Below are 72,089 nucleotides of genomic sequence, written 5' to 3' on the forward strand. Positions count from 1 at the left end.
CACATCCATATTCCCCACTTTATATCGCCCTGGCACAATCAAGCTTAGCCATAGGTGCCCCTTCTTCGTAGTCAACCACGGGGGAATGTTGTAGTTGAAGATGACAACGGGCCATACACTGTAAGATGTTGATCTTTGACCAAATGGATTTACGCCGTCCATAGCCAGGCCTAAGCGCAAATTTCGAGCTTCCCTGGCAAAATCCGACCATGTTCCATCTATATGTTTCCAGGCTGCGCAATCTGCAGGAATTCGTAGCACACCATCCGAAGATTTATTCTCCTCATGCCATGATGCTAGGGCGGCCATGGACTTACATTCGAAGAAATGCTTGATGCGAGGAAGCAAAGGAAAATGTCGCAAAACCTTTTGTGGAATTTTTGTCCCGTGGAGATCTACTCGATATCTTTCGGAATCACATTTCGGACACTTCTCCATGTCTGTGTATTCCCCTCTGAAAAGAATGCAGTCATTAGGACAAGCATGGATAGAATTGTAATCCATCCCCAAGTTTCGCAAAATCTTTCTTGCTTCATCTCGGGAATCTGGCATCACATTGTCAGCTGGTAGTATGTGCTCTTTCAGCAATCTACACAACATAAAAATATGATACAGTCGTGTAAAAATCTATCAGATCATTATACATTTAGAGTTCTATTAAAGTAAACTAATTGTAATAGATCACCTGAAAAGCGCTGTGACGCTAGTGTCACTCCATCCAAACTTTGCCTGCATGTTGAGAAGAACCAGGAGTGCTTTCAATCTAGACATACGTGCTCCATTATACAATGACGTATCGGCTTCACTTTTCATATCATCATAGATAAGCCTTTCTGAATCCATGATCGTCTCGATCATTTCATCAATCTCGGGCTCAAACATTGCCTCGTTGGGAATGTGCTCTGCATGATCATCCCCCGAGATGTCAGAGGCTACATCTTGTGGCCTCACATATGCTGCTTGACCAAAGCGCCTGCGAACACGTCTATTGGGTTGCAAGATTGCTGCTTGTTGGCCAGCGTTAGAGTCCGACGAGTTATAATTGGCAACAACTCGATCTATAATAGATGGATCGAACTCGCCAAATTCGCGAACGTGCTGCAAAGAAACACGTCTTGTCCGTCGCACAGCATGCTTGCATTGATTACAAGGACATAAGACCCTCGTTGAGAGATAGGTGTTTCGGTTGGACGGTCCCACATCCTCGTCGCTACTCATAATGAGGATAAAAAACTTATAACCTGGACAACAAATTTAATATTCTATTGGCATTCTTCGTCTTATCTCTCTCTCTCTCTCTCTCTCTCTCTCTCTCTCTCTCTCTCTCTCTTTACCTCACATTCTCTAGTCATGTCCAATCCCCGCACACCTCCGTCTAGAGGTGCACGGAGATCAGAACCACCGGGTTATAATCTCGTCTTTATTGGTCAATACCTATATTTGTGGGTACAAGAAATCTACACACCCACGTCTACATGATACTGCATGTAGTGGACAAAATCCCTTTGCCTCTTCTGTAGCTGTAGCACTTCACTTCATCTTAACATCTTTTCACAGTAGATCTTTTCACTGTTCGTCTAACTCTAAACCCTAAACCGTAAGTAATTCTTGCGTGGACTCGATCTAACGGAAATAAGCGTAAATCTAAATAAACGTAAATCTAACTAAAAATAAAGCTAAATCTAATTTAACGTAAGTCTAATGACTAGAGGTTGTCTAGATGGTCATTGTGTCGGGGATGTAGTGACTCTTGCCGCCCTGAAGATCCACCTTCTTCCCTATCTTCTGAAGACATTTCACCAGTACTTTTGGATCGACGGAGCCCACCATGAGTGAAGGTAGCAATACCCTATATTCCATTGAGGGCTTTCTTCACCCGCTTCATGCAGGCATCGCAGTCTATGGAGACCTAAATCTAATCTAATATAACGTAATCTAAATCTAGCTTAAATAAACGTAAATCTAGTTAAAAATAAACCTAAATCTAATTTAATGTAAGTCTACATATAACCTAATCTTTAACGTCTTTTAAGATAGTTTCCTACGAGGTTATAACTCTCTTCTTCTTGTGTGTGTGCGCGTGTGTGGATGTGTGTGCCAATAAAAAGAGATAAATGGTATAACCTTTCTATCACCCATGCCAAGTATGATAGATTGATTATGCCATTTCCCTCTTGAATAATAGGTCTTCGGTTCAACTCCTCGTCGGCTAGATCTTTAGGTTTTTTAATTTTAATTAGTTTCCTACGACGTTAAATTAGTTTCTCTCTCTTTCTCTCTCAATGTGTGTGCGTTTTTTTGGATCGTATGCATGTTTTCTCTCTCTTTTCCTCTCTCAATGTGTGCGTTTTTTGTTTATGCATGTTCTCTCTCTCTTTTCCTCTCTCAATGCGTGCGTTTTTTGTTTATGCATGCTCTCTCTCTCTCTTTCTCTCTCAATGTGTGTGTGCATTCTTTGTTTATGTATGTGTGTGTGCGTTTTTGTTTTTGTTTGTACTCTCTCTCTCTCTCTCTCTCTCTCTCTCTCTCTCTCTCTCTCTCTCTCTCAAAAACACTATGTGTGTGTGTGAGAGAGAGAGAGAGAGGGAGAGAGAAAGAGGGGAAGGGAACATGAGAATGAGGATAGGGAAGGAGCATACCTGGCTCTCCTTCCTCTCCTCGTGTGTGTGTGTGTGTGTGTGTGTGTGTGTGGAGAAGAAAAAGAGAGAGAGAGAGAGAGAGAGAGAGTGAGGGAGAGCGTTACCTGTTCCTTGCTTGAGGGCACCGAAAAACTCAGATCTGAGATCTGAGTTTTTGGGCGCGCTCGGTTATTTTTTTTACCCCAGCCGGCGTCGCTATGAGCGTCGCAAATTTATTTGTAAATTTGCGACGCTCATAGCGACGCCGGGAAAAAAAATTTTGAGCGTCGCTGTGTGAGCGTCGCTAATATGAAGAGCCTCTTGTAGTGGTGGTTACGTGGGGCCCACATGTGTACAGGTAGGACAGGGTGTACATAGTGCATCGATTTTCACTATTACCAGTACCATTGTGTTTTTTCTATAATAATGAGGAGTTGGTAGCATGTAAAACTTATCGAGGAATCTATCCATGGGCCGATGACATGAGGTAAGCAGGTGCGTCAAATGACATCTAGTGGCGTCAGGAGGTCGAATGGGGTCAATATTTGCACGTGGATAAGTACGGGCGCAACATGGATGAGGACCATACTCAGGGGCCACTTCACATGGTGGCGGGATGCATTATTGGAAAAAAGCTGAGTGCCAGGTGTGCGGATGATGCAAAAAGGTGACAACTATGCACTGTGAGGTCAGTTTTTGGCCTGTTCGGGGTCCGTTTGAGGTCATCTAAAAGGCCAAGGGTGCCCAACTAATAAAGCTAAGTGTGAGAACTGAAAAACCAGAGAGAAGACTAGAAAAAGAGTGGAGAGAAGAGGAGGAACAGCCGCAGCTGTGTTTTTGCTCATTTTGGAGCCTGTTTTGGCCATAAACTACTCAAATCCGAGGTCGGATTTGAGCACTTTGACGTTGTAGACTGGGGTTTTTGGGCCGTTCCGGATGCGATGGCGCTGTCCATTTTTTCAAATTCCTCACTGTTTTTTTGTTTTTTTGGTTGTGTAAGTTTCTCCTATGAGGGAAGCTTCTGCTCCAGTTTGTGATTGTATCTGTCATATTTTACCCAGATTGTGTGAGCTGTTCGCCCCATTGGTGTTGGCCCAAGCTCTATTGTACCTAAACATCAGAAATTCTCCTTGTTTGAGCTGATTTTTTTGGGTGTGTGTGTGTGTGTCTCTGTGTAGAGTGGGCAATTGGATAGTCTCTCTCCTCTCACTCCATAGGTGTGTTCCCTGTCTCGGTCAGGTGTGTTGTGTAAGCCGAGTGGTGCCCCATAGTGTGTGTGTGTGTGTGTATCTTCCCAAGAGTGTGTGTCGGGTCGTTATAGAGGTGTTCTGTGTGTTTCCATCCCGCTCACACCGTCTACTCGTTCTAGAACATGGTCCGTGATAGGAAGAGGATAATTATCTCGTACGATAGCTGCATTCACCTTCTTGAAATTCACACACACTCTGAATTTGCCAAAAAAAATTGGCACTACCACATTAGGTGATACCCAATCAGTGTGTTCTATTTCATAGATGAGTTCTACATCCTTGAGCTTTTTGATCTCTTCCTTGATCTTCTTAGCAAATGTCTCGTTGTAGGTGTTCTCATTGTAGGTGTAAGATCATTGTCTACTCAGTTTACCAACATCTCTCATAGGGATAATATGCTTACATATTTCAGGATCCACTCCCTTGGGATCTTTGTAGGACCAAGAGAAAACATCCCTATACTACTTTAATGTTGGAATGAGAATTTATTCCTCCTCTAGAGACAAATATGTAGCTATGTATGTTGGCTTTGAGTCCTCCCCCAGCACTGCGAGGTCAATTTGTTTGGCGTTTTCAAGTCCCTCATAGGATTTTCCTGGTTCTTTTGGCTATCGCAATGGTTGCTCAACTATGATTCATCGATCTTACAAAGTGTATTTTTTGTAGCGCAAAAGAACATTGATTTCCCCTGATTTGTCGTCAAGTGACTTCATCTTAGTTGTCAATACCTCTTTCAAGGTCTATTTGAAATCTTTGTACTTCACTTTGTGCTTGATTTTAGTCATCGGTGGTTCTCTTCCCTTAGTCCTATTGAGGTTTCCTCGATTTTTGTTTTGTTTTGGTCCGTCAATCCATGTTTTTCATGGCTTGATATCTCTCTATTATTTTGTCCTTGATGCAATCCAACGCATCTATCATCGCCAAGAATTAAGTTTTGTTCTCCATTGCTAGTTTCGATTGTTTCCTTTTCATGTTATTTTCTCGTCTTCTGTGATACCTTTGTTGGCATCTATGATGCTGGTTTGAAAACTCAAAAAACTTTTCTTCTCCTTTCGTGAGTAGTATTTTGGCTTTTACATGTTCTTTTTTAGAATCTGTTTCCTCCTTTGTGAATGTCTCCTCCTATAATTCATCCGTGGCATTATAATAATAATGAGAGAAAACCTATTGCTCCTCGATCAGTTCAATAGCTACCATCTAAATAGGAACTATGTCGTAACCCTCCTTGTCACAAAAGTTGGTGGGTGTGGACTCATTAACGCATACATCCATAGTAGCTAGAATTTGGGTCCGCTCAAATGGTTCAAACAAATGTTTAGGAAAGGGTTTAGGTACGTATTTGGCATTGTTTACCTCTCAGTCTAATATGCAATCTTCTCTCCATAAACTACCTGACTCAGCAGCTCCACACATCCAAATTGGAGTGTCTTTACATATCCATGATAGCGGTTTAGTTTTTGCTAATGTTTCCAAATCTAACTCCTGGATTGGTGTCCTCAAGGTATTCTTGTAAGAATGAACCTTCAAATTTACCCGATTAATTGATCCGACTTGTTTTACGTAAAGATATTTTTTCCAATCCTGGAGTGTATATGTCTCATGAAAGTTCTTCCTAAGATGATTTCATAATTGAGTTTTTTCCCAAAATCTACAATGGCAAAAGTGTGATGGAAGTCAATTCCATGGGAGTTGACTATCACATTTGCTAGTAAGCCCATCAGTTTCTCAATATTCCCATCTATTAGTTGCAATTTCATTTGTGTTTATCTAATTTTTGGTTTTCCCCAGGCTTCCCAGACAGCTTTTGTTGCTATGGCAATGCTCCACTATCCAAAACAGCCATGTTCATCATCATTGTATTGTATTGGAAGGGTCATGTTTCCTTCGTTTCCCTCACAGTATTCCCAAGTTTGTTCATGGACACAAATTTGACAATTTTAACCAGAAATTTATCTTCTTGGAATTTGTTCTTTGTTTTCTTGAATTACCCCTGTTAAGACCATCTTTTCCATGTTGAGTTGCAGATCCTTCCATAGATGTGGTTGTATCTTAAGCAATTCACCCAATGTGATTGTGCATTGGATAGGAGTTGACATAATTTATTGCAAATTCACCATATCCAAAGAGTGCTTTGGTCTATTCAATTATGTTGTTTTACACACCAATGATTTTTCTTCATTTTTATCTAGGTATGAAGGTAGTGTGCGCAGTGTTCAAGCTTTTGGTAAGCTTGATTGGTTGTTGATATGGGCTTAAAGATTCACGATCATATTGTTAGTCAAGGGTTGTTGCAAGAAAATGTTTTTCTTGGCAATGCCTTGGTCGATACGTATGCTAAACATGGTGCACTTCAAAAAGCACAAAACGTGCATGAGGAGCTTTCTTTCTGAAATGTCATCTCTTGGAGTGCATTGATTTTTGCGAGATATGCACAATAAGAGCAGGGACAAAAATCTCTCGACTGTTTTCAGCAGATGCAAAGTGAGGGCCCAATCACCTACATAGCCATTTGAAGGCATGCGAGTCAGCAGATGCAATCACCTATGTAGGCATCCTGAAGGCATGCAGCTCTACGCAGCACAAAACATGCCTGAGAAGATTCTTGTCTTGATGGCATGCAGGGTCTCTCCAAATGCAATCCCCTATGCATACGTAGGAATCTCAAAGGCATGTGGGACAACATATGCAATCACAAGCACGGTCTCTATCTCGATGCAATCAACTATGCCTACACAGGAATCTAGAAGGCATGCAATCAGCAGATGCAATCACGTACACAGCCATAGATGCAATCACATACACAAGCATCTTGAATGCATGCAAGTCAGCAGATGCAATCACCTTCATATATCCATAGATGCAATCACCTACGCAGGCATCTTACAGGCATGTGGCTCTACACAACATGTTGACATGGGCTTAAAGATTCACTCTCATATTGTTAGTCAAGGGCTGTTGCAAGAAATTGTCGTGGTTGGCAATGCTTTGCTCGATACATATGCTACATGTGGTGCACTTCAAAAAGCACAAAACGTGCTTGAGGAGCTTCCTGTCATGAATGTCGTCTCCTTGAGTGCATTGATTTTGGGATACCCACAAAACAAGCATGGCCAAAAAGCTCTCGGCTATTTTTAGTGGATGCAAAGCAGGGACCTCTCTTCAGATGCAATCACATACACAAGGCATGTGGTTGTATGCAAGATGCCAATATGGGCTTGAAAATTCCCTTTAATAGGCATTGTTGCAAAAAATTGATGTGCTTGGCCTTGGTTGATATCTATGCCAAATGTGGTGCGAGATGTTGTCTTTTGGAATGATATGATTGCAGGATATGCCCGACAAGGGCCGTGTTGGGAGCTCTATGCTATTTTTTGCAAGTGCTTGAGGAGCTTACTATTTGGAACTACGTTAATTGATTGCAGGATACATGCAATAGGAGTAGGGCCAAAAAGCTATCGGTTATTTTCAAGAGATGCAAAGTGGGGGCCTCCCTCCAAATGCAATCACATACGTGTGCATCTTGTTCTACACAAGATGATGATATGGGATTAAAAAATCACTTTAATAGCGGTTGTTGCAAAAAATTATCGTGCTTGGCAATGCCTTGGTTGATATGTATCCCAAATGTGGTGCGGGATGTTGTCTCTTTGAATGCTATGATTCCAAGATATGCTCGACAAGGGCCACATTGGGAGCTCTGGGCTGTTTTCTACAAGTGCTTGAGGAGCTTACTATTAGAAACGGTGCTAATTGATTGCAAGATACACACAATAGGAGCAGGGATGCAAAGCTCTTAGCTATTCTTAGTCGATGCAAAGTGAGGGCCTTTTTCCAGATGCAATCACCTATGCATGCATCTTGAAGGCATGTGGCTCTATGCAGGATGGTGATACGGTCTTTAAAATTTTCTCTGATATGGGTATGGAAAAAATAATCTGATCTACTATCGCCAGATGCAAAGTGAGGTCTCTTGGATTGCACCGAGTGCTTTAGACAAATGGAAAGTGAGGGTTTCTCACATTAAGATTGTTGATAAGGGATTGTTGGTGAAGAAATATTGTACTTCGTGGTGCTTTGGTCTACCTGTATGTCAAATGTGGTACTCCCACGATAGCAAAAAAAGCTCTTGATGGGATTTTCCTCCAGAATATCATCTCCTTGAACGCATTGATTGTTGGATATGCCCATATTCATTGTGCTAGTTCAGCTCTAGAAGAAAATGAAAATTGAAGACTTTTCTCCAAATACATACACCTATGCTTGCACCTTGAAGGCCAATGGACTTATGCAAGTTGTTGACATGGGTCAGAGAATTAACAAGAAGATATGTGGCTTGGTGCTGTCGGTAAAGGATGTCATACTTGGTAGTGCTTGGTTGATATGTATGCCAAATGTGGTACTGTCATGAAAGCATGAAAAGATGAAAAGTTCTTGATTTGCATTCTCTTTGGAATGTCATCACCTGTAGCGTGTTGGTTATGGAACCTCTTTCTCCAAATACATTCACCTACGCTTACACCTTAAAGGCATGTGGCCTTATGAAAGAATTTCACGCCAGTCATTGTTTATTGAGAGTGATGAGTGATCGATATGTATACAAAATTTGGTGTCCTCACAATAGCACAAAAACTTCTTGAAGGGTCTCCTCCATGGGATGTCGTCTCTTGCAGCGGGTTAAGTGCATGAGATGCCCAACATCGTTGATGCAAGGAAGTGCATTGGCGATAGACATTCCATTGTGCGGTGTGTAAGCATTATCATTTTTTTATTTTTGACATTGAGAACATAGTTAATGAACGCACCAAAAATTGCACGCTGCCGTTGGAATGGCACGTTCCCTCGTATTATAAAACTTGGGGAGGACTGTGCAAACTCCCCCATGCAAGGAGACTTGCATGTTTTCTCTTTTTTGAAACATAAAAATGGAACAACAAAAAATTAATAACATTGACATCTTGTATGATCATGAACATTGAGCTTGACAAAACTCTTAACACTCCTTGTGTTTTCTGGGGAGGTACCCCTTTGAAGAACTACGATTGGTAACCACTTTTTGTGGAGGTACACCACTGAACCACGATGATTGGTATCCCAAACACTCATAGGTAAAAAAATCTAACACGCTTTCATGAAAATACTCCCTCTCTCTAAAAACTCTCTCTCTCTCTCTCTCTCTCTCTCTCTCTCTCTCTCTCTCTCTCTCTCTCTCTCTGTTTGGTAGTTGAATGATTTTACTCTGAGGTTTTGAGTTTTTCTTCTACACAATGGTACTTAAGGATGCAATTAGTGTAAAATCAGGTTCAAAAGCTCGAAAAAACAGTTCCAATTGTAAAAGCTCATAACTAAATGCTCGCAAAAAAGAAACCCTGTTCAGACTATCCTTAGTTGTATTCCTTGCATCCATATAGCATCTTCAAAAGGATAATTTTTGAACTTAATAAGATATTGTCTGATAAGCTTACCATGTCGTAGTACCTTGTCCTTCATGCTAGGTTGTAGCATCTCTTCTTGGTCTTCTATTTTGGGAGGGTCTTCAATAATTGGTTCACTTGGTGGCTCTCCTTTGTAGGGCTTAAGTAGGCTCATATGAAAAGCATTGTGCATGAGCCAATGGTTGGGAAACTTGATTTGATAAGCCATCTCATTGATTGGCTTCAGGATTTGAAAAGGACCACATTATCTTTTTGTTAATTTAGCATAATACTTTTAATGGCCCATAGGTTTTTGCCTGTTGTTTGCCTCAATCGAGCCTTGGGAAACTTAAGTAAGACCCAATCATTTTCTTTGAACGTTAAGGACCTTCTATTCTTGTCAGCATCATATTTTTTCCTTTGTTGAGAGATAGATTTAGCCTCCTTAATCTTTTGAAAAGATTCTTGTAGGTCACTGCTATACTCATCGTCAACAAAGATCTTCCCATGTACTTTAAGTAACAAGGGACGTTTAGGCCTTCCCTCAATGATTTCAAAAGGTGCTTTTCCTATAGAAGTATGTACATTATTATTGTATGCATACTCTACAAGAGGTAAGTACTTTTCCCATTGTGAATTTTGATCTACTTTGGTAACATAAGTCTTTAGTAGATCGAGTATCGTAAGATTGACTACCTCACTTTGGCCATCCTTTTGTGGGTGATAGGCTGAAGAGAAATTCAATCTTGTACCTAGATTTTCAAAGAGACTTTTCCAAAAATTACTGGTCATCCTAGGATCCCTATCTGACATGATGGATGTTGGCAATCCATGGTGTTTGAAAATCTATGATATGAAGAGAGTTGCCATTTGGTGTATCTTAATAGTCTTTTTGACAGGAATAAAGTGTGTTTGCTTGCTAAACTTGTTGACTATTGTCCATATTCCCATATTCCCATGGATAGACTTGGGTAATCCAAAGATAAAATTCATGGATATACTCTCCCATGGTGAATTTGGAAAAGGAAATGGCTGGAGTAATCTAGGTTGCTTCCCTCTATCACACTTGGTCTTTTGGCATACCACACATTTTGAAACATACTCTTGTATGTCCACTTTCATGGTAGGCCAATAGAAATAAATTTCTACTCCTTGGAGAGTACGTTGAATGCCTCTATGCCCTGCCAAAGGAGGAGCATGGGATTCATACATGACTTTCTCACGAAGGGAGTAGGTAATACTTAGCCTATCACCATGGAGAAGATAACCATCTTGCAAGGTGAATGGTTCCTTTTTCTTCCCCAAATCAAGGGCTGACATTATTTCTTCAAAGTCAGGGTCAATAGCATACTCATCTATCATAGAAGATAGATCATTGTGAGTTGTTATAGATATCGCATTAACTTTTGGTCATTGTGAAAGTGCATCGCCACTTGATTGTGCTTATCAACAACGCGAGCAATATGAAAATAAGATTGTGAAAGAAAATTTGCCCACCTCATTTGTTCTGAAAGCTTGGTTTGCATCATGAAGTACTTGAGACTTTGGTGGTCTGTTTGTAAAATAAATGGAGTCCCCAATAGATAGTGCTTCCATGTGTCTAGGGCATGTAGAACAGCTAACATCTCTCTCTCATAAATGCCTAAGACCCGTTCATCCGTATTGAGCCTTCGACTCTCATATGCTATGGCATGCCCTTGTCAAAGCAAGACTGCTCCTCCAAGGCAATCACCACAAGCATCACATTAGACCTAAATGGATTTGAGAGATCCCGAAGCATGAGGACTGGTTGGGAGGAAAGCTTCTCTTTGATCTTGTCAAAACAATTTTTATCCTTAGCTGTCCATGAATACTTAGCATTCTTCTTGTTAAGTCATGTAGTGGCTTTTCTATGAAGCATCTATAATACGCACACATACCAATAAATCTTCTTAGCTCATGTAGATTTTTTGGATTAGGACATGCTTTTATTATCTCTAACTTTGATGGATCCATACGGATAATATCTTGAGAGATAATATGACCTACATATTGAATCTCTTGAAGGAAAAAAATCACTTTTCTTTTGGTTGAGAAAAAGCTTGTTCTCCCTCAATGCTTGAAAAATCACTTGGAGATGTTGCTTCTGTTCCTACAAGGACTTAGAGTAGATGATGATATCATCAAAGAACACTCCAATGAATTTGTGGTAGGGTCTAAAGATTTTCTCCATTAGACGATTGAACGTGGCTGGTGCATTGGTCAAGCCAAAAGGCATGACTAGATATTTATAAAGACCAAACATTTTACAAAATGCGGGTCTTTAGGATATCTTCATCCACTATCCTTATTTGATGATAGCCACTTTTAAGGTCAATCCTACCAAAGTAGGTAGAGCCTTGTATCTTATCAAACATATATTCCACTCGAGGAACAAGAAATCTATTTTTGATAGTGATATGGTTTAGTGCTTGATAGTCCACACACATACGGTATGTACCATCTTTCTTTTGCACTAAAAGGACTAAAGAACAAAAGGGAGAGGAGCTAGGCCTCACCATCCCTTTGTCTACCAATTCTTGTACTTGCCTCATGATCTTGAGCTTGGGAAACTCAATAAGGAGACTTGCTAGGCAGTGAGCGTCCTGGTAGAAGCTCAATTCGATGGTCATCATCCCCTTATTTTGGAGGTAAGTCCCTTGGAATCCTTCTAGATAATTAGACAAGTCTGACTCTTGTTGATTCCTACCATTTACAATTGATGAAACATTAGGTCCTTTTAGGGACTCTTTGACAAAAATCATGTACACAAAAACTGAGCTCTTCTTTGATTTATCAAAAGTAGGAGGATTTACAAGTGGTATAGTACGACCAGACCCACTAGCATCTATATACATGCTCTTTTCCTTGTAGGTGAAGTAGATTCTCGTTTCAGGGAACTTCATGTTGGTAGCCATGTGGTTGAACCATGGTTCCCCTAGGATAGCATCCTCATGTTGGAGAGGAGAGATGAAAAAGTATCCTTTGTTGTCGACATAGCTTTAGACATGAAGCCTCAACTTCCCAATCAAGGGGTAACGCAGGCGTGGTGTCCCTTGAAAGCTGTGTCAGCAGTTACAATATCTCCCATCTTGAAAGCTTGAACGCACAACTTGGTGGCCAACTCCATTGATATGAATTTGTGAGTATATCTAGGTTCAAACACGATGAAGACATCATGCTCCCTTACCTTTCCCCAAGCATAGGAGAGAGGTGATCCTTTGCACAATGAGAATCCTCGTTTGGAGCTTCGGTGGTGGAAGCTCTAGGAGTCTTATTGCGAGCATTTCTCTTGGGGCAAGAAAGATAGCCATGTCCTTGCTCCCCACACTTAAAAAATTTATGGCACTTGCAAAAATTTTCAAGTTCTTCAGGAGATAGTTTTTTTTAACCTTTGTAAACTCCCTTCTCCTTGGACCGATTGTTGTTGTTGATATTGGAATTTCCGTGGGAAGAATTTTGGGCATTGGTTTTCCCCTTTGCATCACTCTTGTCTTTGTTTTCAAAGGGTCTGACATTCCATCTAGCCACTTGTTCGAAATTGATGCGAAGAAACCATGGTGTGGTGGATTACTTCGGTGATAGAACCAGGCCGTTGAGAGTTGATGTACTCGGCCATCTCTTCATGTAATTTTGCACAAAATTGTTGCTTTTGCTCAATGAAGTTTATCTTTTGAAAGACAGTAGCCTTGAGATGTAAATCCCAAAACTTTTCTACATATTTGTGGATAGATTCATGAGAGAGAAGCTTCAAACTGCGCCATTCAGTAAGCACTTTGTCCTTTGCATTGATTGCAAGAAATTGTTTCATGATGGAAACTCGTAGAGTTTTCCATGTCTTTGGGGCTTTGCCGTTGCCATGAAGGCTAGGCCACCATTGACGAGCCAATTTCCGGAAGTGCATAGCTACATGGCATAGCTTGGATGACTCTGTGAAGCCCTCGTCTCCAAAGACCACATAAAATTGCTGGATGAAGGCCAATAATTTATTGGTAGCACCGAAGGTGCCATCATAGGTAAGAAAAGAGATACTCTTTCCTCCCTCTTTGAAGTTCTTGAGATTTTGTGACCTTCGCCATGCAGGGTATGATTTGTGATGTCCTCCCCTCTTATATTCTCTAGGAGAATAGCCATAGATTTTGTTGGAAGAGGAGGAAGGTGAAGAAGGAGAAGAGGGTGACCTCTTTCTTGCCCTTTTCTTCCTCTGTTTCCTCTCTTTTCTTTTAGAGTGACAAGGAGAAGGACTGTGGGTTGAATGTTCCTCTTGGGAGGAGTTTGCGACCGTCTAGACCACCATCTTCATGGAGCCACATCTTTAGAGAAACTTAGGGATTCATTACTTTATTGTTCTTTGGATTCCTCCTCTCGTATGGGAGAGAGTCTTCTTTTGGGGGTCTCATCAAGAGGCCTCCTAAGATCTCTCTCCTCTTGGAGAGGAAGAAAAATCCCATAAGTGCGAAGTTGTTGAGTAACTTCGGCTTGCAAAGCAGGGTTGCCCATAGCTTGCTGCAACCTAGTAACAAGATAATTGACAAACATGTGAGCATCATCATTAGCACCTTCATGTGCAAAATCAAAGTTATCAATGTTCATTATACTCTCTTGATTATTGTCATCAATGTTAATCAAACTAATGTCAATACAAGAGGTCGCGTAGAATTCGGTGCAGGTACCGACGAAATAGTGCTAAATTGTAAACTTAGAAACGTTGAAATAAGGTTCAGAAGAGGCGTTGGTATCATAGTGTCGGTATAACTATCGGTGTGGCGGGCGTCAGAATAGGCCTATAAACAGGCATCAAAATAATCAACAGAATAAGCACCAGTATTAATAAATTAAATTCCGACGCCTATTCCGTGACCCATACCGACGAGCATACTGTAACCTGTACCAATGACCAAAACCTGCAAATTTTTTTTGGGAAGAGAGGGCTGGGAACTAATGCTGCATGTAATGCAGCAAAAGAAAACAGCCCTCTCTGCCCAAAGGAAGAGTGCACAAGCAACCGCACTCCACCTACAAGCTGACGCTAAAGAGTGAGTGTATGTCAATTAGAAAAATTGTAAGAATAACATAACTTGTTAACATGATTAAAACATTAGTCGAAAATTGTAAAACCATAAACATAACCTGTGTGCCATATCATAACCATAACCATCACATGATTTCTATACCATCATAGCAAAACCATAACCATCACCTGAACCAAAACCATAACCATAACCATAACCTTGCACAACCATAACCATAACACGATTTCTATACCATCATAGCAAAACCATAACCATCACATGAGCCAAAACCAAAACCATAACCATAACCTTGCACAACCATAACTATAACCTTGCACAACCATAACCATAACTGTAACCTTGCACAACCATAACCATAACCATAACCATAGCACGATTTCCAAAACCATAACCATAACCATAACCTTGCACAACCATAACCATAACCATAAACCATAAACCATAAACATAAGTTGATTGTCAAACCTTAACCATACCATAAACATAACCATAAACCATAAATATAAGTACTACAAAATTGTACATATGCAAGAGGTCACCGAGTGAGAAGCCCTCATGGTAATTCCTCCCAATCGATGTCCTCTCCCTCCTCCTCCTGCTAGGTCAAAAGGGCCACAAGTCCATGCTTGTATCCATACTTCTCCTCTTGGCGTGTCGAAAGGTGCTTCACGGCAACTTCCTACAAAATTATGGTTTAATCATTATTTAAATCTTCAAATAACATATATGCTATCAATAATTTAAAGCATACGTATAATAATTACAAACTCCACTCCCAGATGTGATGCTCCAGCAGACTCCAAATGTGCTCGGGTTGCATCTCTCTGCTGCTGAAATCTATTGGGATTGTCTTGTGTCTCTCGTGCAATCCCAATCCACTCATCTGCGTCCAACAATGCCGGCTTGGGATCGCCGTTATTGAATCTTTCTCTAGCCTCTAACCGACGGTGTGACCTTGTTGACCTTGCCATGCTCAAAATCTAGGCGTTCTTTCTCTTAAGATCGAGAGTTTCCCAAATCTCCATCACTGTATGACCAAACTGAATCGTACAGAGCTGTCAAATCCTTTGTCGCATTTCCTTTCCCACCCTATCTGCCACAATAGCCCCATCCCTGCTTCTGTACACCTTGCTAGGATCATGCTCGTGTGATCCCCAAGGTGTACATGGTGGGCCCATCGGTGAACTATCTACTTAAGAGTGGTGGGCGCTCTCTCGATGGTGTGGACGCATCGGTAGAACCGCTATCACAGCAACCACCTCCAGAATGACGGCGACATCGTCTCGAGGATGAACCACTCGTCGGTGTAGAGGGCACATGATTCCTAGGCGTAGGGGGCACAGTAGACTGAGGTGTCGGGCGGCTCGATATAGAGACCACACTAGTCCCGGGCGTAGGGTAGTAGGTCTTGAGGTACCTGCACTTGCACCCCAAAGGTGTTGTGCCATGGAAATTTGCTCATGTGTGAACTGAGACAAAAACGAGCCCATCTTCTCGGGTGACATGCCGGTCGGCGTGACTGGAAAACTAAAACTAGGAGAGTAGGGCTCATCATCATTGGCCATGGATAATCATATACAAACAAAACCCACAAAATACGTTAGTTTACATAAGAAATGCTTAATCAATACAAACAACAAAACTGCTACACAAATAAAACAAATCAATGAAACTGCTACATAAATGACCAAAATCTAAAGTGTTTTGTAGACTAATAAAAAGATCCATGCAAAAGGTTTCCTAGCAAAAGTCATTAGTTAATCTCTCATCCTCTATGAGATCTGATGCACCAAAGTTGTCTATCTCAATTTGTACTTCTGCATCTTTGTCGTCGAACTCTACTTCTTTGTCGCTCTCATGATCAGCTTCACTATTTGACACCTCATCTCTAGGTTCAGACAATTGCTCAATGCTGACATCCACCTCAAAATCTAAAATTAAAGTTGGAGTTTGAGTTAAATCTAAACTCAAAATCTAAACATATTAATATTTAAAAGCGTTGACATAGCCATTAATCACATGCGTGTGACGGTTTTAAAGGCACTTACCTGAGCACTCACTAAACCCTGGCCAATCGTGCATGGTCCACATGAGAATGCCTTGCACATGTACATTCCGTCGTCCGATTGGTTGGAACATATCAACCACATCGATTCCTTTCCACAAGATTTGGAGCTCTTCTATAAGTGGTGCCAGATATACGTCCATGTTCTTTGCTTTGTACTTTCCTGGGACGATCAATGACAACAAAAGATGGCCCTTCTTGATAGCGAGCCATGGTGGAAGATTATCATTAACCAGACAAATAGGCCACGTGCTCCATGATGAACTCTGTAATCCGAATGGGTTTACTCCGTCCATTTCCAGACCAAAGCGGATACATCAAAGCTCGTTCTTAAATGTAGGCCAACTTTCCTCTATGTGCTTCCATGCACGAGAGTTAGCAGGTACCCACGTAACATCATCTGTCGATCTAGTATTTGAGTGCCATGTCATCAAAGCGACTATGGAGTTACACCTGAACATGCTCTTTATTCTTGGAATGATAGGAAAGTGTCGAAGGACCTTTGCTGGGATAAATTTTCCCTGTGTGTCCTCCTTGTACCTGTTTGATCCACAATTGGGACACTGTTCTAGGTTTGCATAATCATTGCAAAAAAGTATACAATCATTAGGACATGCATGTATTTGTTGATAATCGAAGCCCAAATTAGTAAGAAGCAATTTAGTGGTTGGACGGGTAGGGGGCATGTGCTTCCCTTCTGGCAAGGTTTGCTCATTCAGCAACCTGACGTAACATGAACAAGTCAGCCGTTTGATCACTTTATATGAACTGTAATTTTCACTTTACCATGCTTAGGATAAATATGTTTATCTGAAAAGCTCTGTGGTGATTGAGGCATCAGACCAACCGTAGACAAACTGCAAATTAAGCATTGCCAATGTGGTACAGAGAACTGAGATTTTTGCACCAGTGTAGAGCGGCATACGTGCAAGACTTTGCATCATCCATATGCTAACTAGCACAGTCCATATGCTAACTAGTATACGCATTATGACACCCATCATGCTATTGAGCATACTAGGTGCTAACTAGCATAAATGATGGTAATTAGCATACATCTTGTGCTGACTAGCTAACTTTATATGCTAGGTAGAACACAAGGCATGCTAACTAGCATACTCCTTATGCCAACCAGCATACTCATTAGGAAGAGAATGAAGTTGAGGAGGGCCTGTTTATTTGGTAGTTTAAGGGAGCCAAACCTTTAGTATTAAGAAAGCAATCAAAGGATAAATTTTGAATTCAAACAGGTAAACGGCTAGTTTATTTGAATTCAAATTTTCCCCCCAAATTGAAATTTAAAATCTAGTGGGTAAAAGTATATCATCTAACATATCTATGAAAAGAGCTCGACGTGTAGATTCTAGATCTATAATCTCCGCTCAAATCGGAGATCATATGCATGAGTTATGGAAGGCCGAGAATCATAAATTTATCCTCCCCCTTTTTGGGGGGAAAAGTGCATCCTTTGACCACTCTTACACACCCACCATTCTTGCACACATGGCATGTATCTATTTGTCCAAATGTTAATCACCTCCATAAATCTCATGGCAAATAAAGAGGCCCTCCTAAACCCATCCTCTTGCTAATGTCCATATGCTTACTAGCATACCCAGCCCAATTGCTAGTTCTAACTAACATAACCCTTGTCTTAATAGCATACCCATCATGCTACTGAGCATACTAGGTATTAACTAGCATAAGTGGTGTTAACCTGCATACCTTTTGTGTTGACCAACTAACTCTGTATGCTATTTAGAACTGAAGGCCTGCTAACTAGCATACTCTGTATGCTACCTAGCAAACTCCGTATGCTAACTAGCATAATCACTTTCTATTGGACAACGTACTTATCATGTGATGGAGCATACTAAGTTTGTTAACTAGCATACCAGGTATGTTAATTAGCATACATATTGTGTTAACCAACTAGCTATGTATGCTATTGAAAACCCAAGACATGCTAACTAGCATACTCCATATGCTAACTAGCATAGTCAATATGCTAACCACAACACAGTCCATATGCTAACTAGCAAAAGTCTATAGACCAGTATGCTATTGATCAGCATATACAAGTTACTAAGCACTAGAGATGCAATGTATAAAATGCATAAGTTATGGTACAAGTATTTGATTGATCACTTGAGGCTCGTCTAGGAGGTGCACTGGGTGTTCTATGTACCTTTTCCTCCCTATCCTCTTTCGACAAACATCCTTCTTGTTCGATGAAATGCGAGTCTCCACTTTCCAAAATGTGTAGACCAATTCCTTAATTTCATATGTGATAGGTCTATGACAGTGCTGCTTGTGACATGCAACCAATGAAAACAATCGACCATCAACATCAGGCTTCACCTGTTGTGATCTCGCCTTGTGCAAGGTGTGACGATTGACATTTAGGACCCTGGCAATTTTTTCAATAGGCATGTTTTCCTTTGAATTCAAAATCATCTCCAATGCTGCATTCTTCAGAAACAACTCCTCATTGGAACCTAGCTGCTTGACGGTAGCCAGTGTGTTGCGGACATTGGGGACAATTGCAGTCTGTATAGCAGCCTCCTCCTCAAAAGACTCATCATAGATCGCATGAACATGTGGATGTTGAGCAAAATATTCCAAATTTCCCACTTTGCTTCTGTACTAAAACCTTCAGTCCTACTCTTGAAATCTCTCACAATCTTAGAGGAGATTTTCTTTTTCTCCTCATTGTTGAGGGCATGATGTTGCCGCTCAAATTTCATTTGTTTCTGCTCCCGTTGTTTCCTCTTTCTTACTCTCTCATATTCCCTGATTACAGAAAGAGCTGGATCTTGGGAGTTGTAATTCATTGCTTGTTGTGTCTCTCTTCTGGTTTTTCTTGAGAACTGTAGACGTGCATAATATGTTACTAACTTAAATGTATAGCTGTCAACACTTGATGTTGTAATACACACATACTATGAACAAATTCCCTCACAAAACTATAGATGTGACCAACAAAACCAATGACTTCATTTGGAGTGGGTGGGCTACACATAAGATTTTCTTACCATCAGATTACAGTACGGCTCCATTTCCAGCATTGGAGCTAGTGGCAATAATGTTGGCTGCTGGTTCTCCATTTCTGTAGGTCTGTGGCAAAACGAGAGAAATAGCTCAGCTTTCACATCTAATCTCTCAGCCAGGATTCCCAGCGCAAGGAGAGAGAGAGAGAGAGAGAGAGAGAGAGAGAGAGAGAGAGAGAGAGAGAGAGAGAGAGAGAGAGAGAGAGAGAGAGAGAGAGAGAGAGAGAGAGAGACTCCCCACGTCGTCTTCAGTAACTGAAAACAAAAGCTCATGAGGAGGGAAAATAATTTTTTTTATGGAACATCTGAAACTCAAAGGACTTGCCCATCTGTTTTCAGTATATGCTAACAAGCACAAGTAACTAGCACTGTCCGGGACAACATATTTAGTGACACGTTAACATGATACTACCCGCCAACCTACTGGACAAAATGGTGGCATCCAAAGACCAAAGCAAGGAAAAAGGCTTATGGAATTGGGTTTCTAGCCTTGAACAGGTAAGTCCAAGTCGTCGTTAACAATACATGGCATAAAAGTTAGAGTTGGGCAGCTAAGCCACTAAATGAGTGAGACATTAGTCCCAAACGTTCATGCAATACATGGCATAAGAGTTAGAGTTGGGCAGCTAAGCCACTAAATGAGCAAGGCATTAGTCCCAAACGTTCATGCAATATTGTCTCTGGTCTAAGCGTCTTAGTTATTCTAGGTACTGCTCAAGCTGGAAGAGTTGAGCATAATTATGTTGTGTTGCTCATGCTGGTATAGGTGAGCATAAGAGTTGAAGTCATTGTAGTATAGTGGTAAGTGAAGGAGAAAGTCCACAAGACACTCACGCACTCAACATAGTGAGGAATGAGTGGAGAAGCTTCTACATCAAAAACCCTTCTTGGAAACATGGAAGATATTGAGACGTCCTTTGATGTCACATGTGCTACATTTGTTCCTTGAAGCACCCATCAACTCCATCTCTTACACTACATGCTTTTGTTTGACAAATCTCTCATATGCATATAGAGTGTCCCATAATTGACACTTGCATTAGACACTCTTCCTTTGTTTCTCCCAAGCACTCACCTTGCATGACAGGTACTTCAAGTACAAATGCTCAACTCCAATAAGAGCGTATACCAAAGGCACTTTTTTCCCACCGGGTTTTTTCCTTTGGTCATACGACTTTCGACCCTAATCTAGAATCACATCATCTTCTTGTATATATTTCTTCTACATCAGCAATAAAGAAATATCTACCCAAATCAATCGACAATGACTTGGAGCAGATACTGCAGGTCTCCATATGCTTATCAAGAGCATCTTTTATCTCCATGGTCGACATCAAAGCTCCATCAAACAATGGCAAGTCAAACAATGTCCCACAACATCAAGCAAAGAAAAATCGATCTATCCACAACAATCAAAAGTAGCTCACATAGTGCTTCAACATTGGTGACCTATTGCAGTGGACCTTGAAAGAAAATCCATCATAAAGTCCACACCCCGAAGAGGATCAGTTCTACAAACTCATACATATCAACATCCACCTTTACGACGGTGAAGACTGGCAACAAAGAGGAGAAGGTGCAACAAGAAGATAAGTTTCCTGAACAATCAATCTCAAATCACGTATCAACAACATGGAAGATATGAATCACTCAAGGAAGGGGGGGAGCGTCATCAATGACAAAGCACTTCTCAAGCTGAAGTCAACCTTGAAGAGAAAGCTGAAGACAACCCTATGACAAGACTACACAAGGTCGTGTCAAGGGACGACACAAATTAGGAAGGGGATAATGTTTGAGGACAGATCAAATGAACGTCCACCTTGCCATACACGTAGCCGGACACCACATTTACAATTTATTATTTTCTCGAGCTAGTGTACTATGATACTCTATGTAAATTTTAATTCGAGAGTAGCAGTCAATTCCCTGAGTTGTAATTGTTACGTGTGAGCCGGCCACTCGCCATTTAGAATGCCCTAGGTCTAAAGGTCAATAACTTTGATGTCAAAGAAGGCTTATCTTTAGAGAAGGAAGGAGCTCTAAAAACGTACGCTCAAGCTACGAGCTGCTCCAATTTGTAATCAATGCAACTAATGAATGGGTAATCAGATTTCAATTTTGAGACTTGCATTGTGTTCCTCTCTCTTTTCTCTTAAAACTAAATGTAAGCATTGTTAGTTTTGATGTGGTTCATGACTATGCGTCTGTGAGCCTTAATTGCAGATTTGAGTGCTTAAATCACTGTTTATAGTCGTTTTGACCATAAGAGAGTGTTCTTAGACCATAGGACGACATTTTTGGCATGTTCTCTTGCAATCTTCAGGACCTTTTTCATGATGGATCGTGATTTTGGTACCTTGTCGGATTGCAACCAAATTTGCTAGGATAGTGCCCCTAGGTGTCCTAGACCTCCTCCTAAAGTTTTGTTGCATTTCGAGTCTGTTCAAGTGTTGAAATGGCATGATGACCTAGAGTTGTGAGAAACGACATACGCACATTTCTCTGATCATTGAGTGTTGGTTTGCTTGTTGAGCTAGTTTGTTTTCTTGTTAAGGTTTACTTCGTGAGATTTATGATCTCATAGAGTCTCCGTGCCCCATCTGAGTCACTTTCTCTGAGTATTTTATGTTAGTGCCCGAAAGCTATGTTGCAGACGCGCCTGGTGTCTTTCTACGTGTCTAGCTAGGTGAATTTTTGTTTGATCTGTCCTCAAACAAAGAGGGATGATAGAAAACAAGAGAAGAAAAAGGCGAGAAAGAGGTCACCCTCTTCTCCATCTTCTTCATTCTCTTCCTTTTATGAAGAAAGTGATGGTACAGAGGACCAAGGGAAGAAAAAGGTGATCAAGAGGTCACCCTCTTCTCCATCCTCTTCAAATTCCTCCTCTACTGAAGAAAGTGATGGTGCAACTTTTGAACCACCAAAAATAAAAGGCCATAGGAATCCTATGCCAGATGGAAGAGGTGTTCCAAGCTTAAAAAGTTCAAAGAGGGAGGAAAGAACATCTCTTTTCTTACCTACGATGGCACCTTTGCTGCTACGGACAAAGTCTTATCCTTCATTCAACAATTTGATGCGGCGTTTGTGTTAGGGCAGCGAAGCTAGGGAGGATGCTACCTGAGAGGGTTCATGAGTTGTTAGGACTGCGGAGCTAGGGAGGATGCTGCCTGAGAGGGTTCATGGCTTGGAGTAGCATGGTATGCATAGAACAAGAAGAGGAGAGAGGGAGAGATCGACATGCTCAGAAGACATACAAAAAATACGCTATATTCTCTTTTGTGAAGCCTTACATATATAGGAGTCTAGATTGATTTTGACCATCCTTTATACATGCAATGTCTAGTAGCCTTTGCATGCGTTAAGAGTATGTTTCCATTTGGGCTTGACACCCAACAATCCCCGCTCAAGACCGAATTGGACAAGCAACTCATGATACCTCGAGTTTTTGGTGTACTCGTCAGCCGTGAGTTTTAGGTTTTCTCACAACCAAGGATTTCTGGTGTATCCATAACCTGGTGCTATGATAAAACCCCCCTTGAACAGATAGGGTGTAGGTCAAAAAATTAGCTACCAAAAATAATGGAGTTTTTGGTTCACTACCAAACCTTGGGTTTAAGGAGTACCCAGTAACCTCATGAGAAGTGCAACAAAATGGGTTGAGAACTGACAAAACATTGGGAGGTCTTACCACTTATCTTTGTGGCAGTGTCTATAACCCGTACAAAGTTTTGTTATGATGGCATGACTGACATATGATGAAGTAAAAAGAGGATTTGACTGGAAAATTTATGATGGTTTTCATAATAGACAAAAGAGCACAGCTCTATGACACCAAAAGTGACAAAAAATAGTTTTGAAAATTTGTATTGTAATCTCGAAGGAGATTCTCCTTCGCTCCGGCAATTGTCGATGTGTTTGAACATGTCCTAAAGCTTGCTTGGCACTTGGAACATGCCTATGCACCACATGTATTGCAACTGCATGTCTACACCTATTACAAGTGACTTGCTTATCACGTGAGCTATGGTGTTGGATGAGCCTTATTGCTCTTTTCTGGCATTAATTTTATCAATCATAATTACCACCATCGAGCCAATGATAGTACCACAAGATGCTTTCACTTCCGAAATATGTCCGGATCTGTGAGATGATGCTTATATTTCCAAAAAAAATGCACTTTTTCAATGATCACCAGAACACCGAGCCGATCGGGTGGGAACCCGTACTTTAATAGAAGGTTTTAATTAACACTTTATTTTGTGTTAATAAAAATAATGACCTGTAGTTTTCTGATGGTCGGCTAGCTTTCTGCAACACCGCGAGTAGCTCTCTGCAACACCACGAGCAGTGAGTAGGGAGGCCTTGTCTTCTTGAACCAGTGAGCCCGCTTCCAAGGGTGGTGTTTTGAAAGGCGTCAAGTCTACCAACTAACTCTGCATGCACCACCTTGCAAACCTGACAGCACTTTGAAATTCCAAGTACAGATGGGAAATTAGGAGGCCCTATAGCGTGACACAGTTAGCACTGCAAACTGCCCTGCCTAGAGCACTTTGGGCTACAGCCCTTGCCTGCTTATCTACAGCTTTCGGCTATGTCAAAACCTTGCCTTGCTAGCGTCAAGCTTCTCCTCGCTTCTATAGGCGATGGTTCTTGCAAGCCAGGTCGATCCGAGGCCGCCAAGACTCTGATACCAGTTGTTAGGACTGCGGAGCTAGGGAGGATGCTGCCTGAGAGGGTTCATGAGTTGTTAGGACTGTGGAGCTAGAGAGGATGCTGCCTAAGAGGGTTCATGGCTTGGAGTAGCGTGGTATGCAGAGAACGAGAAGAGGAGAGAGAGAGAGAGAGAGAGAGATCGACACTCTAAGAAGACAGACAAAAAATACGCTATATTCTCTTTTGTGAAGCCTTACATATATAGGAGTCTGGATTGATTTCGACCATCCTTTATACATGCAATGTCCAATAGCCTTTGCATGCGTTAAGATTATGTTCCCATTTGGGCTTGACACCCAACAGTTTGGAGATGAGGGCTTCACGGAGTCCTGTAAGCTATGCCATGTAGCTATGCATTTCCAAAAGTCCACCAGGGAATGGTGGCCTAGCCTACGGGAAAACGGTGAAGCTCCACGAAGATGGAAAGCTTTAAGAGGTTCCATCATGAAGCAGTTTTTGACAAATCTATTCACAAATATGTAGATAAGTTTTGGGATTTACATCTCAAAGCCATAGTCTTCAGAAAGATGGATTTTGGAGAGCAAAAACAACAAATTTTTGCGGCCTTAATTGAAGATATGCCGGAGTATGTCAACTCCCAAAGGCCATGCACTATATATGTGGACATACACCATACCATGGTGGCTTCACAAATCAATTTCCAACAAGGGGCTAAGAGAAATCTTAAGCCCACGGAGAACAAGGACCGTAGCAATGAGCCTAAGGGAAAGGAAAATGTCCAAAAGTCTCCTAAAGGCAACACCAACAACAACAAAGCTAGCGAGAAGGGAGTTTATAAAGGCAAAAATAAACTCTCTCCTGAAGAGCTTGAACATTATCGTAAAGATAACGCTGTTTCAAGTGCGGGAGCAAGGGCATGCTTATCGCCCTTTCCCCCACAAGAATACATGTAATGAGCCTCCTAGAGCTACCTTGGTCAGAATCCAAGAAGAGGAAGCTCACCATAAAGGATCTCCTCTATTCCATGCTTGGGGAAAGGTAAGAGAACATGATGCTTTTATTCTGTTTAACCCTGGTTCTACTCACAATTTCATATCTACAGAGTTGGCCACCAAGCTAGGCATCCAAGCCTATGACATGGGATATGTCCTACCCGCCGATGGTGCTTTCAAGGGGCAAAAAGCTTCAGTCACTCCCTTAATTGGGAAATTGAGGCTCCTTGTCCAAATCTATGTGGACAAAGAGGAGTTCTTTATGTCTCCTCTCAAGCATGAGGATGTAATCCTAGGGGCACCATGGTTTGATCGCATGGTTGCCAATGTTAAATTCCTTGAAAAGAAAATCTACTTTAGGTTTAGGGAAAAAGATATGTACATAGATGCCAAAGACTTGGGTAACACCATACTTATTGTACATATGCAATCTTTCAATAAGTCAATAAAGAGCTCTATTCTTGTGTACATTATTTTTGTTAAAGATTCTCAAAATGAACCTAATGCTTTAGCAAAAGAAAATATAAATAATCACAAGGAATTAGAGTTATTTAATTTTCTCAAGGGGTTTCAAGATGTTTTTATTGACGACATCCCTTGTGAGCTACCTCCTAAACGAGGTAATGATGACCATGCAATTGAACTTCTTCCAGGAAGTTCACCGCCTAATAAACCTCCTTATAGAGTTTCTCAAGCTCAACAAGAGGAGACTATGCGGCAAGTGCATGAGTTAGTTGAGAAGGGTATGGTTAGACCTAGCTCATCTCCATTTTGCTCACCCGTGTTATTAGTCCAAAAGAAAGACGGCACATATTGTATGTGTGTCGACTGTAGAGAACTAAATAGGATCACTATCAAGAATAGGTTTCCTGTTCCACGGGTAGAAGAGCTATTTGATAAACTACAAGGGTCGACTACTTCAATAGGATTGACCTAAAAAGTGGCTAGCATCAATTAAGGATAGTTGATCAAGACATTGTAAAGACCGCATTTCGCACTACGTTTGGTCTTTACAAATACATTGTCATGCCTTTTGGCTTGACCAATGCACCAGCCACATTTAACCACTTGATGGAGAAGCCATTTAGGCCTCATCAAACCTTTACTAGAGTGTTCTTTGATGATATCATCATCTACTCTAATTCACTCAACAAACACAAGCAATACCTCCAAGTCATATTTCAAGTCTTACGAGAGAATAAAATTTATATTAAACAAAAGAAAAGTGTGTTTCTTTTACAAGAGATTCAATATTTAGGTCACATTATCTTTGGCATCCAAATGGATGGCCTAATCCAAGGAATCTTCATGAGCTAAGAAGCTTATAGGTATGTGTGCATACTATAGACGCTTCATCAAAAATTTCTCACAAAATTTTTCTCACAAATTGCGGGACCATTACATGACCTAACAAAGAAAATGTTAGGTATGGACTACTAAGGAGAACCATGTTTTTAAAAATATTAAAGAAAATCTTATCTCTCAACCTGTGCTTACACTGCCGAATCTCTCAAAGCCATTTGAGGTCCAACGTGATGCTTATGGTGATTTCCTTGGAGCTGTTTTGCTGCAATAAGGGCATGCCATAGCGTAGGAAAGTCGAAGGCTTGACCTTGGTGAGCAATCTCTAGGCATATATGAAAAGGAACCCGTCGTAGTTGTACATGCCTTAGACTCATGGAAGCAATATTTATTGGGGATTCCTTTCATTCTGCGGACAAATCATCAAAGCCTCAAGTACTTCATGACACAGACCAAAGCTCTCCGACAAAAAAATGAGGTGGCCAAAAAATTTCCTTTCGCAATCTCATTTTCATATTGCTCACATTGCTGGCAAGCATAATCAAGTAGACAATGCACTCTCAAGACAACCGAGAGTGAATGTGGTTTCCATAGCAACTCACAATGATCTATCTTCTATGATAGACGAGTACGCTATTGATCCCAATTTTAGAGATGTAATTTTAGCTCTTGCACTAGGGAAGAAAGAGGAATAATTTACTTTACAAGATGGCTATCTTCTCTATGGTAATAGAGAAGATGGTATCTTCTCTATGGGAATAGACTATGTGTTTCTAACTCACTACATGAGAAATTAATGTATGAATCTCATGCCCCTCCTTATGCGGGGCATAGAGGGATTCAGTCTACCCTAAAAGGGATTGAAACATATTTCTATTGGCCTACCATGAAAGAAAACATACAAGAGTATGTTTCTAAATGTGTGGCATGCCAAAAGACAAAGTTTGATAGAGGGAAGCAACATGGGATTTCTTTGACCTTTGACAATCCCTAATTCACCATGGGAGAGCATATCCATGGATTTTATCTTTGGATTGCTCAATTCTATCCATGGGAATACAAGAATATGGATGATAGTAGATATGTTCAGCAAACAAGCTCATTTTATACCTGTCAAAAAGACTACCAAAGCCCACCAAATGGCAACCCTCTTCATATCATAAATTTTCAAGTAGATCCTAGAATGGCCAGAAATTTTTGGAAGGGTCTCTTTGAGAATTTAGGGACAAGGCTAAACTTCTCTTCGGCCTATGATCCGCAAACGGATGGCCAAAGTTTGAATAGCTAACCTAACAATTCTTGATCTACTAAAAGCCTATGTAATAGAAGTATATCAAAGGTCCCAATGAGAGAAGTAGTTACCCTTAGTGGAGTATGCCTATAATAACATTGTACATACTTCCATGGGAAAAGCACCTTTTTGAGGTAATTGACGAAAGATCCAAAAGTCCCCTGCTACTTAAGGTACACGGGAAGATCTTTGTTGTAGATGAGTATAGCTGAGACCTACAAGAATCTTCCCAAAAGATTAAGGATGCTATCTCTATCTCATAGAAAAGGCAAAAGGCTGCTACTGATAAGCACAGAAGAGCCCAAGCCATTAAAGAAAATAATTGGGTCTTGCTTAAATTTCCGAATGCTCGATTAAGGCACACGACGGGCAAGAATCCTATGGGACACCAAAAGTACTATGCTAAGTTAGCAAAAAGGTACTATGGTCCCTTTCAGATTCTTAGACCAATCAATGACATGGCCTATGAACTCAAGTTTCCCAGTCATTGGCTCATACACAATGCTTTCCATGTGAGCCTATTAAAGCCTTACAAAGGAGAAGCACCTCAAGAACCAACTATTGAAGACCCACCGGAGGTCAAGGACCAAGAAGAGGTGTTGGAGCCCAAGTCCATTCTCCGACAGGAAAACAAGGTATTGAGAGGTGGTAAGATTATCCGATGGTATCTTATTAAATTTAAGAACTATCCTTTTGAAATGCTAGATGGATGCAAGGGATACAATTAAAGGATAATCTAAACCTTGTCAATGCTTGCAATCCTTCCCTAGAGTAATCAAATATACAAATGTTTAAAATGAACAAGTTGTTGTCTTATAAGACTCTATTTTTCTTTATTGTGCACAAATGTTAAATAGTATGCATGCTTAGCATCAAGTTTGCAGAGACAACGTCTTCCAAACACTAAGTAGAGCTTGTCACTCTACTATGGAAGATTAATAGGACTAATGCACATACATTCTTGCGGCATCGAAGGCTCTCAAGCACCAAATGGACTAGTCATCCATTTTGTAACGATGTCGTAGGGTAAGATAGGGATCCTCTACCCGCTAGAAAAGGACTATTGAATAGGCTTTATCTTCTCTACCCCATAGTCAAGGACGACTTTGATTTCAAGAGAGACGTAATGTCATAATAATTAATATCTAACTCTCCTCAATGATTTTCTCATGTTAAATTGATCATTTAATATGGGGAAGTACCATGAGAGAAAAATCTAGAATATTGATTAAGCCGGCAGACCGGCCACAATAGGGATCCAAAGGAGGGAAAATAGGGATTCAAAGGGGGGCCATCTGCAAAAGTGAAATGTGCAACAATGGGCTTCAAAGACCTTAAGGTTCATCCAATTAAGACTTCCAAAATGCTAAGGTTCCAAAATTCAAAGGTTAGGTCCAATGGTCAAATCCTAGGGAAAATTGGATGCTTATGTGAAGACCCTAAAGTCTTCACATATCCCTAGATAGGAGGGGGCGATCCCAAATTGTAGGGGAGGAGAGAGAAACACACACACACTCTAGCAAGCTTCCTTTACACAAAGGAAATAGGGGACACATGTCAGCTCCATAGCCCAGTTGCCCCCAAGATGCATTCAATTCCTATTGGATTGCCATCAAGGTGGACCAATGAGAATTAGGCTAGGGTACCTTTAGTTTAATTCATTTTGAAACACTTGATAAAACAAACAATAGAAATTAGTCTCTCTAGAAGACTATTGGACAGTCTCCCAAGGGGTCCAATGAGCATTCAGCAGCCCAATGGCTTCCTTGATTCCTATTGGCCAGAAGACTAAGGGGTCCAATGAGAGTTTAATTACATTAATTAAATACCTAGAGCTCTCACAAAGTGGAAAGGAGGACACACGTCACAAGGCTATCACTTATGCTTCTCAATTATCATTGGCTAAGCTTTGCAGGGTCCAATGGAATGCCAACATGAGCAAAATGCAAGGAGGGGTCGACCAAGACAGAGAGAGGGGGGGCTGATTTTTGCAAGGCATTATCACACACACATTCACACAATCTCATGTGTGAAGCAAAGAAGACTCTCTCTCCTTCTCAAGCTTTAATGGAAAGCTCATCATCATCTTCTCCCAGCTTGTGAGAAGGGAGGCCTACACCAACAACTATTGGCTTTGTGATGCAAATCCAACCAAGATCCAAGCTCCAATGAATGCTCGTATCCTCTACCATGCTAATTACTAAGCTATGCTAAGCTATTATGAGTGATTATGTAAGGAGATATACTTCTTTCTCGTAAGAATACTCCTTCTTCCCCTCAATCTACTCGTATACCCTGCTAGTTCTCACCATCTTCGAAGGTGTGTGAGGTAGTGGGTCTGAGACTGTGAGGGAATTGATGTTGTGTTTTATAAGTGTGACATGGTGCTTGAAGCTTCCATCTTCATTGCACCAGCAAGTTATTGAAGGAACACAAAGTATTGTATTGTAAAATGTCTCCCTTAATGGGGGAAACCTATAATACAAAGCCTTTTGGAGGGGGGACGGTCTCCATGTAAATCCGATCCTCAATTGTTGTCCATAGCTTAATTTCTCTCTCTTTTGAAATATTGTTCATTCCTATCTAACTAGGTGTCATGCTTTTTGTTTCTCTCTCCATCCAAGCATTCTTGCTATGCTCATTAGGAATCTATTCTAATGAAATGCTCACTATGTTTATGCTATTTTTCACTACACACAAGTTACTAGGCCATTAAATGTTATAGAATGGCACACCACAACGTAGTTATCACCAAAAAAGAAAAAATTTGGTCATTTTTCAAGGGTTTCCTTCCATGAACTTAAGTGGTATATGTGGATTCTAATGTAGATGAGAATCTATCACCACTCATCATGCTATCATTCAATATGGAAGAAGAAGAATGAGAAGAAGGGCAAGAATCTCCAAGCTAGGACACCGTCTCTAAAGGGCAAGATATTTGCCAAGCTCAACAACGGCCTAAAAGGAAATCATCTATGGATGCCATGGAAAGTGTCCATATGAAGATGTATTTTGTGAGATTCTTTAAGAAGATGAGGATATAGGATCCTCCACCACTTCTCCCAAACACACGTACACTCTTCACCCATTAAAGCACAATATCTTGAGGTAGAATGATCAATCAAAGATGCTATAGAGCCAAAGTTTGAAAAACTAGAAGGAGACCTAAAGGGAGGGGAGATCCACACCAAGATTTGCTTGGAACCATGCTACAAGAGCAAACTCAAGATAGAGGATTTGTAACTAAGGAGAGTACTAGCATGCAATCACCACAGACAAGTGAAGATAGACACTCTAATAGCTGAGATCTAAATGAAAACCACTCAAAAAGAGAGATAAATACCACTCCCTTCTTTGGGTTGTAGACTTTGCTATTGGAGTATGGGGGACATGAAAAAGAAGATGTAGAAAAAGAAACATGGGAGAGAAGAGAAAAATAAAGAAAGAAAACAAAAGAAGAAAATGGAGGCTACCACATTGCAAAAGTCAATTGCAAGGTGTTTTGGCACATGATTTCTTGAAGAAGAGGTTAAGCTCAAGGAAAATCAAGACAAGGAAGTGCAAAATCTCTAGGAAAAAAATATCAAAACAAAACAATGGATCCAAGACAGGGTTGGTTGCTTGAGTCAAAAGAGGTTCAAGAGAAGTACTCGAAGCATTTATTGGTGGGTTGGTTGCTTGAGTTTGTCCCTCTATATTTATTCCCAATGATGTGGTTGAGACAAATGAAGATATCCTCAAAGTAGAGATTCAAGAATCTCTAAAAGAAGCTCAAAATGAAAAGCTTTGAAGAAGGAAAGGGAAGTCAAAATCCAAATGAACCAAGGCCAACTCTAGAATCAATGACAACCTCACCAACAAATGTTTCGAAAACACCCTGAGCCTTAGAACCAGTGCCCCCAAAAGTTAATCCAAAGGAAGCTACGTCCAAGAAATACTCTCTAGTCCATAGCAAAATGCTAGAAGATCTAAGACCAAATCCCAAAAACAAAATCAATACTCATAGATGACTTAATTGTGCTCATGAAGATCATAGGGCAAAGGAGCTTAGGCAAAAATTAAAAAGGCAATTAAAGATGCTCAAATGTGTAAGATAGAGGGGACTAGAGCATGCTAATCTTCACCTATCCATGCCCTATATGGGCCCTACCTGCTAATAATAGGACCTCCTTGACTGCATGGCTCCGTCCTAGCCCTTGGCCTGCCCGGTCTTACCGTAGGCCTAACATTACTCCCCCCTTGGAGAAGCTTTTTTGTCCTCGAAAACAAAAGTGATTGTATCTTCATAATAACACTAATGTTTTCCACATTGGCATCCTTCATGGATCCAGCTGTTCGTTTGACCAGAAGACGGTTTAGTAGCAGGTTCAATGAAACCACGAGTAATATCTTGATTTTCAACATTGTTGTCCCGTCGCAATCGTCTTGTGTAACTGGCTCCTATACAACATAGTGTGTAGACTCCATTTAGAACTTACTTGAATCTGCTAAATGAGTTATCACAACTAAGATATACCCAAAAGAGTATCTCTCCTCGCTTTTCCATGAAAGTAACCGGCTGACGAAACTTATCAGCAAAAGCACCGAGACTTTTTTGGTGTAGGATTAGCTATCAAGGATATACACATGATTGAGGAAGAGGTTGCAAGATGTTTGCTAAAATTTCAATAGTTTGGGAAAAAAATTTGGCCATCTATATTTTTTCACTGAATTTGGGAAAAAATCATTAAATTTGAGTCCTAGCCAATTGAGAATGTTGATATGATATCATCTCATAAAAAATGGTGATGTTAAGAAACACGTTTTTCATCATAATAAAACTTTTTTTCTTGAAAACCATTGTGTAATTATATATATTTCATTTAAGAACACATGAAAATGTTTGGAACCTAAAATATGTCAAAAAGCATCTAGAACTAGTTTTCAATGGCTAGTAATCTTTCCTCTGCTTTGTCCAAATCATTGCTTTGTCCAAATGATTTGGGATATCTTAATATTTTCACTTATCTTATTCCCTTTTGGAACCTATGACCTAACCATGGTCTTTAGAAGCTCCCAACACCTTGGATATGCCAAGTTGTAACACCAAGGATTCTCCCAATAATTTTCATATAGCTCCATAGTTGTGGGTTTTCTCCTATGTTTTTGTGTTTAATACTTGATCACAATCTTCTTATAGCTAGAAGATAATATATCCATGTCCACTTCTAACTCTACAACTCCCAACGATATTGGATATAATTCAAGATCCCATGTCTAACAAGCACAAAGTTACTTTCTTCACATCAATGTGTTTCTTAAATACATCCCTTTGGCCTTTGTTTTAAAGGACCATAATAACGATAGTCAATCTCTATATCTCAATAATGATATTCTTCCAATATGCAATGACTTCACTACAACAAAAAAGGGGTCCTTCGACGTAGGTTTTGACGCTCTTCGTCAAAAAAACCGTTGAAATACCCGTCCCTACAAAAACTTCGCAATATGCGTCGAAAGGTACTTTTATCGATGCCTATTTCGACGTGCCTAGCGATGCATATTGTGACGACCATAAGAGAAAAAAAAATTCTTGGGCAGAGGACAGGCAGCCTGGCCTGTGCCCAGTGAAAAGATGAACACAGCCACAGCCAGACTGCTTGTCCTCTTCCCAAGAAAGCGAGCAGCACCAAAATCAACCGTGCTCCCGCAAAAATTTCGACAGAGTTCCCTTCGTTTTAACATAAACTTTTCAAAAAAAAACATATGTATACGCCTCCTACATGCTATCCATGTAGGATCTCACATGAGATTTAAGGCAAATCAAAGAAATGAAATGAACTTTGTGCAAAACCATAACCAAATTAAAACCATAACCATAACGAACTTTGTGCAAAACCATAACCATATTGATCAAAACCATAATGATAACCATAACCATAAACAAAACAATAACCATAACCATAGCCATAAAGTTAAATATAACCATAAACAAAACAATAACCATAACCATGTTTATACAAGAACAATAACCATAACCATGTCTATACAAGGACAATAACCATAACCATAAAGAAAACAATAACCATAACCATTTCTGAACAATAACCATAACCATGTCTATACAAAAAAGAGACACAAAAGCGTGTCTGTGTCTCACAAAACATATATATGAAATCCACTAATGACTACGCGTCACAACCTGCACATAGGACAAGTCACAAAATTAGTATTGATATTACTTCACATATACTTATTTAATTAAATCAACTCACACACATTAATGTCTCACCTCAATCGATCAGCGAGACTCTAAGGCCTCCCAGTCTACAGGCTCTCCTGAGGCAGCAAGATCATTCAATACTTCATAAATACCTCTGCAATATCCATCTGTCTCCTCCTGGCGTGTCGGGGCTTGATGCATTGCAACATTCTGCGTTTATACAAAAATCAAAGTAATTAAGAATACATGATTCATCGCGTTTTAAAAAAATGTCATAGCTAGGATTGGATTGGAAACTCACAAACTCATAGCGAACGGTGTCGAAGCCTCCGTTGCCAAGATGAGATGTCCCCCTGGTCATCTGTCGTACCTCCGTGGCCTGACGCTGCTGTCTGAACCGCGTGTCCGCTGTCTGCTCATCCTCCCTGATCTGCTGCCACGTCTCGTGTGGGATGCCCAAAGGCTTCGACGAGCCGATCCTGAAAGCCTACCGAGCTGTATCTCGACGATGTTTCACGGTGTCTCGTGCAACACCCTTGATACACCTCCTAGGAAGATCCTTTGAACCCAGAGCAGGTTGATACTCTCTCATGATGGTCTCCACTATATAATTGATTTTGTCGCGATCCTGCTCAGGCCAAGGCGTCAGAATGCTGGTCAAAAACTGTAGTTCCGCGAGCTGGCGAATCTGTTGTCTCATCACAGTCCCGACTCTATCCATGTCAATAGAACCATCTGTCCGTACAGTATAGAGCTTGGAGGCACTAGGATCGTGTGCCCCCAAGGTGTCCAAGGTGTGCTAAGAGGTGTGTCAAGAGGTGTGCCTGGGTAGGATGGGGGTTGTGAGCGAGAAGGGGTCGAAGCGCACGTAGACCCTCCTCCACAGCAGCCACCACCTTCACCTGATGCTCACCGAGATTGGCGAGTGCGCCTGTGCTGCGGAGATGAGGACATACCCGCCTCTGCCGTACCCCTAGGTGTCGAAGCAGCCGTGATGGGAGACCTCGCAGGCGTCGTACCTGTAGGCGTCCCCCCCCCCCCCCCCCCAAAAAAGGCGTTGGACCCTCGGGTGTGAATCTCGGAGGCGTAGTACCCGTACCTCTGGCTACCCAGTACTGAGACGCCTCTGCCATCTGACTGGGCGTCATCCGTGTGACGAAGCCCATAAATGCATCTGCACTTATACAAGCGGGATCTGAAAACTGATCTGCCATACTAAATTCCTGCACAGAGAAAGCGTCAGAACACCTTTGTTTAAATTAACTTTAAGCTTAATTTTAAATCAACATCTTCACACAAACACTTACAGGCCTAGGCCTTGACGAGTGAGGCATCATCGATAAGATCTTGCACCATATCATGTCTATCTCTAATTACAGACATAAATCTGTCCCAACTCGTTCTGGGAGATTGTCTTCATCCATTGCATCTTCATCTACAAGTGCCATATCTGCCTCGCCTGCATCATCCCTCGTATATCTGTCTGCTTCCTCTATCATACCTTCGTCCATCTCATCTAATGTCATAGTAGTATCTGCGTCATCTGGCCGACTTTCCTCCAGAAGATCTTTCCCTTCAAATACTTGTTTATTTCTCGGAGCAACCTGAACCACAAACCACCATTGTCGCTCTCAAGGGTCCGGTACAAAGACCACTTGCTTGCAATGTTCAGGGAGAGCAAATGTGTCACTCGCATCTGTCCAAACCTTTGTAGAATCTATTTGCACAAGCTTGTTTCCATCTCTGCGTATCGTTTCATTGCGACCAGAAGTAATCACCTTGAACCAACTTCACAGCCAACAAAAACATCTCAAACCGCCTGAAGCTGACTTTCAGGATATCTGACACCAGACCACAGTAATCCAGGTTGCTAGTGCTCTCATTCGTGTCTCTGGCACTGGCCCTGCTCCTTTGCATGAAACTAACCATTACCCCACTGTCAAACGTGTTTTCATGAACCGCTCTAGAAAGAACATCCAACGGCTGTGGACTGTACCTGCCACTGCAACTTCATCTACTACATGGACGAGCAAGTGCATTTGGATAGTTAGGCAGCTCCTGGGTAGATACTTCTCAATCATGCAAACTGCCTCAATGGAGTTAGCCCTTGCGACTGCAATAGATTCCTCTCGTATCTCCTTGGAAGAGATCCACTGCACTAGCTCTGAAATCTTGTATATGCAGGACCGCACTTCCTCTGTTAAACACCCCTTGATTGCAATTGGAAAAATGAATTGCAAGAACTTATGCCAGTCGTGTGATTTCAGTCCTAATAGCTGGTCGTCACGGGTGAATGTTGTCTTGAGACATCGCATATATCCTATTGGCGTCCTGAACTCTGAAATCACCCTTTTGACTTGTCGCTCCTCGCTTTTTAGCAATACCCATGGTGTGTTAGGAAATAGGACGTAGCTAAATAGATAATTGAGTAGATTACTTAATGGAGAGAGACAGATTTATATACACGAGATTATAGAGTAGAGAGAGAGAGAGAGAGAGTACACACAATATACGTGGTTCACCCAATGTGGGCTACGTCCACGGGAAAGCATCCACTCAATGGCTTTAGTACTTCAAAACAAGTAGTTTACAAAGGGATTATACCCTTAATGGAGCTCCCGCCTTGCTTCACTCTCACCACCTCACACTCACCTTGTTGCATCAACTTCACACTATGAAATGTGTGTAGAAATGGCCTCCTTCTATAGGCCAAAAGGGCTGCCCTCTCTTATGAGAGACAGCCATGTGTAGCAGCCCTTGTGCGAATAAGTCCAAATCGGACCCTCCAATCCGCCCATGTGTGGCCGCCCTTGAGAAGACAAGTCCGCTTTTGAATTCGGCCACCGGCCACCGGCCATTGACTTCTGACCACCGGCCACTGGCCATTGACTTCCGACCACCGGCCATCGGCCATTGACTACCGACCACCAGCCAACCGACCGGTTGTTTTCCGACCACTTTCCGGCCGCCGTCCAGCCATAATATTCCGGCGAAAAAAAAGTCTCAGGGGCCTCCGCCCCCGAGGCCTTTAAAGTTGCCCCTGATTCTTGTCCGTGAAAATTTTGGTTTCCGGTGAGTGATTTTCCTTCACGCACGATGGCTTCTCCTCATAATGGGGGCCTTACAAATGTGCGCTTTTACCAAAGAAAATTACAAGGGTAAATCAGGCTCCATACTTAACATGGCGCTCTTGGAAGCTTTGTTTGGCCAGCTTCATTAGTGAAAGGCCACAGCTCTGGCATCTTTCCAACTGACTGCAAATCATCTCGTGAAGCTCGATTGTCTTTCATTCCCATGATTTTCTTCCAGAGGAAATCTCCCACATTCTTGAATATATGCATTGGATCCAGCAAATGGTTAATTAGTAGATCACCCCAGTACGGAAACGTATGGAGAATGTACAAACGTTTCATTCCTAGAACAGGTTGCCCCTCATGTTGCTCCCATCGACGACGCCACTCTTGTACATGCATAGGACGACATTCGACACGACCAAGCTGACCTTCGTGCAAGTGATGGCCATCTGGAAGATAACAGTGGTGGCCTTCATAAATTGTCTTGCGAAGAGAGGCAGAATAGTGCACATCCAAAGACGGCCCGCAAATTGGACATGCATTGTATCCCGAAGTTGTAAGCCCTGCATATATTAAAGCATGATTGAGGCCAAGGCAAAGTGCTTGCGAATAGCGAGAATTTTGTAAATCAAGAACCATTACCAGAAGCTTCACCGTATCGTGGCCAATCATGCATAGTCCACATAAGAAGTCCATGGATCCTTGCATGATGTTGTCCTACTGGTTCAACCGCATCTGCTATGTCGAGCCCATGCCATAACTCCTGGAGCTCGTCAACTAGTGGATCTAGATAAACATCCATGTTTTTTTCCTTGAACTTACCAAGTACAATCAAGCCTAATATCAAATGACCCTTCTTGATGTCAAGCCACGGCGGGAGTTTGTAATTGATAAGGCACACATCCAAGTGCTCCATGACAAGGTTCTCAAACCAAATGGATTGACTCCATCCATTTCCATGCCCAAACGCAAATTGCGTAGTTCACTCTTAAAATGTGGCCAGGTATCTTCAATGTGCCTCGAAGCCTTTGAATCAGCGGGCACCCTAAATGTTGCGTCAATGGATCTATTCGTAGAATGCCACCGCATCAACTTTGCAATGGAACCACAACGAAACATGCTTTTTATCCTAGGAATAATAGGCCTAGGGAAATGCCGCAACACTTTAGCTGGCATTATCTCGCCAACCACATCTTGTTTGTAGCGCATTGCTCCGCACTTAGGACACGACAAACAATCTGCAAATTCATTGCGAAAAGAATGCAATCATTTGGACATGCATGAATCTTGTTGTAGTCCAAGCCAATTGAGGTCAATAGTTGCTTTGCGTTTGGCCTGGAGGGGGGCATTTCATTGCCAGCCGGGAGAAGTTGCTCCTGCAACAACTTGTTTAAGCCACATAAAATTAAAAAGCTCCCTGAGAACGTCACCGTTGCAATCGGAAAATCTCTTTTGTAAGTTACGTACCTAAACAAAGCAGTGACGCTTGCATCTGACCACCCGTACACTGACTGAAGATTCAAAAACGTCAGACAAGTATGAAGCACAGATATTTTGGCGCCTTCATAGATTGGTTGATGTGCCAACTTCCTCAACATGCCTTCAGGAGATAGGTGCACGGCTTCTAGTGTTGCTTCGTTAGCGTTCTCCTCGCTTCTCTCGAAGAAGGCATCCAGCAACTCCTCCATGCCGTCGTCTTCTGTGTGTAAGCCCTTTTCTACTTCCATCCTTGGCTCTATATTGGTCGGATCTTCACGCATAATTCTTTTTCTCTCTCTCTCAGATGTAGGTGTTATGTCACGAAAATCAATGCCCGTTCCGTAGGAGTCGTATCGTAGATTCTGTATGATTTCTCTAGCAAACTCTCCGTACTTGTGCACATGCTCATTACATATCCTACGCATGCGCAGGATTTGATACTTGAAGAGCGTGCACGAGCATGCAATCTTTTCCTCCATGTTAGTTGATGACGTTGCCATCTACAATGATTATGAATATTGTTTTAATATATATACTCCTCACAATGTAAACTACCTCGCATTCTCTAGTTTTGCCCGATCTCCGTACACCTCCGACTAGAGGTGTACAGAGATTAGGACCACCGGGTCAAAATCTCGTCTTTATTGGTCAAATCCTATATGGGTAGACACATATGTGCACTCCAAGGTGTACATCATGACAATGCATGTAGCGGGCAAAACCCCTTTGCCTCTTTTAGTTCCATAGTTTCTTCTAGAGGGAGAGAGAGAGAGGTAGAGAGAGTTTCTGTCCTTTTCACACAATTGGTCAGCCAACCTAACTCTTTCACACCGACACTACAAGAGTTTGTGTGCTCTTGTGACGCTCATAGCGATAGAAATACACTGGGTTTTTATAACCCCCGGCGTTGCTAAAACAGTCGCTAATAGCGTCGCTACGAGAGCGTCGCTATATGCGTCGCTATATAGAGACGCTTATAGCGACGCTCATAGCGGCAGTCATAGCGACGGTTATAGCGACGTTTACATAGAAGTCTATAGCGACGCTCATAGCGACGCTACAGTGCCATAAATAGCGACGGTTATAGCGATGCCTGAGAGAAATTTTTTTTGGTGACAGGACATTGAATGCCCTGCCACCCATCAACCATATTGTACTTGATTCACTTTTTAAAAAAAGTGCAAGGGTAGATAATAGACCCAAAATAGTCACCCACAAGACGCATTGTTTGCAAAATTGACAAGCGTAAAATTGACAATTGTACACATCATAGGCAAAATGAATTGATTGGCAAATGTAATAATGACAATTGTACAACATCATAGGCATAAAGAATTGATTGGCAAAATGAACTGCGGTGACAAATGTAATAATATACATGGTTCAAGAGACGTATAAAATCCGTCTCATGATACATAAGCTATGAGAAACCCTAAACTATTGCTATCTAGCTATGGCTAAACTGACGTCGTCTAGTCAGACGTCTCATCGCGTCCAAGCGGCGTATCTGTCGGATTCTGCAAAAAACGACAATAAGACAGCTTTCAGTAAGTATAAACATATAAGGACATTTATAAAACAATACAAAAAATAGAAAAGAGTAAACCCTAATACTAACCATGCCGCCGCGAGAACTGAGAATGTCCATCAGGGCGTTTAAGCTCTTCCTGCCTGCGTACTCGCGCTCGTACGGTGTGGGATCACGTCCTGTCATCGACCACTGTCAAAACATACAAAGATTTCATTATGTTAGAATTAAAAAACTCATAAACCCTAAACTATCGAACATAAAGAGCAATGCGAAAACACTTACAAAATCGGCCTCAAATGATGCCCATCCACCGCTCCCCAAGTGGTGCGAGCTCCCTGCCTCTACTCGCGCTCTGGCTGCATCCTTTTGTTGCTTCCACTTGTCGGGATTCTCACGCGCTGCTTTCTTCGCATTCTTCCAATCTTCTTTGGCCAGCCAATCTGGCCTATTCCACCCATGCTTGATTGCTTTTTGCACTTCGGAACGCTTGTGTTTGCAGTATTCGAGCATTCGAATCTTCATCAGGTCTTCATTGAAGCGTTGATCCCATGTTGGAACGGGAAACTCATCATGAAGTATGCTGATGACTCTAGCTTTTAAATCACTTGGTACTTCACTCCATTTGTTTAGTATGTAGTGTCTAAACAGATCAGACCAAAGACCACGCATGCGCGAGATCACCTTCTTGCCGTCATCATCCATGATGATGCCGCCGCTGAAGTCGACGGAGTAAGGCAAGCCCTCTGGCCGGTGACGCGTGAACCTGGGTGTCCCGGCAGGGGTCTCTAGCGGCGTGTCGATGGGGGTACGAACGTCATGTGTCTCCACCGGCGTCTGGGCCCCGAAGCGAGGAGTGTCGAGTGGGGTGGCTCCTGGCGGAGTAGGTAGAGTTGTGTAGCTTCTAGGAACAGTCAGCCGCGCAAAACCTGGCATAGATGGCGATGCTGTGGCTGGGGTGGGGGCGGGCAAAGAAGGGGAGGGTAAAGAGCCTCGTCGAACACGAGGCGCTGTGGAGGCATCGGCGGCGGAACCCCCACAACAACCGCCACCGCCACCACTAGAGCGCCGGTGTCTAGACCTGAGCATTCTGTTAGCCCGGGATAGTCATGCATGGTCCACATTAGAATGCCTCTGATCAAACCATTCCGTCGTCCTGTGTGTCGGCTCATATCCACCACCTCTATGCCAATCCACAATTGTTGTAGCTCTTCCAATAGTGGACGAAGATACACATCCATATTCTCCACTTTATATCGCCCTGGCACAATCAAGCTTAGCCATAGGTGCCCCTTCTTCGTAGTCAACCACGGGGGAATGTTGTAGTTGACGATGACAACGGGCCATACACTGTAAGATGTTGATCTTTGACCAAATGGATTTACGCTATCCATAGCCAGGCCTAAGCTCAAATTTCGAGCTTCCCTGGCCAATTCCGACCATGTTCCATCTATATGTTTCCAGGCTGCGCAATCTGCAGGAATTCGTAGCACACCATCCGAAGATTTATTCTCCTCATGCCATGATGCTAGGGCGGCCATGGACTTACATTCGAAGAAATGCTTGATGTAAGGAAGCAGAGGAAAATGTCGCAAAACCTTATGTGGAATTTTTGTCCCGTGGAGATCTACTCGATATCTTTCGGAATCACATTTCGGACACTTCTCCATGTCTATGTATTCCCCTCTGAAAAGAATGCAGTCATTAGGACAAGTGTGGATAGAATTGTAATCCATCCCCAAGTTTCGTAAAATCTTTCTTGCTTCATCTCGGGAATCTGGCATCACATTGTCAGCTAGTAGTATGTGCTCTTTAAGCAATCTACACAACATAAAAATACGATACAGTCGTGTAAAAATCTATCAGATCATTATACATTTAGATTTTTATTAAAGTAAACTAATTGTAATAGATCACTGAAAAGCGCTGTGACGCTAGTGTCACTCCATCCAAACTTTGCCTGCATGTTGAGAAGAACCAGGAGTGCGTTCAATCTAGACATACGTGCTCCATTATACAATGGCCTATCGGCTTCACTTTTCATATCATCATAGATAAGCCTTTCTAAATCCATGATCGTCTCGATCATTTCATCAATCTCGGGCTCAAACATTTCCTCGTTGGGAATGTGCTCTGCATGATCATCCCTCGAGCTGTCAGAGGCTACATCTTGTGGCCTCACATATGCTGCTTGACCAAAGCGCCTGCGAACACGTCTATTGGGTTGCAAGATTGCTGCTTGTTGGCCAGCGTCAGAGTCCGACGAGTTATAATTGGCAACAACTCAATCTATAATAGATGGATCGAACTCGCCAAATTCGCGAACGTGCTGCAAAGAAACACGTCTTGTCCGTCGCATAGCATGCTTGCATTGATTACAAAGACATAAGACCCTCATTGAGAGATAGGTGTTTCGGTTGGACGGTCCCACATCCTCATCACTACTCATAATGAGGATAAAAATCTTATAACCTGGACAACAAATTTAATATTCTATTGGCATTCTTCGTCTTATCTCTCTCTCTCTCTCTCTCTCTCTCTCTCTCTCTCTCTCTCTCTCTCTCTCTCTCTCTCTCTCTCTCTCTCTCTCTCTCTCTCTCTCTCTCTCTCTCTCTCTCTCTCTCTACCGCACATTCTCTAGTCATGTCCAATCCCCGCACACCTCGGTCTAGAGGTGCACGGAGATCAGAACCACCGGGTTATAATCTCGTCTTTATTGGTCAATACCTATATTTGTGCGTACAAGAAATCTACAGACCCACGTCTACATGATACTGCATGTAGTGGACAAAACCCCTTTGCCTCTTCTCTAGCTGTAGCACTTCACAGCATCTTAACATCTTTTCACAGTAGATCTTTTCACTGTTCGTCTAACTCTAAACCCTAAACCGTAAGTAATTCTTGCGTGGACTCGATCTAACGTAAATAAGCGTAAATCTAAATAAACGTAAATCTAACTAAAAATAAACCTAAATCTAATTTAACGTAAGTCTACATCTAACCTAATCTTTAACGTCTTTTGGGATAGTTTCCTACGACGTTAAAACTCTCTTCTTCTTGTGTGTGTGTGTGTGTGTGTGTGTGTGTGTGTGGGTAAACCTAAATAAAACTAAGTCTAATCTAATATAACATAAATCTAAATCTAACGTAAATTATGTTATATTAAAAACAAAGAACTAAACTAACAGGGATTATAAGAGCCTTAAAACTGACTTAACACATAATTTTTCACATAACTCGGCAAGAGTTGGTATTCTCATCACTAAATATGTGAGAGTTAACTTTCGGCGGTGACGCTGCCTCATCTCCATCCACATCTGACGACAGCAATTGGCCCTTTGGACCGTTCTTGCTCTTGTTACTAACTTTGAAGTTGCTGTTGAATGACTAGAGGTTGTCTAGATGGTCATTGTCAAGGATGTAGTGACTCTTGCCGCCCAGAAGATCCACCTTCTTCCCTATCTTCTGAAGACATTTCACCAGTACTTTTGGACCGACGGAGCCCACCATGAGTGAAGGCAGCAATACCCTATATTCCACTGAGGGCTTTCTTCACCCGCTTCATGCAGGCATCGCAGTCTATGGAGACCTAAATCTAATCTAATATAACATAAATCTAAATCTAGCATAAATAAACGTAAATCTAACTAAAAATAAACCTAAATCTAATCTAATTTAACTTAAATAAACCTAAATCTAATTTAACGTAAGTCTACATCTAACCTAATCTTTAACGTCTTTTAGGATAGTTTCCTACGACATTATAACTCTCTTCTTCTTGTGTGTGTGCGCGTGTGTGGATGTGTGTGCCAATAAAAAGAGATAAATGGTATAACCTTTCTATCACCCATGCCAAGTATGATAGATTGGTTATGCCATTTCCCTCTTGAATAATAGGTCTTGAGTTCAACTCCTCGTCGGCTAGATCTTTAGGGCTTTTAATTTTAATTAGTTTCCTACGACGTTAAATTAGTTTCTCTCTCTTTCTCTCTCAATGTGTGTGCGTTTTTTTGTTTATGCATGTTTTCTCTCTCTTTTCCTCTCTCAATGTGTGCATTTTTTGTTTATGCATGTTCTCTCTCTCTTTTCCTCTCTCAATGTGTGCGTTTTTTGTTTATGCATGCTCTCTCTCTCTTTTCCTCTCTCAATGTGTGTGTGCATTCCTTGTTTATGTGTGTGTGTGCATTTTTGTTTATGTTTGTACTCTTCTCTCTCTCTCTCTCTCTCTCTCTCTCTCTCTCTCTCTCTCTCTCTCTCTCTCTCTCTCTCTCTCTCTCTCTCTCTCTCTACGTACCCTATCTCTCGTTAATCTCTCTCTCTCTCTCTCTCTCTCTCTCTCTCTCTCTATATATATATATATATATATATATATATATATATATATATATATATATATATATATATATATATATATATCACTCTCTATCTCTCTATTTCTCTCTCTCTCTACGTACCCTATCTTTCGTTCTTTCTCTCTCTCTCTCTCTCTCTCTCTCTCTCTCTATCTATATATATATATATATATATATATATATATATATATATATCACTCTCTTTCTCTATCTCTCTCTCTATTTCCTATCTCTTTCTCTCTCTCTATTTTCCTATCTCTATCTCTCTCTCTCTATTTCCCTCTCTCTCTCTCTCTCTCTCTCTCTCTCTCTCTCTCTCTCTCTTTTATATATATATATATATATATATCTCGTTCTTTCTCTCTCTCTCTCTCTCTCTCTCTCTCTCTCTCTCTCTCTCTCTCTCTCTCTCTCTATATATATATATATATATATATATATATATATATATATATATATATATATATATATATATATATGTATATATATATATATATATATATATATATAAATATATATATATCACTCTCTTTCTCTATCTCTCTCTCTATTTCCTATCTCTTTCTCTCTCTCTATTTTCCTATCTCTATCTCTCTCTCTATTTCCCTATTTCGCTCTCAATTGAGTCAAAAGATAATGCATGATACGGTTCATATACCAATGCCAGCTTGAAAGAGTTCACTTTTCCATACAAAAATGATTTTGAATCAAGCATTCAATAGATACATTCCTCCTATTTGCAAAACCACATTCAAATATCAATCATTGCAATAATGATCACTCATATCCATTATCCCTAATCATCCAAACCCAATCGGCTTGTCATTTTGGTTTGTATGTCTACACATGAGTAAATTTTGGGTGCAATTAAACACACAAATGAATGCAAAATTTCCATGTTCATCGCATTGTTCAATCATTAGCATGGCAATACAGCACCATGTGAGTAATCTATGTCAATTTGTAAAGCCAATTGTGACACACACATCAATTATTCGGGCAAATTAATCATTATAATTGGTAAAAAATACCAATTGTTCATTCACCCATTGAATTGCACATGCCATTGATTGGCATACACACCTACTTTAAGACAAAAATTTATGCACATAATCCATCAATTTCTCATTGCAATGTTTCAAATTTCAAGCTCGATCAAGCATATTTAAATGCATGCATGCTCGATTTCTTAAAAAGATAACACTTTTGACCAATCAAGCAATGCACACACTTAAAAATTAAGCACGAATGATCAAATTTGGCTCAATTGGCAATGCATTTATGCTTACACCTCATGATTTCACACACTTTTTATGAACATTTTACAATCAAAAATCATTTTGGTGCTCCAATTGACCATCGATCATTGAAAATCAAGTGGCCTTGGATGGGCACACACACTCAATCTTTGCCCCAATTTTTAGCAATTAGTCTTATAATCCAATGCTTGAACTAACCTAGCATACACATCAATTACATGATTTCATACTCATGTATCATCAATTCCATCACTTTATATGCATGCACACACTAAAGATTAGTTGCACACACACTTGAAATTTTTGACAGTTTTTTCCCTCTTTGGTGTATGCAGACACACAATGATTTTTACGCACACACATGAATTCTTGATGAGAATAGTAAGCCTTATCTTGATACGCACAAAGTTCATTAGTCACATTTTGACCATCAATTTCATTCTAAGTGTATCAAATTAGGTGCAAAGTGTAGGTCAATTTGTGTTACACACCTAATTTTAGCAAATAATTAGCAACATTCAATCACATTAATCAATCAAGAATTGACACTCTAAGCTATTCCTTTGCTCCACGCAAAGACGCAATATTATTGCACACACAAGTGTGTGCGCCATTAAATCAGCTCCAGAATTGACCATTGTAGGCCAAAAATCAAACACTCAAATCATCAACTTGAGTAGAGTGATGATTCTGACTCTTACAAGGGGATTTAACATACTTTACACTTCAAATGTTAGTGGTTAGGTTAGCAAGGTTAGTCAAAACTAGTAGAAGTTAGCGTGAAATTAGTACAATTAGCACGGAAATGAAGCGAAATTAGTAAGGGTTAGTATGAAATTAGTGAAATTGGGGGTGGAATTGGGGGTTTGGGGTATTCATAACTCAACATTAGCATCAATTTCTTGCACAAACATCATTAAATCACACCAAAATTGAGTTACACACACTCAAAAACCAAGAAATTAGTAATGAAAATACTCTATTCTACACTACACATCCTAAACTCAGTAGCTTAGGTTATCGATCCCAGGCAACGGTGCCAAATGTACTAGGGAGGCATTGTAGCACGACCTAATCGCAACCCACACAAAATTATCAACTCCGTGGATCGGCAACCCGGCTAGGCCATGGAAGCACGAGCATCAAATGAATGGAATAGAGGATTCAAGAGATCACCTCTCAATGCCAGTAGACATTAGCCATGGCAAAACTAACTCTAAACCTACTCTAATTACTAATCAAACAACTCCTACACACATCAAGCCCACTGAAGTCCGACTCACCATAGACTAGAAACCCCAAGCACACTAATGATAAGCACACACTAATTACCACATGTCAATCATGGCACTTCATCAATAGCTCCACACACAAAGTGAATGGTTCTAGAGCTGCATAAAACCTATCTACACACAAGCAAACAATAGGGCACACACACTAATTACAAGCTTCAGACCCAACTTAATCAACCTAATTAGTGATGCTACATATCACAAATCGAAATGTTTATGGAAGAATAGCAAGAAGTTCATACATATCTCAAATTTAGAATAATGAAAGTGTAATACTACTTCATGACAGCATGAAATGTAGAGAAGAATTAGACTAATGAGAAAGTAAGGATTAGATTAATCAAGAAGAGCTTAGTCTAATTACAATGGTTAACACTAGCCTCTTAAGCATAGACAGTAAGCTCAAGGCTAGGCCATAGAGTGAACACTCAAGAGAGAGGGAGCTGATCCTCAAGAGGGGATACTCAAGAATGAAGCCTCCTTGCATAAAGGCTTCCTTTTAAGGGCTTTCACCACAATCCCTTCTGCTATGGGTTTAAGCTTGAGCCCTCTAGCTAGCATATACAACTTTGGAACTCCAAGTGAGCCCAAGACTTATACAAAGTGAGTGAGAAGTATTGAGTCACATCCGTCGCATATCTCTCGCTTGATGCATAACCGGCGTAGCCTGTGTTAGCCGCTGCTAACATTAGCACAGTCTTTAAGTGAAATCACAAAAGAAATACTTATTCTCTTCCCCTCAATGTTTTCTCTTTCTTGGCACTGCTCAGTGTCTGGAAAATTAGCTCTGTGATTGTGCGTTTGTCGTTTGGTTGTGACTCGCTGCATTGAGTGGTGTTGCTCGTTGCTCCTCAAGCTACTAGCTAAAGCTCGCATAGCTCTCTCTCTCTCTCTCTCTCTCTCTCTCTCTCTCTCTCTCTCTCTCTCTCTCTCTCTCTCTCTCTCTCTCTCTCTCTCTCTCTCTCTCTCTCTCTCTCTCTCTCATTCATGTCACGCTTGCTATCTCCTAGGAACAGAGCTTCCATAATCGAGGCCCCGCATATCTCTCTCGCAGGTGATGATAAATTTCGAGCACTGCTAACGAGATTCAAGCAGAAATAGAAATCACACCATGCAAAAAATAAGTCCCAAAAAAATACTTATATAGTGATAACAATATGAGACCAATAAAATACCATACCAATAATATACATCTATGATAATGGCTCATTTCATTGGTAGACACAAATACCTCTATCTGTGAGGTCATTGGTGAAACTATTTATCTAAGGTATATATATATATATATATATAGGCAAAAGAATAAACTCATATGCAAAAGTTGGAGCAAAAGTTTGGCGTAAACTTAATTTAGGGAAAATCACCAAAATACCTCTCTAATTTGTGGAAACTCCCAAAATAGCCCTCAAATTTCAAAAATTCCCAAATTAACCTTGTAACTGTTATGGTTCGATTGTTCACAATTCCCTGATCTTTATCCTTTCTTGACAATTGAGATCCGTTTTTTTAGTGTTTACCATGTAATTTGTCACAAATCACTTCCCAATAAAGGCAATTATGTCTAAAAATAATGAAGCAATTCATCTTCAAAGCCTACATAGCCATGTATCTTGTATAGATAGACAAATAGTCTTCTTATGAAAAGCTACAAAAAGAATCATCTTTAGTTTGGAAAATTTCAAGAGCGTTTCGGGAATTGATGACAAAATATGTGGGGTAATTTGGGAGATTTTGAAATTTGATGGGTATTTTGGGAAATTCCACAAATTAGAGGGGTATTTTGTTTGGTAATTTTCCCTTTAATTTAACTAATGATTCCGGGGGGCACGTCCGGCATCGTGCCCGCACGGCGAGCGCACTAAGCTGATCATGGTCGAGTGGACTGTTGGTGGTTGACCAGCTGCACGGCCGGGGAATTCGCTGCTGCAAGTCAAAGGTGGTCGGGCTTATAAAGCTGAAGGGAGGCCTGCTCAACAGCTCCAGCTGGCCGGTACGTACTGGCAGCAGCTGCTCTGTGACCTTCTCACCCCCTCACTAACTAGCTAATTCAGTATGGCTCTTCTGCGGCATCCCTTCCTCCTCCTGCTGGCCCTCGTGGCCTCCGCCTTCCTTAGCGTCCAGGCCAGCTACTACCCACCGGAGGAGAGCGGCTACTACCCAAAGAAGAAGGAGGAGGACTACACAAAGTCGCCTGCTGTGCCCTACTACAAGAAGCCCTCCCCTTCCCCGGCCTATTATGACCCCAAACCCTACTACTACTACAAGCCCAAGCCCAAGCCCTACTACTACAAGCCCAAACCCAAATCCTACTACTACAAGCCCAAGCCCTACTATTATTCCAAGCCCAAGCCCTACTACAAGCCCCCCGTCTACTACAAGCCCAAGCCCTACTACTACTACAAGCCTAAGCCCTATTACAAGCCCAAGCCCATCTACAAGCCGCCCTACTACACCCCTTCTCCCGTTTACAAGTCCCCCCCTCCTCCTACCTACTACACCCCTTCTCCTGGCTACAAGTCCCCTCCTCCCCCCACATACTATGACCCCTCCCCAATCTACAAGTCTCCTCCTCCCCCCACATACTATGACCCCTCCCCAGTCTACAAGTCTCCCCCACCTCCCACCTACTATGAGCCCTCCCCCATCTACAAGTCTCCCCCACCCCCCACCTACTACGAGCCCTCACCCATCTACAAGTCCCCTCCACCACCAACCTATGAGCCTTCTTCAACCTATACCTCCCCCCCTCCCCCTATTGTATACGACCCTCCTTACACTTCACCTTCTCCACCTCCCCCATCTTACTAGGATCACCCCTTATTCACGACATCAATAACATCATCCCAACAAAATGTGGAGGATGTTCTAAATGTAGTTATTCTTTTGAATTAACAGACAAGAGCCATTCTAGAAATTGATTATCTTCATCCATCATAGAATCTCATCAAATCTTTTCATTCATTTTAATGGTCCATGTGTGGGCTTAAAACCTCAATTCCTCATCAGATTCTTTCCGTTACTCACATATACTTTTTTCCAACTATGTTGAATGTTTCACAATGGTCCTATGATATCGCTTTGCGGTTGCCTATAATTCGTACCGTTGCACGAATATCAGGGTAGATCAAACTCTTTGAATCTATGTAGATTATCATGTACTTTCATTTCTATAGCTATCTCAAAACTCTTTGGTAATGTTAAAAAGACCCGCTTCTTAATAAGGGACCTTAGGAAAAAAAAGCATAAAACATAAACAATATAGGCAGATATTGACCTATCATGATAGCAATAACAGAAACCGCTAGGACATGAATCAAACAAGGGTATATTTTCATTCTCGCATGAAGAACTTAACTCTAGCACATGGATGCCCATGTCTATACTGTTCAAGAAACTATTTGTACAAGGGAAAGATTTGCTTTTCAATAAGAGCTCAATATACAAATAATATGTATGTGAATATGAACACTTGCTCGCTTAGCAATATTAAAGAGAAATTGTCAAGAATTGAATCAAAAAATGTTGCATGTTCTTTCTAGCATGAAGCCCTTAGCTCCCTCTTAGCTCTAACATATAACTCTATTGTCCCATTCTATTGAGCCCTCCTTGTACATCTGCACCCCACCCATCTTACTAATAGACATGTGGTATTGATAATAACAACACCTTAAAACACGACATTGATAATGCCACCCTAAAAAAACGTAATCAAATTTGTCATGATGAAAATTTCTTATAAATATTAACTCTTCCACATTTCTTTCTTCCTACAATATCACACCAACTTGGGGATTCACTATAAGTAAACCCTCTATATCGCATACCCCTTACCTTTAAACTTTTCTGAATAGAACATACCTTTTCTTATTGAATTTGTAGGTAATCCTTTTAAATGAGGCCCTTCGGCATGTAAAACATGTGTAAATAGGGCTTGTAAAATGCTCCTTACATTGAATTCATGTGATAGCATACATATTATAGGTGACCCTCCCAAGTTCGCCTAGGTTTTTGGCCAACTTTTAGGATCTAGATAGTCATTTCCTTATTTCCATTAGATCTTGAAATTTTGACAATTGCACCAAGTTATGACTGCCAATTAAGTTTGAATAGATTGCTTTGTTTTTTCATAGCAAAAAAGAGATAAACAATGTAAAGCAAGCACCAAAAGCCAATAGCTTCTCGTAGAGACATGGTAATGGAGAGTGGAGTGCAAAGAAGAGAGAAGAGGATAAGATTGCACAATTGTACATGAAAAAAAAGAGGGAGTTACTCATTAGATTTTTTGGCCTTATAAAGACTCTTACATTGAAAAAAAAGAGGGAGTTACTCATTAGATTTTTTGGCCTTATAAAGACTCTTACATCTTGTTCATATGATATGTGGCCGCCCAAGTTGGGCTGACCCCAACAATCGCCCCCTTCAACCAAACATTACGTACAAGTGTAATCCTTGGAGCTATTGATACATCTAGGTGTAGTGCCTGATACATCATGGTGGTTCTCATAGAGGATGCATCACCAAGGTTAACAAGGGCATTCGTCCTAGGCTCACAAGGTAGTTTTAACCCTAGGTCATAGGGAAGGTCTTACCTACGACATTGTTCGTCATCATTGTTGTGGCAGTGTCTAATCCCTTTACAACATCACCATATTCATACAACAATGAATGCATCATGTTTTTTTGTCATTGATCATCACATACATCATATCATCATCATCGGACACCATTTTCATAATTGTCATCATACATCAAAACTTTCATGTGTACAATCTCTTAACATAATCAAAGCCATTATTTTTGGAAAATAAAAGACAACTGTTACGTGTTAGCTTGGACGTCACTGATAATGCGATAGGATTTGGCCTCTTTCTAGTTGTGCCACCCCCTTCGCTGCAAATTGGGCTTTCTTCCACCGCCAATAAATTACTCAAGAACTTGGATGCGGATGTTGTAGAAGGGGAGGACATAGGGTACAAGAAGATGGTGATCAGACGGAGAAGATATATCACAGATTTGAGCTTGAGCTTCTAAATGTCAAAGCTGTAGCAAGTCTCGAGCGATGGGATGGTATGGCAACACAACCACAAGAAGTTTTGAACAAATTCCACAATAATTCCCACACTGTGACTTACCTCAACATCATGAGCTTCTGTGAGGGAGGCACCGCATACCTAGCTAGGTACGGTTGGGGGCAGGGGACCACCGCCCCCCCCACCGGGGGGGCGGTGGTCCCCTGCCCCCAACCGTACCTAGCTAGGTATGCGGTGCCTCTCGAACATGAGCTCATGATGTTATGCATTGTATGAAAAACATTGAAAAGTCCTACATGAGAAAATTTCTAAATCTTCTTGTGAACGAAGCCTTGGCATAGTCATAAGATTTGTGTTCTATACAACAATCCACACACTTGGTGCTCGTTTGGTGGCCCCAAAACTACTCATATAGCTTGCAAAATTCATCACAGTTTGCAACACCACACATAGCCCTCCATAAATCCTCTAGGACTTGAAGGTTCAAAACTTAAGCTTTTTCTTCAATGATGAGCCATTCATAGCTTTTGGTATGACCTACAACCATGCCCAAAAAAAGGCATCTTTTAACCAAATTATGTCCTCTTGATTCCCCATATATAGCCTTTGAACTTTTTAGTTGTGACATTATCGCTAGAACCTAATCTAAATATCTATCTACTATGTTGTGGATCAGCCATAGATCAATAAACCACATCCCTTTCAAGTACTATTATACTTCACGCAGTGTAGACCTACCCTCCCTATATTTGCACCAGAAACCCCATAATTAATGTGATCTTTTTAGATGGTTGAGGCCTACGTACTTAAATGATTGGTTATAAAACTACTTTTTGTGGACACACCTAAATACCCAGTGACCCAAATCTCTTTTGCTAATAAGATACTCTTACTTCCCACCACCGGACCAACCATGTTTTCAAATTGAGTGTTTCATCTGTATAAGAAGTATCCCATACAATGTGATTTCAAAGGGAATTCAAAATACCCCTTTACTTAGGTTCTAAAAGGTGATAATAGAATCCTTTTCAAAAAAAAAAAAATCCAAGTTTTTCCCTCGAATTGCAACGAAAAGCCCCTTTTATATGTGCAATTTTATAGCCGTTTATGTAAAATACACCTTCTTTTGGACACTCATGGGGCACTTACAACTTTGGAGGTGATGATCCCCGAGCTATCCAATAATAGAAACTTACTTGCATTTGTTCTCTTTGTGCTAAACCTCATCTTCAATGTTTCACAATTTCTCACAGGATATGCCAATCAATATTAAAGAAAAAAATATTCCCAATCTTCTTAGTTAACCATGGACCTACAAGGCAATAGATTTTTGTGTTTACCTAGGTGCATCATCTTGAAGGAAAATTCTACTTATTATAGCCTAGAGTACATGATTAGTTCGATGAAGGTCTTTATCCATGGCATCCTCCCTTTGAACAAACCTTGCCCATTTTTAGTTTTGATATCATATTCAACTTAAATTAGCATTGACCTTTTCCAACTTTGTCTCACTCAACTATAATGTTCTAACTTTAAAGATAACATCTCCTTGATTACCCTTGCTTCTTTCTTCATTGATGGCATTGGTCGCTTATTCTACCTTGTGCATGGTTTCCTGAAGGGCTACTTGGTGAGCTTGATTCCTTAAAAAATTTTCAATGGTTTTCCTTGCTACCTCATTGCTTGAGCGTTAGCTTAAACAATTTGTATTCTTCTTGTAGACAAATTTTTCCCTCTAGTTATTAAAAGAGAATCCCGGCTTGGTTGTTAAGTTTCTATTTGACCCCATTGGCCTCCACGGATGAGACCAAACGAGTATCCAAAGCATCAAGTTATGTCTCCCTATGGTTTTCAACTATCATTGGTTTCATGAGTTTCTCTTGAATGGAGATTATCTACATTTACAGTAATATGGCATTGTCTCCTTTATCTAGTTCTTTTTCTTTGTGTGCAACCATTGATTGTGCTTTTAGTTCTTTATTTTCTTTTGCTATTGCCTCTAATTTCTTTGTATTGCATTCTATTTTTGAGTAGCCAACAGTGCTAGCTCTTCACTATATTTTCAATGGCCAATGACAAGAGTTCACCCTATTGGTGCATGTGCTATGTCACATATCCTTATTCTATCATTGAAACAATTATTACTTATATTTTTCTTTGAAATTCTATGGCACAAAAAATGTGAGATGGAATATGTTGGCCTCAAATTCTTTCAAGATATGTTTTGGACAAATAGGCTTGTTCTACTTGAACTCTAATTGTGCATAGGGTAGCATTCACCTTAGGGTGGGGCCATGTCCAACAATGAAACATCCTATTTTTCTAGCCTTGACATCAATAGAGCTTCCTTTGACATACTTACCCTCTTTGTTTGATTTTTCTTCCATTTGAGCATCTTTAGTTGCCCTTTTTTTGTATGAGCTCCTTTGCCCTATGATCTTCATGAGAACAATTTACTCATCTATGAGTATTATTTTTGTTTTTGGGACTTGGTCCTAGATCTTCTAGAATTGTGCTATGGACTAGAGAGTCTTCCATGGGCATAGCTTCATTTGGTTGAGATTTTGGGGGTACTCGGTTCTGAGGTTCAAGTTGTGTTGTCTAAACATTTGTTAGTGAGGTTGTCATTGATCCTAGAGTTGACCTTGCTTCATTTGGATTTTGATTTCCCTTTTCTTCTTGAAGCTTTTCATTTTAAGCTTCTCTTAGAGATTCTTGAATCTCTACATTGAGGAGAATTTAATTTGTCTCAAACACATCAATGGGAATAGGAGCGGGCTCTTTTGACTCAAGAAACAAACCCACCAATAAAGGCTTCCACCTACTTCTCTTGAACTCATTGTTGTGTTTTGATAGCTTTTTCCTAGTATAAGACCTAGGAGACTGTGATACCGGATCCACCCCCCTACCACCCTATGTATAGACCGGCTCCTAGCCCTAGACATCATATGGATCCCCAGTCCACACTTGTCCAGTCCGAGTCCTTGTCTCAGGTCCCTGACCCCCTAGGCTTAGGATCCTTGTCCTGGCATTACTCCCCCCTTGGAGAAGCGTTTTTGTCCTCGAAAACACAAGTGGTAGTATCTACGTAAGAACACTGATGTTTTTCGTGTTGGCATCCCATACGCGAGCCAACTGATAGTTTATGCAATGAGGAGGTTCAATGAAACCAAGAGCAACATCTTGATTTTCAACATTGTTGTCTTTTTGCAAGCACTTGGGTCTAAATGGTCACTCCATTTATAACTCACTTGAGTACTGTAAAGGAGTAACCACAACTAAGAGTTGTCCAAAGGCATAACCAGTTTTCAGATCTTTTGAAGGTACTAGAATAATGCAAGAAAACCTTGGCGCAACTTTCCATGAAGTTGTGAGCCAGATTTCCAACTCGCATGAGTATCTTAAAAAGCTCATAGCTACTAAGAAGTAGAATAGGGTGTGTCCTTATCTCAGACTTTTGAACATTTTGGAACACACAGAACTACATGTTCATCCCTAATGAAGGTTACCTACCAACATACTTTGTCAGCACACCTATTAAGTCCTTGACTTATGAAACTATGGAAACGGTATCCAACCCCACCACAACAAGTGCTCAAAGTTGAAAACCTTACGCAAGCAAATTCTAGAATAGGGAGAAAATCGCCCATTCAAAATGCGTTGTGCTAACGTATGCTCGTAGCAAATCCTTTAGCAAAAAATAGCAGCAGGAAGAGTGAGGTTCTTTTCCCCAACCACTTACAGACAGTCTTCCATGACTGATGATAAACTAGGACTCAACCATTCAGTATCCAGCCATATATTTGATATGGAGTGGAGACAACCAACTAGGTTGAAAGCGGGTTGGAGTGGAGTAAGCTCATAGAGTTTAGACTATCCAGCCCCAGGCACCCATACTGAGCCATTGCCTTGTATGGTAGGGTGTAAACGCATACTAAATCTGCAAGAGAGATTGCACGGGCAATGCAAAAGGGTGCAGAAGAATAAAGTCCATGAATTCGCATGCCGCTCCAAATAAATTTGTGTTAAACACTAGGGCCCATAACACCTAGTGTTCATGCATTTAACACAAACATATCCGAACCGCAATTCCATGACGAGACTTTCCACGGTACATACGAGAATGCCTGGCAACAAACGTTGGACCATAACAGAATGTGACAACCCAGTCACACCTAGGTACCAACCATGAGACATTCTCATGAACATAGCATACTTGGCTATATGTAGAAACGACCCTCCGTTAAGGTGGTTTCACACCACTTGTAATCGGAATAATTATGTACTTAGTACCCAACAATTTCTGGCCATTAAAATTGTTTCTGATACGGCGTGCTCCAAATGGTCTGATAAACGGATGCGACCAGCATGTAGGGACCTCGTCACGACACATCATTAGGAATTTGGCACCAGTGTCAGTCCCAGAGACTTATATTCTCCACTTGTGGAATATGTCTCAAATAAGGATGGCCGAGAAAGCGACATCCATCAAGTACAAGATGTACTTGTGTGTGGGGGTAACTGCAAAACACTCTGCGAGACAAGAGTGAGAGGGACCCTCATTATCATTTCTCCACATTGGCTAAACTGAACTCCTTGAGTGCCTAGACCATGTTGTATCCCATGTGACAACATGTGCCAAATCGAACCCGACAAGTGGGTTCATAACAACATAATGTATATTGGACACTACGGCCCAAAATACTTTGTTCTGACATGCCCTTGGCATGGCTCAGAAAAATTCAAGCAGATTTATACGACTTGAAGAAACCAAGCAAAGCATACTAAAAAGTGGAGTAACACCAAGTCAATAGATGTGTACCTGGAGATTTGAACTTAATGGTCACTTACCTGTATTCAAATGCAGAGGAGCACGTCACCCACCTAAGAAAAAACCAAGCAACATTGCACTGGAAACCCTGGGTGTTGCCTTCGCAACTCAAACCCGTTGGTTAGAATCTACGTAGTCCAACCCCTTGATAAGACCCTTTGTAGAAACTGCTCAACGAGCAGGTAACGGTAACCAACATAGTCAACCGTGTAGAGAATGATTGGAATCAGCTTAAAAAGTTGAATTTGTCCGCTATCGCGTGGTAGTTTATTGCGGACTTCTTTAATATAACAGGAATAGATCAAACTAAATCACCCGTTGGGTCTTATCCCAAAATTGTGCTTCCATAGACACTCGTAGTGCTATAGAGAGAGCAAGGGATCTACACAAGGGAGATGCTTAGCTCTTATGGACAGCCATGTTGTCTCAACAGATTGTTGCATCTATACTCCGTGGTGGAGATCAGCTGATGTGAGCTTAAGAGTATCGTTGATAGTCAATTTGATGAGATATTCCTCCTGTAACTTATTTATGCTATAAGTAATTTCCCATAATTACCTTTTAATTTGGGCAGCCCTTTAACTAGGTTTATCCTTAGTCTATATTCCATTTTAGCCTTAGTAAATTATGAATTTCTATTGGCTAATGGATTACTCACCCTAAATTATAATTGAATATGTTCTATCTCTAGGAATTTTCATAAATTTGATTTATAACCTTTCCCTCCTATACTTATTGTCTAATTTAGGTAAGATTTTACTGATAGTAACTTGTTATATCATACATTTATGCTGAGGTAATTTTCCCACCCTTCAATAGTGATTTTGGACCTCAGGTATTTATTTGGTAATTAGATAAATTCGTTTACTAATTTCCCTTGTCTATTTTATACGCAAAATCGGTTACTTTTATTGAAGATAAATACCTAAATTGTTTATCTGAGGTTGGGGTATTTATCATGGATTCTTCAAGGTGTGTTCTAACTCTCATATTTATATGAAAGGTTTTTGGATTAATTTACTATATTCCCCCTTTTATTTTCCCCAAAAAATAATATAATTTTATTGGGATAATTAGGTAAACTAATTATCTGATAGTAACATAATTATCATAGGTTTCCCAAGGTCTTATAATTAACCTCTGATAAATATCTCAATTCAATTTGAATCTATTTGCTAATTTTCCCTATTTAATTTGTCCTAAAATAGAGTATTTCTGCTAAAGTAATTAGGTAGGTTACTCATTTGAGATTTTCCTAATTATCACGAGTTTCCTAATATCTAATTAACCTTTGATAAATAACTCAACTCCATTTGAATCTATTTGCTAATTTCCCCTATTTAATTTGTCCTAAAAACATAGTATTTCTACTAAAGTAATTAGATAGATTACGCATTTGCACTTGTCCTAATTATCAGGGGTTTCCTAACATTTAACTAACCTCTGATAAATAACTCAATTCAATTTGAATCTATTTGCTAATTTCGCCTATTTAATTTGTCTTATAAACAGAGTATTTCTGCTAAAGTAATTAGGTAGATTACTGATTTGAGCTTGTACTAATTATCACGGGTTTCCTAACACCTAATTAACCTCTGATAAATAACTCAATTCAATTTGAATCTAGTTGCTAATTTCCCCTATTTAAATTTTCCAAAAAACACAGTATGCATGCTAAAGTAATTAGATAAATTAATTATCTGAGCTTATTCTAATTATCATGGGTTTCTTAGCACATAATTAACCACTGATAAATAACTCAAAGCATCTGAAATCAATTTACTAATTTCACCTATTTAATTTGTCCTAAAAACAGAGTATTTATGCTAAAGTAATTAGGTAAACTAATTATCTGAGCTTATCCTAATTACCATGGGTTTTTTAACATCTATTTAATCACTAATAAATATCTCAAAGCATTTGAAATTAATTTATTAATTTCTCCTATTTAATTAGTCCTAAAAATAGAGTATTTCTGCTAAAGTAATTAGGTAAATTAATTATCTGAGATTATCCTAATTATCACGGGTTCCTTAACACCTAATTAACCACTAATAAATAACTCAAAGCATTTAAAATCAGTTTACTAATTTACCTTTTTTAATTTGTCCTAAAAATAGAGTATTTCTGTTAAATTAATAAGGAAAATTACTTAAAAAATTAAAGGATAATTTTCCTACCTTAATGATTGTCTAATGTAGCTCTGATAATTACCTCAACTTAATCTAAGCTTAAATAATATATTTTCCATTAATTCATGGTTAATTTGGCTAATTTCAGTCCTAATATGATAGGATAATTAATTAGCTTAACATTACCAAGCTTAATTACAACAATCAATAGAGAATAATTAATTGAGAGAGGGTTTATGAGTATACATAGGCGTAATCTTTGATTTATTAACAAAATAGATTAATCTAGCCTTGCTAATTAAGAAGGATTAGGCTAATTATCGTTTAGGTTAATCGACTAGAGCTTAATCTCTAGTGATTTCAGCGTAGCGTTCTCTCTAGATGAGAGAGAGAGTGTCAAGGCTCCAAGTCTCCCTGCAATTGTGAAGCAAGGGGTCCTATTTATAGTTTTCTTGCACTCACAAGCTCTCACAGGCTGTAAAAGGCAGTTGCTTGCAGTTCAAGCAGTCCCCATCAAGTCAAAAAAAGCCCCCTGCTACTAAATCTAGTCTGGGAGGGTTCATCATTACCCCACACAACCCCCCTCAGCTTCCAGAATCGAGTTTTACTATTTTCACTGATTTTTAATGATGAAAATTAGAAATATCAGTAATTTCTAGAACCTTAGGATAAGAAAGTCTTTGTTAATAATAATTACTGAAACCATCCAATTTTACTTAACTAATTGAATTCCTAGTGTAACCTTTCAGGGCCCGTAACTTTTCCAAATTTTATCGGAATTTGATTCTGAAAATTTCTAGCCTTGGGTTTGCTTTGTTTAAGATTTCAAAAATACCAATATTTGCCACGGTCAAACAATTCTACATTGCTTTTTCAATAATCATATCAGTTGAATTAAGCTTTATACAATCTTTAAGGTTTCAGAAACTGGAAACCTCAGGATTGACATTTTATGTATGTGGTTCTTACTTTGTCAGTATCAATATGGTGAGGCTTGGTAGCAGGCTGACATTTTGGCACTGTTTCCGGGGACGAGGCAACCTAGTCGAGAGAAAAACCCAAAGCATTCACTCAAAATTCCATTACTTTCTCTAGTTTCGACTAGGGTAAAACACTTTTCACTTTATCACTACGGAGAGGTGCTTGAGAGTAGGGATACTTGGTAATGACCTTGGTTGCATTGAATTAGCTGGTAGGATTGGGTGAAGGATCCTTGAGACCAGTGATTAGTTGAGAAGGATATTACCTAGATAGAAATTAGAGATTTGGTATTGAAAGTTATTTTTTTCACAATATTGCATTCTTTTTAATGTTTAGTAGGAGTAGAGTAAGTAGAAAACAATAAGGATTGCATCTGATTTGAGGTGCTTTGAAAAACATCAAAAAAATGTCAGAGTTATCTTTGGCGCGCAAAAGATAAATTGGGGCTATTTGGGGTTAAATTTAAAACCTGAACTTGCAAGGACCCTCCCTATTTGTTTTGGTATAGTTTGGACAACTAAAAAACCTGGTCGGGCTCAAATTTGATAAAAACTACCATTTGAGAAGAAAGTGAAGTCAATTTTTGGCTAAACATTGAAACCAAAGCATGAATAAGCCTTAAAACATTGGGGAAAATCAATTTGTGAAACAAAACTTGCAAAAAGATTAGTTTTTGGAGAATTGAATCTTTGGTGTGCCAAAGATAGAGAGTCAACCAAAGAGGCAATTTTAGCTAAAAATTTCATTGATAGAGTTTCATCTGAACATTATATAGCTCTTGAGCAAGCCATTGAACAACTTTGGAGCTGTGCAAAGGCTAGAAACACCAAAATAGTTGGAAAGCTTCAAGACCGGACAAAAAGGGGTGGTAAAACACTTATATATAGCCCAAACCTTGTGAAACTCAATGGAGAGACTTGAAATTACATATAAAACCCCAAGAAAACCACAATGGGCAAAAATCTCTTGAAATAGGGATATTTTATCTTCGATGCACCAAAGATAGAACTTTATAAAAAAGGTGATTTTTTGATTTTGACACCAGGGTTAGATTTGTGTGACTATAAGAACCCCATTCAATTGGTCAAAGCTAGATTTCCTCTCACAGAAAGGGTGGAGCCATCTTCTATGCACCTAAGATAGCTTGCACAAAATTGACAGGGTTTTGGCTCATTGAGTGCATCCAATGGTTGATGATAGGAATTGCCAGATATTTTATGACTTTAGGTTAACAATTGTGAAATCACATAGGGCGTAAACCAAAGGAGACCTTTAGAGAGTGTAAACCAAAGGAGACCTTTAGAGACTATAGTGGAAGAAGTGCTAGGCACTTACTTCAACTCGAGTTCCGAGATATATTCCTTTTTGAACCAATAAGAGGGTGGAACCTCACTCAATTTCAAGCACATTTTGACCTTTTTTAAGATTAATAAGCACGGGGCTCATATTTATCTGGATCCTAAAGAGGAAAATGTCATAAGGGTAGATGACTATACTGTTGATTTCAAAGAGGAGATTAGAGAAAACAAGCAAGATACTTATACATGGACCAAAATGGGGTGCAATATCTCAAAATACAAAATTTGGACATTGTAGAAAGATGGGGATTGGAAGTGGACACTTTGATTCCAAACATGACCGTGAAGAAAGGATTGCCTATGTTGGAGATAGAAGAATATGACCTGATAGACACCAAATCTCTAAAGCGTATACCTACTGGCAACCCAAGGCTTGGAATCTATTGTTGGGAGGACAACAATGTTATAGACTTGTTTTGGAGTGCTCATGCCAAACCAAGACACTTGACTTCCATGAGAATAATGTAATTTTCAAGATAAGGGAGAAGGGATTATAAAAATTCCCATCCACCTTTTTAGGGATTATTATAACAATAATTTTGTTATGATGATTCCAAAAGAGATTGAACAGACAAAATACCAAGGATACTCAATCGAGAAGTCATTATGGGAACAATACCTAAAACAGAACAAAACTTGGGTCCAAATGAGAGAGCCTATGGTAGCATGGCCAATTAGCAAGGAAGTACGACCCAAAGCAGTCACCTCAATGATAGAAATGGGAATAGAGAAGCGGAAACCACCTTTAACAAGGGAAGAATGAGTGACACAAGAACAAGAAGAGGTCCACACAAGTCACACCTACCAAGATACTGGTTTAAAGGCTTAATAGGAGAAACACCACCCATGAGAGTGGGTGCGAAACCTCACCGTAGAGTTAGACCAACCGATTTCAAAAAAATGGGTCAAGAAATACAGCAGGTTAGGGATCCATACGACCATTTAGACAGTTCTTAGAGCTGAACATATAACAAACTTTCACATCGAATTTGAGGGGTTTGGGATGCCTTTAAAAGGACAAGATTTGACTTGGTTTCAAATCATACCTCCTAGATCAATAATTGATCTACCGACTTTGGCTATGAGATTTGTTGTTGCTTTCTCAAAAACGAGAATCAAGCATAGCATCATGGCACAAATCTACAGCTTTAAACAAAAACTAGAGTGCTTCGACGCTAGTTCGCATCGAATTGAGATCAAACAAAATATTGGAAACGAAGAGAGAGAGAGAGAGAGAGAGAGAGAGAGAGAGAGTTTTCATGAAAGCGTGTTAGAGTTTTTTACCTGTGAGTGTTTGGGATACCAATCGTCGTGGTTCAGTGGTGTACCTCCACAAAAAGTGGTTACCAATCGTAGTGCTTCAAAGGGGTACCTTGCCAAAAAACACAAGGAGTGTCAAGAGTTTTGTCAAGCTCAATGTTCATGATCATACAAGATGTCAATGTTATTAATTTTTTGTTGTTCCATTTTTATGTTTCAAAAAATATAAAACATGCAAGTCTCCTTGCATGGGGGAGTTTGCATAGTCCTCCCCAATTTTTATAATACGAGGGAACGTGCCATTCCAACGGCAACGTGCAATTTTTGGTGCGATCATTAACTATGTTCTCAATGTCAAAAATAAAAAAATGATAATGCTTACACACCGCACAATGGAATGTCTATCACCAATGCACTTCCTTTCATCAACGATGTTGGTCATCTCATGCACTTAACCCGCTGCAAGAGACAACATCTCAGGGAGGATACCCTTCAAGAAGTTTTTGTGCTATTGTGAGGACACCAAATTTTGTATACATATCAATCACTCATCACTCCCAATAAACAATGATTGGCAATCACATCGTGAATTCTAATACCCATGTGAAAGTCTTATATAAGGCCACATGCCTTCAAGGTGTAAGCATAGGTGAATGTATTTGGAGAAAGAGGTTCCATAAAAACAGTCAAGAGATTTCTTGCGACGGGCATATTGGGTATATCTTGCAACCAACACGCTGCAGGTGATGAAATTCCAAAGAGAATGCGAATCAAGAACTTTTCATCTTTTCATGCTTTCATGACAGTACCACATTTGGCATACATGTCAACCAAGCACTACCAAGTATGTCATCCTTTACCGACAACGCCAAGCCACATATCTTCTCGTTAATTCTTTGACCCATGTCAAAAACTTGCATAAGTCCACTGGCCTTCAAGGTGCAAGCATAGGTGAATGTATTTGGAGAAAAGTCTTCCATTTTCATCCTCTTCTAGAGCTGAAATAGCACAATGAATTTGGGCATATCCAACAATCAATGCATTCAAGGAGATGATATTCTGGAGGAAAATCCCATCAAGATCTTTTTTTGCTATCATGGGAGTACCACATTTGACATACAGGTAGACCAAAGCACCACGAAGTACAATATTTCTTCACCAACAATCCCTTACCAACAATCTTAATGTGAGAAACCCTCACTTTCCATTTGTCTAAAGCATCCGGTGCAATCCAAGAGACCTCACTTTGCATCTGGTGATAGTAGGCCAGATCTTTTCTTCCATACCCATATTAGAGAAAATTTTAAAGCCCATATCACCATCTTGCATAGAGCCACATGCCTTCAAGATGCATGCATAGGTGATTGCATCTGGACAAAGGCCCTCACTTTGCATCGACTAAGAATAGATGAGAGCTTTGCATCCATGCTCCTATTGTGTGTATCTTGTAATCAGTTATCAACGTTCTGAATAGTAAGCTCCTCAAGCACCTGTAGAAAATAGCCTAGAGATCCCGATGTGGCCCTTGTCGAGCATATCTTGGAATCATAGCATTCCAAGAGACAACATCCCGCACCACATTTGGGATACATATCAACCAAGGCATTTCCAAACACGACAATTTTTTGCAATAACCCCTATTAAAGTGATTTTTTAAGCCCATATCGTCATCTTGTGTACAACAAGATGCACACGTATGTGATTGCATTTGAAGAGAGGCCCCCAATTTGCATCCCTTGAAAATAATCGAGAGCTTTTTGGCCCTACTCCTATTGCGTTATCCTGCAATCAAGATGTAGTTCCAAATAGTAAGCTCCTCAAGCACTTGCAAAAAATAGCATAGAGCTCTCGACACGGCCCTTGTCGGGCATATCCTTCAATCATAGCATTCCAAAAGACAACATGTCGCACCACATTTGGCATAGATATCAACCAAGGCATTGCCAAGCACATCAATTTTTTGCAACAATGCCTATTAAAGGGAATTTTCAACCCCATAGCATACAACCACATGCCTTCAAGATGCATGTGTATGTGATTGCATCTGAAGAGAGGCCCCCGCTTTGTATCCACTAAAAATAGCCGAGAGATTTTAGGCCATGCTTGTGTTGTGCGTATCCCAAAATCAATGCACTACAGGAGACGACATTCATAACAGGAAGCTCCTCAGGCACGTTTTGTGCTTTCTGAAGTGCACCACATGTAGCATATGTATCGACCAAATCATTGCCAACCACGACAATTTCTTACAACAGCCCTTGACTAACAATATGAGAATGAATTTTTAAGCCCATATCAACATCTTGTGTAGAGCCACATGCCTTTAAGATGCCTGCGTAGGTGATTGCATCTATGGATATATGAAGGTGATTGCATCTGCTGACTTGCATGCATTCAAGATGCTTGCGCGTGTGATTTCATCTATGGCTGTGTACGTGACTGCATCTGCTGATCACATGCCTTCCAGATTCCTATGTAGGCATAGTTGATTGCATCCAGATAGAGACGGTGCCTGTGATTGCATCTGCTGTCCCACATGCCTTTGAGATTCCTACATACACATAGGTGATTGCATTTGGAGAGACCCTGCATGCCATCGAGACAAGAATCTTCTCAGACATGTTTTGTGCTTTTTGAACTTCACCACATGTAGCATACGTATTGACCAAGGAATTTCCAAGCACGAGAATTGTTTTCAAAAACCCTTGACTAACAATATCAAAGAAAATTTTCAAGCCCATATCGGCATCTTGCGTACAATCACATGCCTTCAAGATGCATGTGTGTGTGATTGCATCTAGAGAGAGGCCACCACTTTGCATCAGTTGAAAACAACCAAGAGATTTCTGTTCTTGCTCTTGTTGTGCGTATCCCGCAATCAATGCACTTCAAGGGACGACATTTGGGACAGGAAGCTCCTCAAGCATGTTTTGTGCTTTTTGAGGTGCACCACATTTAGCATACGTATTGAACAAGGTATTTCCAAGCACAATAATTTCTTGCAATAGCCCTTGACTAACAGTATTAGAGTGCATTTTTAAGCCCATATCAACATCTTGCATAGAGCTGCATGCCTTCAAGATGCCTGCATAGGTGATTGCATCTGCTGACCTGCATGCCTTCAAATGGCTATGTAGGTGATTGGGCCCTCACTTTGCATCTGCTGAAAATAGTCGAGAGATTTTTGTCCCTGCTCTTATTGTGCATATCTCGCAATCAATGCACTCCAAGAGACGACATTTCGGACAGAAAGCTCCTCATGCACGTTTTGTGCTTTTTGAAGTGCACCACATTTAGCATACATATCGACCAAGGAATTGCCAAGCACGACATTTTCTTGCAACAACCCTTGACTAGCAATATGAGAGTGAACTTTTAAGCCCATATCAACAACCAATCAGGCTTATCAAAAGCTTGAACACAACGGACACTACCTTCATACCTAGATGAAAATGAAGAAAAATCATTGGACGTGTGTAGAGCAACATAATTGAATAGACAAAAGAACTCTTTGGATATGGTGAATTTGCAATCAATTATGTCAACTCCTATCCAATGCACAATCACATTGGGTGAACTACTTAAGATACAACCACATCTATGGAAGGATCTGCAACTCAACATGGAAAAGATGGTCTTAACAGGGGTAATTCAAGAAAACAAAGAACAAATTCCAAGAAGATAAATTGCTGGCTAAAATTGTCAAATTTGTGTCCATGAACAAAGTTGGGAATACTGTGAGGGAAATGAAGGAAACTTGACGCTTCCAATACAATACAATGATGATGACCATGGCTGTTTTGGATAGTGGAGCATTGCCATAGCAACAAAAGCTGTCTGGGAAGCCTTGGGAAAACCAAAAATTAGACAAACACAAATGAAATTGCAACTGACAAATGGGTATATTGAGAAACTGATGGGCTTACTAGAAAATGTGATAGTCAGCTCCCATGCAATTGACTACCATCACACTTTTGCCATTGTAGATTTTGGAAAAAAACTCAATTATGAAATCATCTTAGAAAGAACTTTCATGAGACATATACAATCCAGGATTGAAAAACAATATCTTTACGTAAAACAAGTTGGATCAACTAATCGGGTAAACTTGAAGGTTCATTCTTACAAGAATACCTTGAGGACACCAATCCAGGAGTTAGATTTGGAAACATTAGCAAAAACTAAACCGCTATCATGGACATGTAAAGACACTCCAATTTGGATGTGTGGAGCTTCTGAGTCAGGTAGTTTATGGAGAGAAGATTGCATATTAGACTGAGAGGTAAACAATGCCAAATATGTACATAAACCCTTTCCTAAACATACTATGGATGTATGCATTAATGAGTCCACACCCACCAACTTTTGTGAAAAGGAGGGTTACGACATCATTCCTATTTAGATGGTAGCTATTGAAATGATCGAGGAGTAGCAGGTTTTCTCTGATTATTATTATAATGCCACGGATGAATTATAGGAGGAGACATTCACAACGAAGGAAACAGATTCTAAAAAAGAACATGTAAGAGCCAAACTGCTACTCACGAAAGGAGAAGAAAAGTTTTTTGAGTTTTCAAACCAGCATCATAGATGCCAACAAAGGTATCACAAAAAACAAGAAAATAACATGAAAGGAAACAATCGAAACTAGCAATGGAGAACAAAACTCAATTCTTGGCGATGATAGATGCGTTGGATTGCATCAAGGACAAAATAATAGAGAGATATCAAGCCATGAAAAACGCGGATTGAAGGACCAAAACAAAACAAAAATCGAGCAAACCTCGATAGGACTAAGGGAAGAGAACCGCCGATGACTAAAACCAAGCACAAAGTGAAGTACCGTAAGATTTCAAATAGACCTTGAAAGAGGTATTGACAACTAAGATGAAGTCACTCGACAACAAATAATCAGGGGCAATCAACGTTCTTTTGCACTACAAAAAATACACTTTGCAAGATCGACGAATCATAGTTGAGCAACCATTGCGATAGCCAAAAGAACCAGGAAAATCCTATGAGGGACTTGAAAACACCAGACAAATTGACCTTGCAGTGCTGGGGGAGGACTCAAAGCCAGCATACATAGCTACATGTTTGTCTCTAGAGGAGGAATAAATTCTCATTTGAACATTAAATTAGTATAGGGATGTTTTTTCTTGGTCCTACAAAGATCTCAAGGGAGTGGATATGTCAGCAAAATTATCCCTATGAGAGATGATGCTAAACCGAGCAGACAACAATCTTACACCTACAACGAGACATTTGCTAAGAAGATCAAGGAAGAGATCAAAAAGCTCAAGGATGCAAAATTCATCTATGAAATAGAACACACTGATTGGGTATCACCTATTGTGGTAGTGCCTAAAACCAATGGCAAATTCAAAGTGTGTGTGAATTTCAAGAAGGTGAATGCAGCTACAGTACGAGATAATTATCCTCTTCCTATCACGGACCATGTTCTAGAACGAGTAGATGGGAAAGAGACTTATAGCTTCTTGGATGGATTCCCGAGTTACATTAATTAGCCATAGATCCCAAAGATAAGCACAAACTACTTTTGCCATGAAATGGGAAATTTTTGCTTATAGGGTCATGTCTTTGGATTGACCAATGCACCAACAACATTCCAACGATTAATGAGCCATGCTTTTAAGGAATATGTGCAAAATTTCCTAGAAGTTACATGGATGATGTTTGAGTGCATTCTACAAAAAGAAAGAGCCATTTCGAACACTTACGATGCGTGCTTAAGAAATGTTGTTTATATAGGATTTGTTAAAATTCAAAGAAATATGTATTTATGGCTAGACATGGAAAAATTCTTGGACACATTGTATCAAAAAGTGATATTTCCATATATATGAAAAAAGTAGCAGTAATTGCTGAAATGTCAAGACCAACCAATGTCAAGGAAGTTCATGCATTTATGGGGAATTGTGGCTATTACTGTAGATTCATGTACATGCATGCAGTCATTACAAAACCCAATTATGGCCTTATCGCTCATTTTGAATGGATGAATGAAAGTGAGGAGTCATTCCAAAAGCTTAAACAAGCCTTGAAATCAACACCAATATTGAAGAATCCAGATTGGAACAAAGTTTTCCATGTGCATGTTGATGCTTCAAATTTTTCTATTGGATGCATATTAGCTCAGCCCAAAGAGGGGACAATGGATTTTTCTATCTCATATGCCAGCAGACAGCTAAACTTAGCAAAAACAAACTACACCACCACTAAAAGGGAAGGCCTCAAAATGGTGTATGCGGTTAAAAAATTTCAACACTACTTGTAAGAAGCTGATTTTTTTTTTTTGGTGGATCATCAAGCCTTACTATAACAGGTGAATAAGCCATGAAATACTAGAAGAATAGTAAGATGGTTTATCATCCTACTTGAGTTTGATTTCACAATGGTATTCAAGAAGGGCACCACGTACCAAAGGGCATATCACCTATCAAGGATCACCACGAGGGAAGCACTCAAAGGGGTAGCCTATGATTTACTGAATGCTTATCTTTTCTCCATGGAAATGATTCCTAGATGGTTGGAAGACCTTGTATCTCTAATAACCATAGCTCAAGTAGATTTTCATATACCATTTCCCATTACACCACGATTGATAGAGAAATCTTCCTAATATCACTTGCTGGCTAGAAGGCTGTATTTGGAAAACAAGGATGGGATTCTGGTTTTATAAATTGGACTTAAGGAACATGGCCAATACATAAAAAGGGACAAGAAAAATATTTGAGTCAAGCTCATATGATGGTTGTAGGACTCCACTTTGCAAAAGACCAAACCTTACGACGATTACCTGGTTAGGGGTTTATTAGACTACTATGAGGAAAGACATTCATGATTATGTGAACAATTGTTCTCTTGTAAGGAAAAGGTAGCCATACACCATGCCACATTATTTCGGATCTTGGTGACACTGATGGGGGCTTTTCACAAGCCAAGCTCCCATACCCCTCTTCTCTCGTCCCCACCCCATGAAAACCCCCTCTTAGGGAGGGAGTGATAAAAGGCATTGGAAAAAGTAAGAAAAAAATAAAGTATGATTATGTAAATATATAAGAAAGGTAAAATAGGCCACCTCATGCCTGCCGGGTAGCCCATCCCCACCTTGCCTCCTTTTTTTTCTTCACTGTTGCCCCGCCTTGTGCCCCTTTTCCTCCCCTCCACTCAAAATATCAACCCCCTCTCTCTTCCCCTTGTCCTTTCTCCTTTCTCTCTTCCCTCAAGCTACACACCTCTCACCAATAATGCATTATAACTCACCAATAATGCACCCTAACTCACATGCAACTTACCCTATCTTCCAAAATAGTATACCCCACCCCCTCTTTCTCTCTCCTATCATATCCCATGACCCAAATACCCCCCTCTCTCTCTCTAAAGGGTGCCAAGTCTCTTGTCTTGTAGCTAAATAACCTCCCCCACACTCACACACACTCAGTTTCACTAAAAAAGGTGCCCACAGACCCATCCCCACCCGGTGGTTACCTGATTTTTCTTATGTTCACACACATCTGCACACAGATTCACCTCTGAACACACTCCCCTCTCTCCCCTCTTGTAATTACTTTATTCTCCATGTCACCTCTCACTTTTTTTCATCAACCCATCTCTCTCTCTCTTAGTCTCTCTCTCATGAGACTGCTGTTCTGGCACATATACACACAGCCAGACAAGTGGGGCCCATAGTCACATGGCCTATGTAGATAATGATTTCTTAATTTCTAAATTCTAGAATTCCTCCCCCCTCCTCCCCTATATATAGAGGGGTCACCATCACACTAAATACACACACAACATCACCAAAGAGTACAATATGCACTGTGTGTGCCTAGTGCACACACACACACCCACACCATCACCATCACCGCAATCACCATGCTCGTATTGAGCATGACCTCTACACCCTTGGGCTATGGAAGATGAAGGGCAACTAAATGAAGGATGATGGCCATAACCCTCGTGCGAGTCTTTGCCATCAGCTCCCACCTATCAGCCATGTGTTCTACCACTCTCTCCCTTCTCTTTCCCCTACCCTATGCCCCCCCATTTCATCGCCTTATTCTCTAAAGAAAGCTTGAGGTTTTGTGAGTATGTTTTCTTGCAATGTTTTGCCCATGTGAGGTGTGCGGAATCGCCACCTACTCTTGTGTTTGGAGTGAGCTTGTGTATGTGTGAAGGGTTTGCGGATTCGCCATCCTTCTATGGTGCCTAAGTACTAAGCCGCTATACTCTCTCTCTCTCTCTCACTCACTTGATCTCATTGCCATTCCTCTTCATCATTACTCCCAAGCATCCATCTCTCTTGGATGAAAACTTTGTTATGGTGGTGTGTTGTTTGCGTCCTAGCCGCTGAAGCTAGGTGGTGCCCCCTGTTTGCTTTACCATGACAGGCTCGAGGTGCGCCATTCGGTCCCCAGTGTTTTAGAGGCCGTCGGGGTTCGGGGTTCGCTTTGCTCCCGTCATTTTGGTGCCCCCACTGAGGATCTTTTCATGAAACCCTTCAGTTTACAAGACTGAAAACCCTAAACTATTGTGAATGGATGAATGGCTAGCAGGATTTGCTAATTGGACGACAGAAGAGAAAGAGCTCCAAGCACAACTAGACGAACTCCGTATCTCCATCGAAGCTCGAGTGCCAGGCGTAACGGTAATCGATTTGCAGTGGGAGAGTCAACCAACACGCCAAACCCAGTGGATATACATAGGCCAAGTGCCAAGAAGAAGAAGGAGAAGGTCGAAACCATGTCCGCAACCTACAACCAACCCACAACAACAAAATGGAAGGAGCTCTACACAATAGAGAATCAACACTATTCTACTTTGAGAATCGGGTAGCTCAAGTCAGCGAGGTAATTATCACAGTCAGTTTTCAAGTCGCACCTGATGCTGCAGCACAGATAACGGAAGCAGCATGTGTAGTGAGCAACAAAGATATGGATGAATCCCGGGTTAGAATCTTTAAGCATCTCATGAAGCTAGAAGCTAGATCATGGTACAATGCACTTCCACAAGCAACCAAGGATGACTGGGAACCCTTAAAAACCGCTTTTAAGAGGTGCTTTGGGGGAGGTATTACTTCAAAAAAGTTGTGGGACAAGTTGAGAGACTTGAAGCAGGAGGGTCTTTTAGAATATGCCACCTATGAGTCCAAATTTGTGGATTTGTGGGAACGGTGGGTTCGGTCACTGGCTAGGGGGAAAGCTGTACCCGATTTCCTAAAAAAAGATCGGTTCATGCATGGCTTATGGCCGCTTCTCAAGGAGAAGGTGAAAGGTAGATTCCCGGCTACGTACGAGTTAGCCGTTGAGATTGCTCGCCTTAAAGACAAGAAGCTGCGAATGAAAGCCAAAGAAACCGACTCAACAGAATCAAGAACATCGCGTCAACGAGCAACTACGACAACCACCATTCCACCACCACCACCGGCTCTTGGGGTAAGAGATGACCAACAAGATATGTTGGCCCATATTACTGACCAACTGCAGAATTTGTCTGTCCACTTAATACAACAAGAGAGGAGTCAAGAAAGAGATCAAGACCCTGGAAGAGCACGAGGACAAAACAGGGAGTATCATTGCTA

General features: G+C 40.5%; 2 protein-coding genes across 2 annotated transcripts; one reads left to right on the plus strand and one right to left on the minus strand.

Moving 5' to 3' along the window:
* Positions 1 to 33,864: 33,864 nt before the first annotated feature.
* Positions 33,865 to 35,243, minus strand: LOC147454464 (uncharacterized). Its single transcript, XM_086517047.1, has 5 exons — positions 35,214 to 35,243; positions 35,000 to 35,129; positions 34,208 to 34,259; positions 34,059 to 34,116; positions 33,865 to 33,885 (listed from the first exon to the last, which is right to left on the minus strand). Exons 1-5 carry the CDS (start codon positions 35,241 to 35,243, stop codon positions 33,865 to 33,867), a joined length of 291 nt encoding a protein of 96 aa, XP_086373173.1.
* Positions 35,244 to 48,871: 13,628 nt separating this feature from the next.
* Positions 48,872 to 49,718, plus strand: LOC147454465 (uncharacterized). Its single transcript, XM_086517345.1, has one exon. The coding sequence runs from the start codon at positions 48,943 to 48,945 to the stop codon at positions 49,696 to 49,698; it is 756 nt and encodes a 251-aa protein (XP_086373471.1). The 5' UTR covers positions 48,872 to 48,942; the 3' UTR covers positions 49,699 to 49,718.
* Positions 49,719 to 72,089: the final 22,371 nt, after the last annotated feature.

The sequence above is a fragment of the Adiantum capillus-veneris genome, chromosome 7 (genome assembly GCF_014529385.1).
Source record: "Adiantum capillus-veneris isolate H3 chromosome 7, ASM1452938v2, whole genome shotgun sequence".
In the NCBI taxonomy this organism is placed as follows: domain Eukaryota; kingdom Viridiplantae; phylum Streptophyta; class Polypodiopsida; order Polypodiales; family Pteridaceae; genus Adiantum; species Adiantum capillus-veneris.

What these genes read in the sequence shown, in the direction of transcription:
- LOC147454465 (XM_086517345.1), top strand. Translation starts at nt 48,943, where the DNA reads ATGGCTCTTCTGCGGCATCCCTTCCTCCTCCTGCTGGCCCTCGTGGCC.
- LOC147454464 (XM_086517047.1), bottom strand. Translation starts at nt 35,243, where the DNA reads ATGATGCCTCACTCGTCAAGGCCTAGGCCT. An exon ending in CTGGGTAGCCAGAGGTACGG is followed by an intron (nt 34,260 to 34,999) that starts GTACTACGCCTC and finishes ACAGATGACCAG; the next exon opens with GGGGACATCTCATCTTGGCA. An exon ending in ACACCGTTCGCTATGAGTTT is followed by an intron (nt 34,117 to 34,207) that starts GTGAGTTTCCAA and finishes GTATAAACGCAG; the next exon opens with AATGTTGCAATGCATCAAGC.